Source organism: Mus musculus, chromosome X (genome assembly GCF_000001635.26).
Source record: "Mus musculus strain C57BL/6J chromosome X, GRCm38.p6 C57BL/6J".
NCBI lineage: Eukaryota > Metazoa > Chordata > Mammalia > Rodentia > Muridae > Mus > Mus musculus.
In genome coordinates, this window is record NC_000086.7 from 130,477,348 (window position 1) to 130,549,436 (window position 72,089).

Genomic DNA, 72,089 nt, shown 5'->3' on the forward strand with positions numbered 1-72,089 from the left:
GGGTACTGGTTAGTTCATAATGTTGTTCCACCTATAGGGTTGCAGATCCCTTTAGCTCCTTGGGTACTTTCTCTAGCTCCTCCATTGGGAGGCCTGTGATCCATCCAATAGCTGACTGTGAGCATCCACTTCTGTGTTTGCTGGGCCCTGGCATAGTCTCACAAGAGACAGCTACATCTGGGTCCTTTCGACAAAATCTTGCTAGTGTATGCAATGGTGTCAGCTTTTGGAAGCTGATTATGGGGTGGATCCCTGGATATGGCGGTCTCTAGATGGTCCATCCTTTCGTCTCAGCTCCAAACTTTGTCTCTGTAACTCCTTCCATGGGTGTTTTGTTCCCAATTCTAAGGTACTACTCAGCTATTAAAAAGAATGAATTTATGAAATTCCTAGCCAAATGGATGGACCTGGAGGGCATCATCCTGAGTGAGGTAACACATTCACAAAGGAACTCACACAATAAGTACTCACTGATAAGTGGATATTAGCCCAAAACCTAGGATACCCAAGATATAAGATACAATTTGCTAAACACATGAAACTCAAGAAGAATGAAGACAGAAGTGTGGACACTATGCCTTTCTCTCTTGAACCCAGACAAGCCTCTAAGTAAAGGAAAACGCAACACAAACTTAGTTCAGAAACAATGGTAACTCAATCTCTGGGTGCAACAACTCAAACCTAATTTTGCAAGCTTTATTTAAATATGATTTCTCCGATGGTAAATCCTTGCAGATCCGCCATGATACCGGGAAACTCTAGCAGCTACATCTTACACCTCTGCCAACCCATTCCAAAACAGGCCCTCTCTAGCCCCTGCTTCCTCTCTTCCTCTCTCCAATCTGAAGCCCCGCCTACTCGCCCAGTGTCTGGCTCCTTCTTTCTTTAGGTGACTGATTCACAAGAAGCCGTCTGAGTATGTGACTCATACCTCATTCCAGACAGCCTCTCCCAGGAGAGCAAGCAGCCCACAGCCATCCACTATAGGTGTCCATGGGCACGAGGCACACAGTGGTCCACAGATATGTAGACAAACACTCAAACACATGAAAGAAACCCACCTAGATTTATAAAATACAAATAGACTCCCTGTATAGTGTTGCGGTAAATATCTAATCCAAATATGTCTTGGCAATGAAAACACAACTCAATTAATATGAATGCATGCTGTGTGCCTAGATTGGGCAGATCTACCGCTACATTACCATCTTGCACATCTATCCCTTATAACTTGTGGTTTCTCCAGGCCATATGCTTCTGCTCTGCTTTTCTTCTTCCTCCTCCTCCTCTTCGAACTCTCCCTCTTCCATTTTCTCCTTCTCTCCACCTTCCCTTTTATCTGCCCAATCATCAGTTCTCCTTTATTTTACAAATTAAGGTAGGAAGGAGGTTTACAGGAAATCACCTGAGTGCTGACTCATTCCTTGTTCACAACCACTCAGGACTAGGCCATCCTCTGCTACAAATACAGCTAGAGCCACCAGTCCCACCATGTGTTTTCTTTGACTGGTGGTTTAGTTCCAAGGAGCTCTGGGTGTACTGGTTAGTTCATATTGATGTTCCTCCTATGGGGCTTTAGAACCCTTCAGCTCCTTGAGTACTTTCTCTAACTCCTTCATTGTGCTCCATCCAATGGATGATTGTGAGCATCTACTTCAATATTCAAATATGTATTCTAAAAAGGAAAACAAAACAAGATAAATCTCACTTGATCAGAGCACACCCGGAAGTTTTGCATCTTATATTGTGTCCTTTCACCGACTCATTGGTGGAACATTCTGGAAACAGAAGTCTTATAAGTGCATAAAAGAAAATACTTCACCTTGCTCCATATTCTCTGGCCTCCAGTTAGTGAGGGCATGCCAAGAGATCTTGTTGTCTTTTAAATAGAAAATGCATGGACAAAATGACAATAACAACATGTTTAGCCTTCCTGTACTTCAGGCCTGCTCTCCTTGTGTCTTACATTGCCACAACACAGGTCCTTGATTTTATGCAGTGGGGACACTTTTAATTTAAAGATTTGGGACCATTGAGGATAGATAATCCTTTAAAAATTAAATTTATCTCTATTTACAAACCTTCATTTATTTGGTGGTGACAATAGAATAAAAAACCTGTCTCCAAAGGCATGTAGAAGAATGATTAAGTTAATTCACAATAATTGCTTTAATCCTTATATATTGCATTGAAGTGTCTAGCTCTCTGCAATCTCCTGGTCTGAGGTAAAGAAAAAAAAAAATATGAGCCGGGTGTGGTGGCACAGAACTTGGGAGGCAGAGGCAGGCAGATTCTGAGTTTGAGGCCAGCCTGGTCTACAAAGTGAGTTCCAGGGCAGCCAGGACTATACAGAGAAACCCTGTTTCGAAAAACAAACAAACAAACAAAAGGTGTCATATATCACACATTAGAATCTCAGCGACTTGATTCTGTCTTTTCCTACCTGTCTGTCACCACACTACTCATATGACAGATGAGAAGAGATCTAGAAGTTTTCTCCACCTTCAGCGTCTAATTGTCAGTGTTTTAAGATAGAAAGCACATTTTACAACCAGAGCCATTAGCCCCTATTAATTCTTTAGCTCTAATAAATTGTCCAGACCAGAATCTAATTGGGGAAGGCACTCAGGATCAGGGCAGAGGAGATGGACAAACAGGGTAGAACTGGAAATAGAGGAAGGGTAGTTGAGATTTAAGAAGTCAGCCTCACCAACATTTGGTCACCGTTCTGAATAGTCCTTTTGGCTGCCATTTCCAGATTCCTCTGCTTTGGGAGGTGGGGAAATGACATCAGTTGGTAAAGTGTTTTGCCATACAAGCATGAGGACTGCAAGAGTCACAGTACTAAACTAGAAATGCTGGGATACTCAAAGTTGTAATCTCAGTGCTAGGGAGGCTGAGACAGACATATCCTCTAAACTTCTGAACAGCCATCCTAACCTAATTAGCAGAAACCAGAACAAGGAGAGACATTGTCTCAAAAAACAAAGGCAGAATGCCAGACAAGTGACACACAAAGTTGACCTTTGACTTCCACATACATTTGGATATAGACAGGAGCATGTACACATAAATGTATAGATCTCTTGGGGTTTTTGCCTCCATGTTCCACCAGAAATCCCCTGCAATAAGAACATGATACTTGTGGTGATATAGACTATTTATTCTTCTTTCTGGACCCCAGTGTGGTCCCACTTGCCTTTATGCTAGTTGCCCTTCATCTCTTTGAAGAATCACATGTGGTATTGCTTGGGGGTGGCGATGTGGAACACATATCTGAGTCACTGAACAACAAATGGGGCTTCCAGTCACAGTGCACTTCTTTCCATCAGAAGCATGAAATTGCACTTAAAAGAATGCAGGCCTTGCTAAGACATGTGGCTGGCAGTTATCATCCCATTATGTAGGTTTTTTTTTTTTAAAGAAAAACTGTGCACTTTCACTTTGAATATTCTGCTCTACGCATAATTTCAATGTCTAAGTGTTCTGAAGGGGTCTAGCCAGATGTGACCCGTTGCTTATCATGATCTAATCTCTACTATATAATATGGCCTCAGAAAATGGAAAGGCAACCATGGTTGTATGCATGTGACATTTATGTATTCAGATTTTGTCAAGAAGAATAGCAACTTAGAAAAGAAGAGGAGGAGGTGGAACACTATTATTTGTGAGTTAAAAATGAGGTATTTGCTGGTAAAACCATGGTGATATAACCATCTTTCAACAGTAGAGGGCTTTCAACAAACAGCAGAGGGCATTGTGTGTTATGGCTCTTTTGGTGTCTGACTTTAAAGGGATGCATTATCAGCAAGAAGCAGATGTGCATCATCATTATTTTAATATTTCCATGCACTAACTTCTTTCAAAGGGGCTCAGTGTGTTTTTCCATTGATTATTTCATTTATCCTTAAGGGCTTTTGATTACCGTAGGGGGTTCGTAGGACAGAAGGAGTCGAACACTAGTGCATATACTTTAAGAGTTCACAAAATGCTTTTCTATCTAGCATCTTGTTTAAGCCTCACAAGTCTGGGAGGTCTACAGAGGTTATCATGCCTGCTTTGTGAAAGGACAGCATTTGAAAACCAAGCCTTCTGGCTCTGGTGGCCTGCATCTTTTAACTACATCCCAAATGCCTCAAGGACAACAGCTTTCAATACCACCCTCATTGTAGATGGTGCTTGGGGCAGATGGCATTCTCTGTTCTTTAACTTCCAAGCATATAGGCTCAGTTTATACTTTGGAGGGGAAGGTATAGAGGAGGGGGGGTCTCCTGCTGCTTCAGTCCCTTTGTATTTCCTGAAGCCTGATTTCTTACCAAAGGTTTACAATCTTATTGAAAAAATTTCAGTGTCTCCTACCATCTAACCCCAGGTACATTTTCACCTCTGGAGTTCTCACAGGTCTTCATGTGTCAATTCTACAGTGTTTCTGGGCTTTCTAAACCCCCTCTTCCTTTCTGATGAGCATCGGAGTGCTTTTCTATTCTCTCTCTCTCCTCGCTCCTTCTAAAGAGACACAAGCCCAATTTAAAAAAAAAACAGACATCCTATTTGAATAAATATTATCATATCCCTAAGAGCAGTCATAGTATTGCTATCATAAGAAATCAATGCTAGAGAGATGTCTCAGCAGTTAAGAATGCTTACTGCTCTTGCAGAGGACCCAAGATTGGTGCCCAGCAACCATATAGCAGCTCACAATCACCTGTAACATCATTCCCAGGAGACACAGCACCCTCTTTTAACCTTTCAATCTACTGAATTGACACGGTGCAAACGTACACACTCAGGTATACAAGCACATCAAATAAAATCAATATCTTTAAAAAAAAAGAAAAAGAACCCTCTATGCTCATTTCTTTCCTGTTACATGAGATGATGTCATATTTACAGGCTCTTCTGAATGATTTCTCTCCTACCCTGATTCTAAAACACATAGAACCTTCAGGGGGAAAAATTGCTCCTATATTACTTATCACATTTTATTTCTTTTATTTTTGTTTTCTTGTTTATCCCATTGCTCTATGCCCTCCCTATGACCAGGGCTGTGACCTGATTAATCTTCACATCCACAAGTGCCAAGTAGAGTGCCTGGTGTGACCCTTGTTGAGCACATGAATGATTAAATAGTGTCAAAAGAGGACATCTTCAGTGCTGCTGCATAATTTTTCCTATATCTTGCTCTCTGTGTGTTTAGCATAAGTCCAAATTATAAGTTCTTGAATTCTTTAACACTCTGATGTGCACTGTGTTTAAAAAAAGAAGAAGAAAAGAAAAGCTAATGTCCCCTTCTCTCTTCCTCCCATTCTGTCTATTAGCCCATCGGATATTTCCTGTTTGGATTCTATATGCCTCTGCTTGATTAATTGTACACGTCCTTCTTTCATCTTGAATGTCTAAACTGACAGTAATTGCTCAGAACAGAATGCATGACCTCTAAGAATCTAAGGCTACTTAAAAACACTGGTTTCACACTCTAATCCTCTGCCATGATAATCCCCAGGGGGTTGATTCAGTAACTTAGAAGTTGACAAGTCAAAATAAAGTTCAGATCAGCTCCACCAGATAGCCCACAGGTTACACCTAAATTTAAAATTACCTTCAAAAGGTTGACTACTTATCTTCTATTATATCCATCAGGCATTAGAAGCTATCTGAAGTGAAGAACTAAATGGCTTCATTTAGTTTTATGACATTTATCTGTCTGTCCTCCTCTTCCTCCTTCTCTGCTTGTTTCTATTTTCAACCTATCAAAATTTGTTTGACATATAGAAAGAATTACTAGGACTAGGTATTCATTGCTTAGTGGTCCAGAGCTTGAATACCATGTGGAAGGACCCTTGTTTGTGTCTCTGCACTAAAAACAAACAAATGACACAACAATTACATAACAAATCCAAGAAAATTAAAACTCTCCCTTTCTTTTTCTGTGCTAGCACCAACAAATTTGCTGACAGACTCCCAGTCGCTTGCTCTCAATACCTCCTACTTACCATTTTGGGACACTTTTTATCCACAAGGGAAGATGAATCTCTGCGTGAGGTTGTAGGTTTACCCAGGACTGTGCCAAGCTTTATTAGGGCCTGAGTTGTCTTTGATTGCACAGAGCTTAGCCTCTATCACACACAGTGACTCCTTCTAAGTGAATGTGTATGTTTGTGCTTCTCTATAGGAATATCAACCCTCATGGGTATGAGCTGATAGGAATGGCTTTGCACTGTAGCTAAACTTTCAATCTCTAGGGTCAGACAGGTTAAAATTCTGGTTTAGTCATTTCAAAACTATGTGATCCTGGGGCACATTATCTATCCTTTCTATTACTGAGTTTCTTTATTGACAAAGGGGGATTAATCATTACCTCTGAGTAATATAAGGACTAAATGATGTAATGCATCTAAAATATTTTTGCAAAGTGCCTGGCACATAGTACAGACTCACTATAATTGGCTATTGTTGCTATATGTTCTTTTTTAGTCCATTCTGATTACTATTGTAAAATATTATAGACTTGATATCTTAAAAACAAGAGAAATTTGTTATTCACAGTTCTAGAAGTTCAGTAGTTCAATATAGAGGTGCAGATAGACTAATGTCTGGTGAAAGACTGTTTCCTGATTCATACAGAATGCCTTCATGCTATTTTCTCATGTGATGACAGAGGCGAGAGAGCTACTAGAATGGCTAATCACAACAGCTTTCCTTACCAGACTTAATCAACTCCCAAAGGTCCCACCTCCTAAAATCATCACCTTAATGATAAGAATCTCAACATAGGGGTTTAGAAAAGGGGAGATACAAATGTTTATACTCACAGTGTTAACCAAATAAGGGTTCCAATCATTAAATGAGAGAAGGAAATTTCTTTTTTTATTAGATATTTTCTTTATTTGCATTTCAAATGTTATCCCCTTTTCTGGTTTCCCCGTTGAAAACCTCCTAACCCTTTCCCCCTTCCCTGCTCACCAACCTACCCACTCCTGCTTTCTGGCCCTGGCATTCAGGACCAAGGGCCTCTCCTCCCATTGATGACTGACTAGGCCATTCTCTGTTACACATGCAGTTGGAGCCATGAGTCTCACCATGTGTACTCTTTGGCTATGGTGTACTCTTTGGTTGGTGGTTAAGTGTCTGGGAGCTCTGGGGTTACTGGTTAGTTCATATTGTTGTTCCTCCTATGGAGCTACAAACCGCTTCAGCTCCTTGGGTACTTTCTCTAGCTCCTTTATTGAGAACCCTGTGCTCAGGCCACTGGATGACTGTGAGTATCCACTTCTGTATTTTTCAGGCACTGGCAGAGCCTCTCAGGAGACAGCTATATCAGGCTTTTGTTGGCATCCATAATAGTGTCTGGGTTTGGTGATTTTATATGGGATGGATCTCAAGGTGGGGAAGTCTCTGAATGGTCATTCCTTCAGTCTCTGATCCACACGGTCTCTGAAACTCCTTCCTTGGATATTTTGTTCCCCTTTCTAAGAAGGATCGAAGTATCCACACGTTGGTCTTCCTTCTTCTTGAGTTTCATGTGGTTTGTGAACTGGATCTTGGGTATTTTGAACTTCTGGGCTAATATCCACCAGTGGCTGTTCTACAGCCTTCTGTGCACCTTTCCTGCCAGAGGAGAGCTTGTCTCCAGGAAGCGTCTGACCCCGGCACTCAGGAGAGAGAGCTATTTTCTCTCCAGTGACTCTCTAAGTCGGGACCAGCCAAGAGCACACAGGCCTCAGCTTCAACAGGGTCCTTCCTGCCTCTATCTGCACCCAGGAGGTAGGGCTCTTGGTAGCCCTCTGCACACCTTTCCTGCCAGAGGAGAGCTTGTATCCAGGAAGCATCTGACCCCAGGACTCAGGTGAGGTCACCATTTTCTCTTCAGAAATTTCAAATGTAGTACAGAGAGAGATGGGGGGGGGGGGTTAGGGAGGGAGAGAGGGAGAGAGACCCACCACTCAGAGATCATAGAAACTGCTTTATTTCACATAGGCCAGGCATAGCAGTACTGCTCTGTGAGCACGCTGCACCTTTTCTTTTGTTTTCTCATGCTCAAGATGATCCCAACTAACTCAAGGTGACCCCACCTAAATCAAGGTGATCCCAACCAAGCTCATCCCACCTAACAAACCAGTGCACTTTCTTATTCCTTAGACCAAAAAGGCTAATTCTTGACATTTTCATAGGACCATTCTCAACCGAGAAGGAAGGCTCTCTCCATTCTTCTAACAGTAATTTTTCCTGGTCTAAAAAAAAAAAAATCAATCTCCAAATTACCCTTATAAGTAATGCTCTTCAGATGTTAATGTTCAGCACTATCTCTTGACTAAGCTCCACTCCAAACTCTAATCAAGATTTCAGATTTTGAATCGAATTTAAGATAGGGCCTAGAATTTTTTTTTTTATTAAGGCTTCTTCCACCCATTAAATTTCTATGGAATCTCACAATGTTTCACTACTTTTTTTTTGTATCATAGATTGACAAATGCTCTTCTATAGAAACAAAAACCACTGCTTAATAGCCTTTGAGTCAATTTCTTCTTATTATTCCCTTAAATGCTAATACTTTTAATAAAGTAACACCTTATTAACTCAGCCCCATTATATTGGGATGCTTGATAATTGGACAGAAGCCAGGGTGCCAAAAAAAGAAGGTGAAAGACTGAAGATGAATCTCCCTTCAAGATGATGGGTAGAGCCAGCCATGCATCCTGAGATACGTGCCAAGTCAGTCTTTGCTGATTTATTCATTGACTGAAAGTCCCCTGATTAGTCCACTCAGGGCCTCAGCTACCATTTTCTTTCACTTGCATTCTTTCTCTACCTTCCTATCTAATTTCCCCATGTAAACTCTTGCAGCCCAGTTATTTCTCTTCCATGTAGACAGATCCGTGGTTTAAAAAGAAAAAAACAAGAAACAAAAAACATAACAATCTAGTCTGGAGAGATGGCTCGGTGATTAAGAACACTTGCTGTTCTTGCAGAGTGCCAGTATTCCTTTCCCAGCATGCACGTGGCAGCTCAGAACAGCCTGTTAATGCAATTACAGGGGACTTGAGTCCCTGATCTGGCCTCTCAGGACAACAGACATGCACGTGGTAGATATACATACGTGCAGGCAGGACACATATACACATAAAAATAAATTTTTAAAAATCTGTCAAGTCACTAAACAACATCTTTCAATACTTTCCTTTCTCATGAATTTTAAGAAAACAACCACATACTATATGATGGCCTACAATGCTTATCAGATAAGCCTTGTTCATCTCTTTAATCTCATCTTTATTTTACTCATATGCTCTATTTTAGTTCCACAGTTTAGAGACAATTTCTCCTGTCATGGAGTCTGCCTGTATACTTCTCTCTCACTTAAAAATGGTTTTCTCAACATTCTTTCTTGTGTTGGGTTGTTGTTGTTGCTGGTGGTGGTGGTGGTGGTGGTGGTGGTGGTGATGCTAGTGGTGGTATGACAAGTATCCAAGAGAACAATGTAGAGGGGAAAAATATTTATTTGGTTTTACTCCTTCAGAGGTATGAATCTACAGTCAGTTTTCTCTATTGGCATAGACCTGTGGTGAAATAGAATATTATGGAACCAAGAGTATATGGAATACAAAATTTATGCTACCTCATAGTTCCCAGGAAACAATGGCCCTTCAAAATCGTGTCTCCTGTGCTTTAGTTCTTGTAAGCAGGCCACACCTCCTACCTTCCCAGTCAGCTAGAAAATCATAACATGAGTGTTAATTGATTGGTGTAACTGTCACTCTTATGATCCATTCACCTCTCTATGGTTGGATCCACCAGATGGGGCCAATCTTTAAACATGTGTACCATATGTGGGATGATTCATACCCAAGCCACAATACTTCAATAAGGCAACCTTTCTTTACTCATCATTTAAACTTTTTCTCAAATGTTTCTTCCACAAAAGTGTTCTCCAGCATCCTACTCTAGGTCAGCTTCCTTTGCTCAGATAATCATTGTTCTTTCCCTCATAACTTCAATGAACTTGTGATTAGACAATCGTTACTATGAGGTTATTGTTTAGGGAAAGGCCGTTTTTCTTCGGGGTGGTAAGGGCCATGAAAACCTAAAGCATACTTACTTTAGTTTGGTACTCTGTGATCAGCATCTAGCATACTGAGCAGCAAGAGCTTAATAAATTCTTGTTCTGAGACTGTCAAACTAAACACTGTGCTCTTCCATAGGAAAGACAACATTGATTCAAATTTTCTTCTGACTTTCTTCAGATAAAAAATATTATCGCAAATCCCAATGGGAGTTTGTCTGTAGCACAAGCATTAACACCCTTATAAGGAATGCCCTAGCCAAGGAAATATTATTTGATATATCCAATATATAATATTTAATATTACCAAAGCATTAGGCTAATCCTGTGAGCTAAAGGATGGGAATAAAACAAGCACAACCTGATGACCCTGCCTGTTAAGTTTTGTACCAAGTAATTAGCATTTTCATAGAAGCTACCCAGACACCAGATGGTAATAATGATATTCTTGTTTAAGTCATTGAGTTGAAGTGCAATATTGTCAAACCTTGTTAGTTAGCATCAGGAGTCTCCAGAGCTAGACATGTAACAATTTTACTTTGAATTATCCAACCCACTCTTTCTTATATGTGTGTAATTACAGTCCTTGCAGCAAAACTAAGAAGTAATAACAAAAAAGTTGCTAGTAATAGGTGGCCAAGGTGGTGTGCCATTCAGTTTTCATCTCTTTTTTAAAGATTTATTTTTATTTTATGTGTGATTGTTTTGCCTGCACAAATATATGTATGCCGCATGTGCAGTGCCCAAGGAGTCCAGAAGAATGTGCTAGATCCCATGGAGCTGGAGTTACTGGTGACTGTGAGCTATAATGTAAGTACTGGAAACCAAATCCAGGTCCTCTGCAAAAGTAGCATGTGCTTAACTGTGGAGCCATCTTTCCAGCTTCAGTGTTCTATGTCTTCGTACCAGATGCTCTTCATATTTCTATATAAAGACCAAATCAGCACTGTACAGCAGTGTCACCACAACACCTAGGCAAACTTCAGCTCAAGCACATAGATGCCCAGAAAGGAGAATGGATTAATTCCCTGTCTCCGAGTTTGTCCCCATGAAATAATAGGTATGAAAATATTCCAGACATTTGGCCTGTTAGGTTTCTCATGCTTTAACATAGATAATCTTCACATCAGTCCTGTAACTCTGGGTGGATAACAGCATAGCATGCCAATGCTCTTGTTCCGTGAAAACCTGAACTACTGCACTACTGACAGCCCAAATGGTTTTCTAGTTGGTCATAATTCTCCCAAAGTTATAATATCACATGTTAGCCACATGGCCCATCTGAGGAGATGGATGACATAGGAAAAACATAAAGGTGATTTTTCTCTGTATTAATTTATTTGTGCCAATATTCTGCTATTTGGATTCCTCTACATCCTCAATTGTGACATTTTAAAATTGTCCTCTAAAAGGTGAAATTAGTGATAGTCTTCAATATCTGAGATGATGTTGGCAGGACCTGTGGAACTGGGTGATATAGGTGCTAGTTTTCAGCATTGATAAAGCTCTTTTAATGGTTCTTCTAATGAGCTTGCTTTTGTGTGTGCACTCTGATTTTCCCTTTTTACTTATAAGTGGCAAATGGAATAAATATCCAAAAAAATGGGGTAATCTGAAAATGCAAAAAATGAAATGTCCTGCCAACGTGCCATACTTGGCAGATAATCTTAACCTCACCTTCTACTTGCTTGCTCATATTCCCATTGGTCTCTACCACTCAAAAGCTTATTGGAAATTTCTTTCTTTATATTCAGGCTTTGCTTTATACAGAATTTTAAGCTTCATCTGTTATGTAAAGCAATTTTCCTGTTTGCTACAAGTTCATTTAGAAAATGTTTAGGAAGTATTCACTAGCTACAATTCTTTGTTGTCTATGTCTTTTCTTTAAACTCCATTAAAATATGCTGTTCTAACATGTTTACTATGGCTGTGATAAAACACTCTGACCAAAAAGAACTTAGGAGAGAAAAAAGTTAATTTGTTCCAAAAACAAACTTAGGAAAGAAAAAAGTTTATTTTGTTTACAGATCTATCATATAGGGAAGCCAAGGCAGAAACCTAGAGATAGGAACTGAAATGGAGACCTAAAGGAACTCTGCTTACTGACTTATTCCCTCTGGCTTTCTCAGCAACTTTCTTAGGCCTACTAGCCTAGGGATAGCACCACCCATAGTAGGCAGTGCCCTCCTACATCAATTTGAAATTAAGAAAATGCCTCCAGACATAGATACAGGCCAATGTAATCTGAACAATTCTGCAGTAGACTTTTTTCATCCCCAAGTGGCTTTTTCATCAAAATGACTGATAGCTACTAACTATGACATATGCATAGAGAACTTCTAAAATAAGGTAAACAGCAAAGTCAGCTAATGTGTTATTACCTAGCCCAGGTACTCCATCAGAGCTAACTATGGATAAACACAAAATCCAAAGGCAAACTTTAAAGACTCACCAGTGACTTGTGAAGTGCTCTGGTATAACATTTCTACCCAATCAAGGGTTGGGAGACAGTTCAAGTCAGTAAAATATTTACCTTGCAAGCATGACTACCTGAGTTTGATCCCTACAGGTGGCACACTGGCCTATAACACCAGTGCTGGTAAGGCAGAAACAGAAACATGCTGATCCCTAGGGCTTGCTCTCCAAGTACCCTACCCTACTTGGTGAGTGCTAGGTTATGAAGAGACTCCCATCTCAAAAAAAAAAAAAAAGACAGGGGAATGATGCCTCTCTCTCTCTCTCTCTCTCTCTCTCTCTCTCACACACACACACACACACACACACACACACACACACACACTATCCAGTCAGATTATTGTCATTGTTATTCTCAATGAGTTTCTTCTTCAGATTTAAAAACACTAGCACATTGATCAAAGACAGAATATAGAATATTCAGTAACATTATAGCAAAGCAGTAGAGGATTGAGACACAGGATAACTCACTATTGCACAATAAGCAGTAGACAAGTTCTTTATGAAGTTTGCATAGTCTGTTATTTTAAGGATAAACTCTCATTAGCCAAGATACAAACTTACCACTATTCTTTGTAATATTACGGTGTGTAATACATGGATCAACTTTTTAATTTTTTTCTGAAGTCTAATCTTGAATGCAGATCAAATAAAGGCTGAACTAAAAAATGTCTCCTCATTTCCACTGTGATCTCCTTTGCATGGCAAGCTTTACCCAGCAATTACTTTGAAAAAAAATATCATTCATTGTTGACATATTACTTCTTCAGATTTACTGCTATTTCCTGTATCAACACTATGAATCTGTTGTGTGCACAAAGGATTCCTAATGATTGTACAGATTACAGGGCAATGTCTAGGTGATATGGATAAAGAATTTGATTGACAAAATGGCACACTTAGAGATTAGTTGAAGAAAAAAAAAAGCTTCATATGATCATTTAAAGCCCTGGCCACTGAAACCTATATCCAAGACCATAATTAACAATTGATGTTTCAATTGGAAAACAGTTCTCAAACACTTTTGAATAAAGAAGGTTTTGAATAGACTTTGAATGTTCAGAATTTATTAAATGTATGTCTTTTGACAGCTCTGAAACATCATCGTTTCTTTGACTTTCTGCGATAATTCCTAAGACTCCATTTTTCTAACAGTTATTATCACAGGACCGTAAAAGCTCTCTAAGTTAAACAAACAAAAAAAAAATCTGATGCCTCATACTGACTTTTGAAACATAAAACCTTCTAACCCTGAAAAAAAAAAAACTTAGTATATCATTGTTTCAGGACAGGTGAAATCTGTTCCAAGACTTTTAAAATACTGGTAGTTTCATCTATCCTACAGATCCAAGTGGCTTAAAAGAAATTTTAACTGAATTTCTTTGAACTTCTGTGACCACACTTGTAAAATGAGAATGATAAAACTGGCCATGCTGCCCCTCCCAATTCTAGAACAACTTAGGCAGCTTCCTTCCTTTACCCCAAGGGTAAAATATGAGCTTCAAATGGAACAGCGTAGATGCACTTAGAAGAAAGCTACAAGGTATTAACATCATCACTCTTTGTTTTGATTTGAATGATGCCATTACTAGCTGTTCCAAAGGAGCCTCTTGGCTGAATGCTTACTGGTTATCTTGATTGGAAAGGCTTCTATTTATCACCTTCTCCTGCCAGCACTTTGCATCCTAGGGTTTAGTGCTATGCAGAATAACAGCCAGTATTTCTTTTTCATGTTTGTGCTTCCACCTTTGATGGTTACATCTAAATTCATCCAGAGGAAAACTAACATATATCCTTGGCCAAGATGGCAAGTCCTGATTGGCCCTATTCAAGTCTCATCCTCTCATAAAGAAACAGTGTGCTTTATCTGGAAAAGCTTTGAGAGATAATCTTGTCTAAAGACTCCCTAATGCCAGTCTGCAAACCAGCTGCATCTAAATTACCTGGGGGACTTTGGAGACATTTTAGTTTTCATTTTTATTAAACTTTTTATTACAGAAGAACTCAAACATAAACAAATGAGAGAATACTGCAAAGAACTCCAAGATATTGATCACTCCACCTTCATAATTAACTGTCCATTGTTAGTCTTGTGCATTTATATCCTATCCAGCTAGGTATTTTGAATTATTTTGAAGCTGTTGTTATGCAGAAATATTCCAAAATGCAAAACATATTTTAATTAATTTTTTAAATAAAAATTCCTAGAATTCATTTGAATTGGCTGAGAAAAGAGCGTAAGATTAGAATTTATAATAGGCAAACTGGATATATAAAATTTGGAAGAAGTACATTTTATAGTGCTTTTTCTAAGCAGAAAAAGAAATCCTTGAAAAGGGACATCACCAGCTGAAGGCTACTTCATTGCTTCACCCTGGAGTAAAGCTGCTGTTCTCTGTAGAGAACTCTCAGAAGCCCGTTTGCAAAAGACACTGTGGAGTGTTGTTTTGACAAGAGTGGGTAGGCTATCAGGAGACAAGGACAGAAATTGCTGAGATGTCAACTAAGCAATGAGGCCTTTGTTCAGTCCACATGGATGTTTCATGATTTGCATTGACTGAACATCAGGAATTTAATCATAATCAGCTTTGTGACAGTTCATTTATTATGGAACTGATTTCACCCTAAGTTGCCTTAGCTCTTCAATTAAAACTCAAGTTCAGAGGGTAGGAACTTGCCAGATTTGATGCTACACCACCCTCTGCCCCACCCCCTGACTAAAGCCTGCATGGTGTTCTGTCTTACGTGATGTAGCTAAGAACTCAGGTCTAAGAGTGATTAAAATCTCAGTCTTTAGCTTTCATAGTTGCAGAAGATGCTGTGAGGACAAAAGACATCTGTGAGTTTACTCAGTGCTGGATCCTACATACTACAATATGACCCACAGGCAAGATGTGTCCATTGGTGCAATAACCTGTATCTGTTATGGAATAGCAGACAGGGTTCTGATTGGTATTGAGGACTACTCCAGAAGAATGAATTTCATGCCTGGTTCTATAACCCTGTTCTGTTAAATGGCCATGTTGTCAAATTGCACTCCAAATATATACATTAACAACCACAGATGAGGTTGCTCTCAATCTCAGTTAGAGAAGGATATTTTAATGTGATGGTCAGCAGTAGATGCAGAGATGCAAAACTGGTCAAAGTCCTAAGAGTCAGAGACTGAATACTCAGTCTTAAATGGGACATCTTGATCTGTTACCGGCACCATTAGCCCAAGGCTTAGGGAACATTGTGAAAAAAGAGGCAGAAGGAATGTAAGAAAGAGCTAGTGGAGAGGAGTGCTGTGAAATACAGTCTTCTGAAATTGACACGACCATTATACTCATCAACTCAAAGCATTGCTAGTTATCTAAAGAAGATCAATCTAGCCAAAATTCCAGCACAGATGTGGCTGTGCTCTTCAGTCCTTATCTCTCACTAAGGAGCTATTGGCAGTTGGCAGAGGCTGGAGGAAGTAGAATCACACTTCAGTTTTGGTTTTTGTTTGTTTTGTTTCTTGGTTTGTTTATTCGTTTTGAATGTGTGGCCACTGGTAGATTTTTCCATGACCTAGTGGATACCTACATGCATATTCAATAATGGCAGTGCTAATTGTCCTTTGTGGCTATAAAAAAAAAGGATAAAGAATGTGAATTTAGAAAGAGTTGGGACAAGTTGGTGTGAAAAGATAAGAGTAGGAGGAGGTATGATTGTGTTTTATTTTTGTATGTCTGAGATTCTCAGGAATAAATAAAAATTATATTTTTTTAAAACATCATCCATGACTCACCTGTTACTACTTGTATGATATTAGGCATTTCCCTAGGTCTCGTTTCCTTCATTTTTAAAGCATGTGATTAAATATAGAACTTAGCTTCACGTGTTCATCCAACAAATATGAGAGCCTCCTATGTGCTGTGCACTGACCATGTTACAGAAACAAGCCAGATAAGGAATCCTGAACATAAAGTCCATATTTTAAGGTTTGTGCTAAACCTTAAATGAATGAAGCACAAAAAGAACTTAGCATGAGGGCTAGTTATGGGGAGCATTAAAAATATTACTAATCTCTGTGGTTATTGTGAACTAGGAAGAATAGCAGACAATACCATACAAAGGTATTTCAGAATTTTCCCAAAACATGGAACACGTATATATGGTAAAGTAAATCTGTTGCATGAATCTCCCAAGCTTATGGGAAACCTAGAAGCAATTCATCAAATAATATTTTAGAAATGCAGAAAAACCTCCCACAACCCAGAAGATATTCTTATTTCTACTTAAAACAGCAGCCTACCAAAACTGTCCTCTCAGTATATGTGCAAATGTCATGTTGGGGGTCTAGAGGATCTAATACATTTTCTGCCTTGGCCAACACTCGCTTAAAATTCTCATTTTACAAGTCTGGTCACAGAAGTTCAAAGAAATTCAGTTAAAATTTCTTTTAAGCCATTTGGATCTGTAGGATAGATGAAACTACCAGTATTTTACCCAATTGTTAAGAGGATCTCCTTAAGCCAGAATGTTCTTTTAAATTTATTTATTTATTTACAATGTGATGTGTGTGTATGCACACACATGCATACACACACACACACACACACGCCACAGCATACATGTAAAGATCAGAGGACAGCTTGTAGGAGTCAGTTCTGTCATTCCACTATGTGGTTCCTGGGGATTGAGCTCAGCTTGGCCAGTTTGGTGATGAGAACCTTTATATATGGAGCTGACTAGCCCGCAAACCAAATGTTTTCATTGCGTGGATGTGACAATTGATAGACTAAGAGAGGTGTGGTGAGTGGACTTTTTACCATTGAGCTACTAAGTCCATGCATTTTAAGGAATAACAGCTGCACATTTACAAGAGAAATGAGTGAAGGCTAGCTGTAATGCTAATCAACAGAACTGACAGAGAAAATGATTCTATAGGGTGGGAATTGGCATATAATTCAATATGTAGAAAACAAAGACTTATTACAAGGTGATGAAGATTTGAATGATAATGGAAGAGAAGTATACAGGGCTCACCTCTAAAGACCAATTTTGAAGATACGGGAGGTATGTTGATATTGGGCTTCATCCTGGCAAAAGAAAATTAAAAGCAGAAGGGTCCAATCTGAAAGGTAAAGTCGAGCTATAAAAGGACCATGCTCAGCCTGTGAGACAATAGGTCTAGGAGAAGGATAATAACTTTATTCCCCACCGATTAGTGTAGCTGAAACTTCTAATACATTTTCTGCCTTGGCCAACACTCGCTTAATAACCTGGTAGAACTGTCCCTGCGGACACCTTGCTTTAGTGACACCAGCTAGGCAGACTCGACATCGAGTGTCACTGTTTCATTTGTACCATATAAGTGAGGAGAGATATATCCCACAAGCTACACTGTCAGGTTTAGTTAATATGTATAGAAATGTCTGAATACATACAGCAGGAATTCTCCCTTAAAGGTGCTGACTCATAGAGATCCACATTCCAGAATTTTAAGTGACTGCTGCTTTTTCCTATCTTCTGTTACTTCATTTGGAAAGTTAACATTTCTGTAAGGGGTGTGTGTGAGTGTGTATGTGTGTGTGTGTGTGTGTGTGTGTGTGTGTGTGTGTGTGTGTGTGCATGCGTGCATGCACGTGGTCCTGGCTTAAAGTGAAGGCCTGTTGAATAAACCTAAAGATGAGTTTTGAACAGGTCTTTTACCTATGTTCCCTTTCTCTTCCAGCAACTGACTAATGCTAGATTCCAAAGGTCACTTGTCTTTAGCAATTACTCTGCAGCACTGCATCCAACCTGCTGCCTTTAAACCATTCGAGCCTAAGGAGATTTCCTTCTGTTTTCTTGGAAATAAATGTGAACTGTCAATTGAATACCACTAGTAAATGTTTCTAATTGATGTTTCAGGGGAGGTACTTTTTTTCCCTTTTGCATGCTGCCTTTTATCTTGGTCCTTGGCCTTGCTGTTTATTAAAATAATACATTATTTGTGCATTCATAAAACAGAGAAAGTGAGTGAAAGAACAATACTTCATTTTTCCTTTTTGTTGAACTGGATAAAGACACCATTAGTGGAGAAAGGCTCTTCTGTTTTCAGGATTTAAGGCCAGTATATTTTAATGGTTAAATCAAACATGGACTGAGATGTCAGCTTAACTTTAGTGGTATGAAAATATTGACCCTAATCAAGTGTACCAGGCTAAGCAGTGTGTTAGGAAGCTTGCCTTTGCTCCCGGTGGTCCCTATTTTCGTGCCCAGTCATGCTTGTGATAGTAAGCTGGGAAATACAGCACCTACCTCACAGTTACAGTGAAGACCACAGGAGGCATGGCAACCACTGTGCTGCATGAGATAACTAGCATGTAATTTTAAAGCCACCTGAGAAATAAGCTACAGCCTGCAGGCAAATGAAAAGAAAAAGAATTCTCACACTACTGCACTGAAGGGTATAAGGGTAAGGTGTTGAGAAATAGTTTGAGGCATTTTCTCCATTACTTGTCTTTGGGGTTATTTACATAAGGGACTTTGAGCCTATAAGGTAGATGAACTTACTCAGAATTCCTTCTTAGTTCTAAAATTGTAAAACATGGACCAGTGGATCTATGAAGACATTTACTCACCCCATGGGCAAGACTGCTAGATTTAAGATATAAAAAATAGAGAACACAGTCAAATATGAATTTTAGATAAACAATGATTACTTCTTTGTATAAGTAGGTCACGGATAGTGTTATGGGCATAATTATATTACCAGCATTTTGTAGCTATAATACTTGAATTTACTTGGGTGTCTAGTATATACTCTGGAAACATTATTCCTAGTAAAAAATCGAACGAATGTGAACAGAAAGTTCCCAATTGTTATTATAGTAACATAGTTCATGTATCCATAGAAATGGAGGATTTGCTAACAACCAAGCACTATGGAAACATGGTGCCTTGCACACAGGGTACACTAAACACTTATTTATTGCTCTACTTCATGCCAATAAGAACCCTCATCGTAAACTCATTTATACTAACACATTAGTTTCTTACTATGATGCTCTTCTAGAAGTATTTTTACTTTAAATGAGGTCCAGGAGGAGATCAATGCTTAACCCACAGAAATTCTTCCCTAATGATAGATTTTCAACTTTGACTGAGCATTGTGAATGCCCAGGGGACCTTGTTAGAAATACAGATACCAGCATACCCCTCCTCAAGTTTGATTCTTGGGTAGGATCGAGGCATTTGTATTTTTAACAAGCATCCCTAGGGATTCTGATGCATAGGAAAGTTTAAGAAGCATCATTCTAACATATAAGTGCAGTGTCAGGGAGCATGAATTGGTGTATCCAGGGAACTATGTACTTCTATCCAACAAGTTACCTGAAAACTTATTATTCTGGTTCATGGACCATTGGTTTATAACCACCATTCAAAACCACAGACACAAGCATACCGTTCCTCTAATCTCAACTGGAATCAGTGAAATAATAAGCCTTAAAATATCTGAGTAAAGACCATTTAATTAGACATCCATTCCGGTGCTCTTCAACTACACTGGACATTGCATGTGACTGGCCCTGAGAGAAGAGCCGGTCCGCCATGCTATTCTTCTTCTTACATATTATAGTCCAGAGATACAAGAGAGACAAATGAAAGGAGTAAAAGAGTGGAGGCAGCATGTCATGACAAGGACTATGTAAAAGATAGAGTACATTTTAATCAGGAAAGGGTCAAAGAAAACTCACCAAAGACAAAGACGAGAAAAATATAGATGTACAGAGGCTGCAAACAAGAGGCTACTAGAGCCAAAGATTCTAAAGCAAAGATTGCTTCAGAGTAGGGCAGAGTTGGGGTGAAATAAAAGGAATAAAAATAGTAAAACCATGGAAGAGACACACTAACACAAAGAGTTCCATTGAAAAAGAGAGGTCACAGGAAGGCAAAGAAGGAAGGAAAGTGACAGTGAGGGAGATAGAAACCCAGGTTCTAAAACACCCATGGAAGGAGTTACAGAGACAAAGATTGGAGCTAAGACGAAAGGATGGACCATCTAGAGACTGCCATATCCAGGGATCCATCCCATAATCAGCCACCAAACCCAGACACTTTTGCATATGCCAGCAAGATTTTGCTGAAAGGACCCTGATATAGAGCTGTCTTGTGTGAGGCTATGCCAGTGCCTGGCAAATACAGAAGTGGATGCTCACTGTCAGCTATTGGATGGATCACAGGACCCCCAATGGAGGAGCTAGAGAAAGTACCCAAGAGCTGAAGGGGTCTGCAACCCTATAGGGGGAACAACAATATGAACTAACCAGTACCCCCAGAGCTTGTGTCTCTAGCTGCATATGTAGCAGAAGATGGCCTAGTCGGCCATCATTGGGAAGAGAGACCCCCCTAGGTCTTGCAAACTTTATATGCCCCAGTACAGGGGAATGCTAGGGCCAAGAAGTGGGAGTGGGTGGGTAGGGGAGCAGGGTGGGGGGAGGGTATAGGGAACTTTTGGGATAGTATTTGAAATGTAAATAAAGAAAATATCTAATAATACAAAAAAGAAACCCAGGTTCTAAGAAAATAGTCAAAGTCACCCTGACTATAGGATGTTCATTGTTGTCTAAACAAAGGATCATGGTGAAACAAACAAACAAAAAAACAATATCCATATACTTTCTCAGAAAAGTAGTGCATGGCTGTGGAGAGTCTGAATGGGTAGGAAATGAATACCACAGATGCTTTTTCGTTATGACATTTGTTTCTTACCAATTACTATTTTCAGGGGAAATATTGATTCCCATTGTAAATGTAGGCAGATAAATCATTAACATATTTAATAATTAAGGGTGGGATCCTAATAAGATATTGAGAAGTAAGGTAGCCTTTGTTCTGAACTTGATCCAACTCTCTAGAACTATAACATTTATTTTCTTCCCATTTCATTTTCTTGTTATTACCTGAATTCATCTTCTTGTTTTTATGAAACTTCTGGAAAGCCCTTTGCAGCTGATGTGCACAACCATTAAGTGTAGGTGATTTGGCTTCTGCTTTGGGCGATGCTGTGGAGCACACCAGCTTCCTGGAAGAAACACTGCAGAACGAGATCAATTTTGCTTCACGGTGCTTAATATCACCTCAAGGTCCTTCCCCTTCTGTTTCTTTTTCCTCTTCCTTTTGCATCATACATTCGAATAACCACATGTGTGAACACTCACAGGAACACAGCTCAGTGTGCTTCTATAAAGGTACAGAAGACAATATGGCATTATACATGCTTAATATGCCATTTGGAATTCTCTAGAACTTTGTTGCTCCAAAATCAAATATGTTCAGATACAGGGAAAGATGTTTCTCAGTTAGAAACACGCAGGTGCCAACTTGGATTTCTCTTCTCTATCTTTACCATTTGGCATCCATTTTGCAGCCTGGGGGCCTTTTTTTCTTTCACTCTCTCCTTTTTTTTTTTCTCTTTTCCATTTGTAGTTTAGAAAGAAAGCAGCAGGAGAGGATTCACTTTGTCTGGGAAAAGGTATCAGGCAATTCCTCTTAGAAAGGCCTCATAATCTAAGCATGGTAGTTTATACCTATAATCTCAACTCTTGGGAGGCAGGAGGACATGAACTTGACACCAGGATGGGCTACACAGAAAGACTTTGTATGGAGATAGAGTGCTCATATTAGTCAGATACTTCATGTAGGTCAATGGACAAACAAACAAACAAACAAAAACATTAAAGGACTTGACCATATTTCCTTATCCCTTGATGCAGTGGAAATGATCGTTCTATTTGTTCTGAATGCAAGAGCCAGGCAAGGTGGGACACACCTTTAATCCCAGGACTTAGGAAGCAGGTGCAAGCAGCTCACTGTGAGTCCTAGGCCACCTTGGTCTGCATAGTGAATTCCAAGACTATGTATAGAGACCCTGTCTCAAAAAAAAAAAAACTAAAAAAGAATAAATGAGCCTGAGTGAATCCAAGATATTGCTCAGCAGGTCACACACTCTTGAAGTATCCATATTAAAACACAGTAAAGTGAAAGGAGAGAACTGATTCCAAAAAATTATCCTCTCACCTCCACACAATGCAGGCCCATGAATGTACACATCATAAGAGTTGCTATGGTTATGGTGTCTCTTCATAGCAGTAGAACAATCTGGCTAAGACAATATGTATGCTTTTTCTTTCATTCTTTTTTTTCTTTTTTCTTTTTTTGCTGGCATGTATGTATATATAGAAACCTGTGTACCTGGTACCTACAGAGCCAGAAGGTAAAATTAGATCCCCTAAAACTTGAATTATAGATGATTCATGAGAGCTATGACTTAGAGAATAGATTCATCTTCCTTTTTCTTCTGATTCTTTTTTTTATTGGATATTTTCTTTATTTACATTTCAAATGTTATTCTCTTTCCTGTTTTGCCCTCCAAAAACCCTCTCCCCCCTCCCCTAACCCCTCCCTCTGCTCACCAACCCACCCACTCCTGCTTCCTGACCCTGACATTTCCCTACAATGGGACATAGAGCCTTCACAGAACCAAAGGCCTCTCCACCCATTGATGTTCGACTAGGCCATCCTCTGCTGCATATGTAGCTGGAGCCATGAGTCCTACCATGTGTACTCGTGTGAGAGGTGGAGCTGAAGAGAAGATGAGAAGTTCAGAGTCAGAGAAAGTGAGTTTGAGGACATCCTGGACTACATGAGACACCATCTCAAAAAAAAAAAAAAAGATTATGTTGTATGAATTTTCCTGGAGGACACATGACCAAATAACTATTCACCACCTATAGGGAAATAAAGACTACCCAAAGTAACAATTCCTCCAAAGTCTAACTTTGTGAATCAGTAACTTTATTGGAACTACGTAAAGATATATTGTGAGGGATTATATACAGAAGCATGGGCGATCACAGGCAACTACATTGTTGAAAAGCCCACCACAGCATGGGTTATGACTCAGGAAAGCTGCATCCCTGGTGCCGCCTTGCAAGACTTGAAGGTGGGTCTACTGGTCATAAAATCTGATCTCCCCAGAAGTCCATACTGTTTATATAATCATAAGGAGTGGAAGGTTTGTGGATCTTGTAAGTTTTGGGACCTTTCAGAGCTTTAAGTTATCCTGAGTCTTATTGAGCCATGTTTACACCTTTAGGAGACCTTAAGGATGGAATGCTTATGTTGGCATGAAATTGCTATGTAACACTTTACATAGGCAGGTAGGATAAAGAATCTGAGCTAGCACTCAATGCTGATTGGAAATTTCACCTTTAAAAAGAGGAAACAACGGAAATTATGGAGGAGGACTGCTTCAAGATTAAGGTTGGAGCCATCATTTAGATATTCCTCTGAGATTGAATCGCAAGAAGGAAGTCAAGGATGAAGCTATTTTAGTGGCATGTATTTGATCTGGCTTAAGAGGAACATGAAGAGTGAAAAAGCTCCTGATCTAGATATGCCTTTTAGGAACATCTCACTTATGACCAGGCACAAATTTTGCAAAAAGTCTTAGGAGTCATCAGGCAACGAAAGCTAGTAGAAGGCAGTGTAAGGGAAACTGGAAGATCGTATTTTGAAAGGCAGATGTCAGGTGTTGATAGGAATTTGAACAAGAATAGAAGCAGTACTTTGGATTTTATTGTGAGCAGCTTGCTAGATACCCCGTTAGGGGCATCTTCCATGGAACCCTAGGAATAGAAAGATCATGCAGGATATTGTAATAGGGAAATGCCTGAGAAATGGATACTGAAGGTGATGAGTCTGGGCCTCACTGTTCTTTTGAGACTGGCTTGGAAGCGAGGAGACACACAGGATGGTATCATAGTGGTAAAAGGCTCTAGGCAAAATTTTGGTGTTGAGGTGAGTGGCTCTGCAAAAGTTAATGTTTAGATTTCTAGTCATTGAGGAGGATGAAGAAAGGAGATTTGAGCATGCCCAAAACACAGTGCTTTGTCTCTCATTTCCTAGAATCAAGGCACTCCTGAAAAATCTTCCTCGTCTCTCCCAAACTGGACCACAGCACTTTGCCAATATTCCTGTGATAATGAGATAGCTGAGAGAAATCCCTGCCCCAACAATAGGACCCTTTCTGCCTCATTCTGTTTTTGTTTTGTTTTGTTTTAAGATTTATTTATTTTGTATATGTGAGTACACTGTTGCTGTGTTCAGATACACCAAAAGAGGCCATCATATCCCATTACATATGGTTGTGTGCCACCATGTAGTTTCTGGGAATTGAACTCAGGACCTTTGGAAGGACAGTCAGTGCTCTTAACCACTGAGCCATCTCTCCAGCCCTCTGCCTCATTCTGTTAAAGATATTGCAGCAACTTTGCTTCTTCTTAAATCTTAGAGAGAGAGAGAGAGAGAGAGAGAGAGAGAGAGAGAGAGAGAGAGGCATTGTTCCTATTGCTACTATCACTAGTCATTTGAGTTTTCCACACAGATGAAATTACACACACACACACACACACACACACACACACACTGCAGGTCATACTCCAGGATTAGAAACAAAAGCATCTATTTCTATTCCAGGGACCTGTAAAGGATAACTTTGCCTGTCAAAACCTCTATTAGAAAACTATTTTTGAGTTAGGGAAAATGCAAACGTTTTTTCTCATCAGCACATTATCTCTCTTTTGATCTCTGTGTCAATTTTACGACAGGTTTCTTCAGCGAACTCCTAACTAGGCATAGCAATTAGCCCTCAGTAAGGATTAGAAGTGTTCTATGTCTTAGATTTTCAGCGTTGAAAATGTAATTCTAATAATCAGATGAACAGGAAGTCCTACTGCCTGTGTGCTCACCTTTTCTACAGCTTCAGATTACTAACACACATTGGCTCAGGAAATTTAATATGACAAAAAAGAAAAACAAATGCTTTCCCATTTTTCTCCAAGCATGGATAATTTACCCCCTATGGCACTGCTCACTTGGATTGCTCCTCTCCTTTTCTCTGGAAATGTTACTTTATATTTATTCCCTGGCTTTTTCAAAGGCTCTAAGCCACTCCTAGAAAGGCCTGTAGTGTGAGAAAAGGGAGGGGGGAGAAGAGGAGGAGAGGGAGAGATTGATGGCTCTGAAAGACAGCGATGGCTTTGTCTGGCATTCTCAAAATGAATTTCCCACCAACTTCTCAGTCTTTCCTAGTTACTAAATTTACCATGTGCACTCCAAGTCCTACCCTTGAACTCTGCGAGTTTTATTAAAACACAGGATAGAGAGGAGCAGGAGCTACCCGGGCTACTGAATAAATGGGTTGTTCAGTAGAGATCAGCGGAGAACAAACACCTCCTGCATGCCTCCTGCTCATACTTAGACACTGCACTGCTGCACCCACATTCTCTTGATATGCCCTGCAGGCTTGGACCTGGGCACTGGTCCTTTTGCTTAGAACAGCCTTGCCTCTCCACAAGAAGTTCCCCCTTTGAGCCACCTTTCCCATCGTGTGATTAACACAATGCCTCTGTGTGATCTATCACGGATGCTGACACATTTGCTTCCGAGTATGAATTGGGCTCCGTGCAGCGCAGAAGGCAAAACTGCAGTGAAGGGAGCCCATCTGCAGCTCGCGAGGCATGGTTCGTGTTGGCTCTGCTAGGAAAAACCACTTTCCTGGGATGGGTAGTAAATTGCCACGGCAGGAGATGATAATATTTGTGAGCCTTACTAACAAGCTTGAATTCTAACATAAGGCAGGTTCATTGTTATGCTGCAAAATGTGAAATCTTAATGCTTTTGCTATTCAGACTCATCTTATTTCACAACATGATTTACTCCATGCAGCCAGCAGAAGGGGCGGAAATAGGGGAGGTGGGAGGAAAGTGTTGGGAGTGGAAGCACAGGATGAGCCCAGTTCTGAAAGCGAATTCCCTTGCCCCTGATAATGCACTACTGTGCTTTGATTAATACTCTATCTTGTGGGAGAACAGTGTAGTTTTCTGTAGCTCTTTCTTCAGCTTAGTTGCTGTTTTTGTTTGTTTTCCTGCATTCTACTTTTGAAATAGCCATTGTATTAGGTGAAAACCTGGGTAGAAAAGGAGAAAAACTATCACAAAAGGGGTATGAGTCTATGCAAAGACATAAGGAAAATGTTTATTTAGTCAGATTAATTTTCTACTGTCAGAAATTTCCAAGCAGATGGTAAAGAAAATGTTTGATCTGCCCTCTGGGCTATTGATAATTGTATCTGATTCTCATAGAGCTATAGGATCATACCTATCCTGATGGGTACCGACAAAACATGGGTTTTGGTACTTGTATCCAATGTTTTCTCTCAGAAGAATAAGTTGAGAGCTAATTAAGCTAATGCTTCTAGGAAGTACTGACACATATTTAGGATTCACTTTTAATGCAGCTCATTGTAGGAACATGTAGTCTACCATGTATGAGTGGGTCATGGTGGCATGATTGTAGATGATATCAGCTTGAAATAATTTAAAAATGCCATTAAAGGTTGTTCTGTGGTCATTATTACTGACCAAAATAAACTACTTCAATAAACCTAGGATTGACTACACACACACACACACACACACACACACTCACGTTAAATGATGTGCTGTGATCACTACCTTCCTTAGCAGAGCCTGTCAGAATTGTGGACTTGGCCTGCAGTTGAGTACGGTATATGGCACTCTCCACACAGCTTTCAAGCTTCTGCTTTCTTGTGGCCTTACAGAAGAGCTGAGAGAGGAAGGAAAGAATGCAACATCTAGGAGACTAGATGCCATTTCCAGAAACTTCCATAATCTGGTCATGACATGATTCTTGATTAACCCTGAAGACATAGAGAAAAGCTTGGAGATAATTGCTTTTCAGATTTGGAACAGAATGCAAGTCACAGTTGCCTTTGTAAAGCTTGTCATTCAAAGCTTGACTTGCTTTGAACGATAATGTCCAAATGTACACAGAGATGACAGGAGAAGGGCAACTGGAGACCTGTGTGTCTCGAGAGGGACAAAGTCAGAGGAAAGCACATTTTTTTCCCATGCTGCATCACTGTGGGTGAATAGAAACAATTTTGAATGCATCAACCTCTGCATCTGGGCTCTCCCTCAAAAGGAATTATGCTTGTGTCTCTAAAAGTGACAAAGAAAATTCAAGTCAGCCTTATTTGTCATTTCAGTGCCAATGTCAGACTATTTCCATATCCCTTTGCCTGTGCAAATTGGATCGAAAAGGCATTCTAGAAGGTGCCAAAGAGGAGCGCCAAACATCTGCATGGCGCCAAACATCTGCATGGTGCTACTCTGAGGCTGAAAGGACAGCTTTCCTTCTTTACATCATTTTTTACTCCCTTATACTAATTTGTGGTTATTCAGGAAGCAATGAGCCACAATTTGATTTCTGCAGAAGTAAATCCTGCTGACAGGTAAGTGTTATGTGCTTCACTGAGGACTGAGGCCACTGCACAGTGCAATATAAAATATGAAATGTACTGCATGTACTGTAAGAAAGGAAATAGGAAATGCAGACATTAAGTCTCGGGTTTTAACATCCTCTTATACAGGTCTGTTCTTAAATCGTCTCTGTTTGCTTTTACAAACAAAAGCACTCACAAAGATTTCATTTTGACACTGGAGACTCTTAGAACAACTAGTAGTGTGTTACAATAGGATTTTTAGACTGCCCCACATTATAGGTTCCCTTTGAAGAGAAGGATCAAAGTTAGTATATTAATGGTCCCCAGTGAATACTGTAGAAATGAAATTTAGGGTACAAAGGTTAATAACTCAATGGGATTCTCATTTGTTTAAAAAAAAAAAAAAGGCTTTGTTTCTTGTCCACTTCCTAAACTCTGCCACAGAGGCATCAACTTCTCATACGTTGCAGAGCAGAGCACTTTGCCATGATTACAGAAGTTTAACGTTAGGCTATGTAGTAGAAGCGGCCCTTTCTGTGTTTATTCCACCCCTTCTGAGCCTGAACAAAAGCGTCTTGCTGTGACAGTGAGCAGACCATACTGCTTACAGATGGGGAGGAGACTGCAGGAGTTACAATGGTCAAGAAGACAATGGCATCAAGGGATCTGTACAGCTGCCAACAGACTCACCCGCAGTACTGGCAATCTCAGGTCTGCAGTGGGGTTTTTTCACAGTGAGTAATTGCATGACAGCAAAACAGAAGAAATGGAGACTTTAGCTAGAATTGCAATGCTGAAACAACCTAAAAGCAGCCAGGATGTAAAAATACTTAGGATTTGCCTCAGGATTTGTTGTCACAGCTATTTTTATGAGATTCACGTGAGAGATTCAATCTTTTATGGTGGGCAGCTGGTGCTGGTCTCATCAGCATCATCTCACAGAGGGTGTCTAGTCGGTACTATAGAAAACCTTACAGCAACTTCAAAGAACCCGGCAGAGATGAGAGACCTTCACTTGATTCTCAGCTGTGCCTCTTGGTTCTAATCAGATGCTAGCCATGTGGCTATGGGTGTAACGTTTGGAACCAGGCAGACCAAGATCTGAAAAGTTCCCCATAGTGGTTCTCAATCTTCCAAATACTGACCCGTTAATATGTTTCTGAATGTTGTGATGACTCCAACAAAATTTAGTAATTTTGCTACTGTTATGAATCATAATGTAAATATCTGGAATATAGGCTGATATGTGACCCCCATGGGGGGAATCATGACCCTGGAGTTGTGAACCCCTTCCCTTGGGCAAGTTGCTTAATTTCTTTGTTTTTTTTTTTTTTCTCTCCTGTTCTTAACGTAAATGTTCATGAGAGTGTCAGGGTTAAACTTTAAAATAGGGAAAAGCTGTTCTTGATAACTAGCATGTACTAAATGCTCAACAGATTGTAGTTGTCATTGTGAGCAGAAAATTATATTATACCCACCCTCCCCCCAACATTGAGAGTGTAGTATTACTTCAATTTAATGCCATGCTCTAGGAAATCATAAACTCTTTCCTGTGAGGAGGTAATGAGCTGGCCTGTCTCTCCTTTGCTGAGAATATGAAAACTCTAGGTACCACAAAGGTAGTTTCCAGGGATCCCAAGAGCATCTTTGGAGATCCTTCAATAAATAAATATTGGTTCGCACATCCAGAGACTCTCATACAAACCAGACCAACAACTTTCTACTTGTAAGAAGTGATGCTGACACAGGTTTATTATCACAGGTCCAGGGTATTTTTCCATGAATTTCCAGTGATGTATCATGAAGGACCCCAGATTATGTTGAGAAACTTGCTTTATATCCAAACATGGACACTAATGAAGAGGGAAGATGCTGAGGAGGCTAGCTGGACTTGGGCAGAGATGGAAACAAAAGATGAGAAGCTGGGTCCTGATCTACAAGATAAGCCTCAGACCAACAGGAAGCTAATGGAAGGGGGAGGTGACCAGACCACTGGGACCATGTCTGCCCACTAAGCCTCATGAGACAAATATGTACTCTGTGGTAGAGCACCCTAATATGCTGAATTCTACAACTTTGGACAGTAAAGCCCTTTTAAGCTGACATGTTTGGATTCTTATTGAGCCACCATAGTATTGGAGGGCTCCTACTTCTGTATCAATGATTGTTTTATACAAATCCGAAAACAGATGGGAAAAACACCATTGAAATCATGAAAGAAATCAGACTACTCTTTGATTTAGGAAAAGGAATCATTAAGCTGTTTTATTTACACCTGAGACAATCGACTGTCCCTACTTTCACATTCCAATGCATTGAAACTGCCTTGTCAAACTTCTTAGCATACCTATAAGGTCCTTTGTCCTTGGCGGTTCAATAGCAGCTCTTCAATATTTAGAATCTAGTCATTAGGTGCCTGATCCAAATTGAGATGATGTTTCTTTCCTGGCCAGAGACTGTTTTGTGGTATGCTAATGACTTTGGGTTTTTTTGGGGGGGTTTGCAAATGTGAAGCCAATAGCTTGTGCTGATTAACTGGGGTTAAAGACTATACTTAACCAACTATATCTATATATCTACATATACATCAAGATATTGATATGTAGAAATAGAGATAGATAATACAGAATTTATCAGTGGCTATTATCCTCTGAACTCAACTTGAGCATAATTTTATGCCCAATGTCTAATTTGGGCTTGTTTGTTTGTTTTGTTTGTTTAGTTTTTTTTTTTTCTTTTTTCCGAGATAGGGTTTCTCTGTGGAGCTCTGGCTGCCCTGGAACTCACTCCATAGACCAGGCTGGCCTCAAACTCAGAAATTCACCTGCCTCTGCCTCCCAAGTGCTGTGATTAAAGACATGCGCCACCACTGCCCAGCTAATTTGGCCATTTTAATGTGGCCTTCTGACTATACCAGATCTTTAGCCATTGCTTGAACAACTAAATGACCAGAAAATTTGTTCAGGGAGTTTTAAAATTTAAATCTCAGTGAATTGCTTCGAACCAGTTCAGTAGACAGAAGCTGCAGGATCAAATTCTCTCCATCCTCATCCCATCACTCTAATGTAAATCCATCAATTTACCTGAACTACCTATGCCACCTGGCTTGTTGTTTCACATGCACTCATCCAGATCTGACAGAACTTGACCCTAATCTAAAATCTGAAATGCTCCAAAATCAAAAATGCCATGAAGAAAATATGTCAACGAGGATAAAAAGTGCATCTTGGCTTCATATTGTAGACCATAGTCAAAATACTTGTATCTTAAAACCAGTGCAGTTGGATTGGAGAGATGGCTCATTGTTTAAGAGCACTCACTGTTCTTTCAGAGGACCAGGGTTAAATTTCCAGCACCCACACGATAGTTAACAACCATATTTAACTCTGTCACAAGGCATCCATCTCTCTCTTCTCGCCTCTATGAGAACCAGATATGTTTGTGGTGAACAAATATACTTGCAGACAAAAATACCTATGCACAGAAAAAGTAAATGATAAATAAATATATTTTAAAGTACAATTATCTTCATGCTGTGTGTCTCATACATAGGACATAAATAGCTTTTGTGTTTAAATATGGCTTCATTCTACAACGTATCTCATGATATACATTCACATATATCTAAAAAAAATGAAGCTCAAAACCACTTCTAACTTCACGCATTCTGGATATTTATACTCTATAAAAGATCATGTTTTCTCATAAAGGTGTGATTATGACAACTGATTGTTGGAAGCCTGAGCTAAAAATTTAAAGGTGTCTTTGGTTTCAAAAGTGAAACAAACTCCTTCCACCCCCCAGATAAAAGGGAAACTCCTTGTCATGGCTATATGCCCAACAACATTAACCCTCTGTTGAGTTTTGGTGTTTTGTTATGCTAAATACTGGTTTCTCCCAAAGACCATGAGTAGACCCTGGGGATACTATGTAACCTTGCCCTGCAAGTTATCCCTGATCAGTGAATAAAGATACCAATAGCCAATAGCAGAGCATCAGAGACATAGGCAGGGTTTAGGGTTCTGGGGCTTGGGATTGGAGGAGAACCACAAAGTAGAAATAGAAAGGTAGAGAGAGGTGAAGTCACCATGGGGTAAAAATCATAAAATAATGGCCAGGTGGGTTGGCTAATTGGAGCTAAAAGCAGTCCAGAAGAAACATGGTAAATTACATAATGGGATTATTGGCTGGGAAATAGATGTAATAGCATAGAGGATAGATATCTGCCCAGCTCTTGTGCTGATTAGGGCTTATTATAAATGTAAAGTCTGTGTGTCTTTTATTCTGGAACTAAATGGTCATGCAGTGTAGAAACCCTGGGTTGAGGTTAAATATTTTGACAACAATCTTCTGGCTGCCTAAATCTCATATAAATCGCATATGAATCACCATATACTTCCTTGGTCATTAGTTACATTTAGGATTTTAATTTCTGATAATTGTGATCATGATTTAGGGTACAAATACAGTTTTGTCTTCTTTTGTTTTGTTTCCTAAATTCCAGCACTGGACATTTGAGTATGTAATTTCCTTGGTCTTTTGGTTTTTAGTAGTTTCTTGTTATCCAGCTATTTTTTGTGATCATAAGGATGACATCTGTGGTCTCCATTAGATTAAGATTTACAAAAGTGGAAACTGGTTATGTATCTCTAGTACCTTGTATGTAATAGAATATCCACACTGAATGAATAGATGAAGACTGTGTGTATAACTAACATACATTCCCTTGTTAGATTTTCTCTTGCAAGTTCCTTTATTTCAACACTTACCTAAACATCCAGTATTCTCAGACAGGCAAGGCCACCTTCATTTATGACCTATGCCCCATGGGAATCTTTCCATTTTCCAAACATTTCTTATCCTTCTGTAAAAACTCACTATCCTATTTCCTTAATAATCTAGTCTTAAGGCAACAGAATAACTCAAGAAGATTACTTAACTCGTATCCAAATTTTCAGAAAGCATGTCTTAAGTAACTCTCTTTGTATCAAAGTAGGGGGTCCAGGACATGGGATAAGGATTTATGACCAGACCCATCAGAAACTGTGGACACTTTGTGTATCTACAAATATGTACTAATGCACTGTACTTTGGTACTTGGGATCAAATACAGGATATACTGTGCTACCTTTGCAGATCACATGGTTTTATGTAAGCTATTAAGGATTCTGAAATAAGCTGAGCCATGGAGATTTAGATTATCTGGAAAATTTAAGTGCAGACACTGCTGTTAAACTAAAATTCTCACATATCATATTGCTAAGAGTTGGAGCTGGGTGATGATTAAAAGGTGTTTCAATGTACTGTTCTCTCTGTTGTTGAATATGTTGGCCAGCTTCATAGTCTTAAAATAAAGCATTAAAAGCTAAAGTCTCAGTCCAATTGAACAGTGTGTGTGTGTGTGTGTGTGTGTGTGTGTGCGAGAGAGAGAGAGAGAGAAAGAGAGAGAGAGAGAGAGAGAGAGAGGAAGAGAGAGAGAGAATGTTATTATGGAATGGGTTTTGTTTCTTTGTTCTTTTAATGTTTTTTTTTTTTTTTTTCACTCGAGATTGAAGCCAGAGAACCTTACAGCTTTGGTAATGAAATGTTTGACATTTCAAAATTTACATAAAGGAAAATTGACTTTCCTATTCAACTAGGATTACAAGTGGAACATTAGCTTCAAATTCTTCATTTTTTTTTTTGCCCTTTCATTTAATCAAGTACCAAATCTTACTAGTTTTACTCTCTATGGTTTTAAAACATTTATATTACATAAAATGTAATGTGTATACTTGCCTATATATGTGTGGGAGTATGGACATCACATGCCACATACATAGCACTGGTCTCAGAAACTGTATGTATTCACTGTCATGAAAGCTTATACATTTAGGGTAGACCATTGACTTGGAGATGCAGGCTATGTTTTCTTTTTTCATCACTGTGCCTGGACACACCTGACAACTTAAGGGAAAGAGAAGTTATTTGGGCTCTCAGCTTCAGAAGGTTTCAGTCCGTCATGGCAGGGGAGGACTTCCCAGCAGTTCATACAAAGATTTTGAGACAAAGGTTATTCATATCACAAAGCACCAAGAAGTACGGAGCCTTTGATAAAGTACAGAGCCCTACAGATAAAATCAGGGGCCCAGACAACACTTTCAAAAGTCTACTTCCAATGATTTATGTCCATCACCCCTGGGTGATGATGATCCCACTTCCTACAGGCTCCACATCCTCCCAAAATAGTACCACCAGCTGGGAAATAAATATCCAAAACACAACATCCAGTAGAGAACATTCTCAATTCAAATAGTAGTACAGATATTTTTAAAAATTTGTAATCATTGAGAGTTCTCTCTAAGTACACAGACACAGCCCAAGTATTTAAGTCTTGACCCCCAGTTCTTAGCACTACTGAGACCAAGATGAAGTCATAGCTGAAAGAACTAAGATGTGGGGCTTAGTGGGTTGAAATAGGTCATTGTGGAGATGGCTTTGAAGATTATATCTTGTCTCTGTATTCCATATATCATGGTCTCTTTCTGGTTCCAAATTGACAAAAGGTAAGCAGCTTTCCTCTCTCATAGTCTTCCATCAGGATGTCTGCCTAATTAAAGGCTTTGAAGTAAGGGAATGATGAGCTGAAACCCCTGAAGCCATGAGCCCAAATCATCCTTTATGTTAATTTTACCAGGTACTTAGTCACAGCGGAAAAACAAACCACCACAAAACAAAACCCAAATAGAGAAAATGAGTACATGTATAACACAAAGATAGCAACCCTTCTCTTCTCTCTTTTTCTTATCCACTTTAATTTATCTCACATCGATTCTCTTACATTTGCTATTCACCTGCTATTTACAATCTACAGAAATTTTGATATATGTCTCATCCTGGAACTGATGGCTTAAAAATATACCTCATTACTGGATTGTGAGCTTTAGAGAAAAAGCATGGCTGTTTTATTCCTCACCCCAGCACTTGCATACAGCTGCTGCTCAGTATATACTGATAGAGTGAATGATGTCTACACTGCAAAATTTATGAAATTAAAAACAAGAACATCTACTTAACGTGATATTGGTGAATAGAATTTTAGGAAAATATGTTTGACAATACTTGACCCTTCTGGAAACCCTGTGATTGAAAAGACATGCTTATGAAAAACACTGACAAAATAAATATGCATCCACTCCTTTCAGATCATATAATGAGGACCTTCTTGGAGAAAGTGAAATGATGTTACCCGCTGAGTGAATTACATGTTTGCCATTGAAATCATCTAACTCTGCAAAAACCAGAAACACAGAAGCAAATGTGCCAGCCATTCCCTCCCTGTAAATCCTTGGTCAGAATTATGCATAGTGAGAGTCTGAAATGAACCCTTAGCAGCTCGTGAAGCAGAAATGTATCGACCAGGAGTTCTGTTTTCAAAGAAACCATCTTCTTGATAACAGCACTAAGAACCTGAGTCCTTTGCAGACCCACAACAAATCTGGCTGAACATGCCCACGTAAGAATCATGAAATTTTGCAAAATACAAAACGTGTATTTGGGGGAACAAATAGTACGTTTTTCAAGGTTTGTTTTTTGTACATTGTAGCAAGTGATCATAATGAAGAACAATGATTGTTCCTAAAATAAATCCTCTGCCCAGTCCTTTAAATATAAGAATGAAATTTTGTTTGTTCATGAAAGACACTGTGAAAAAATATTTTTATTGATAGAGCTTTCCCTGTATTGGTTTTCTAGTTAGATGAAGTTGAATAAAACTACTGGTGTTAGACAAAATTAAGCCATACCATTTATTTTTATTTCTTTTTCAGCTTTACTGAGGTTAAGTGAAAAACAAAACATGTATTTCTTTAAGGTATATAACATTTTTTATCAAGGTCTCACCATTTATTTGTTAATCTTAAAGACTTCATCTTTGCTGGACTTAAAATTAGAAGCGCTTAGGCACAGCAGCCTACTTCTCTTGGCATGTGTTCCTGATGTCTTTCTTTGGTTTACTTCACTCTTTTGGCCAAAAGTTTAGCAGCCTCTTGTTTTCTTAGTACATTGTTTCTTCAGTATTTGTGCTGCAGGACATGTAGAATAAAAAGATGCTGAATCTTGGATGTGTTGGTTCTGGGCTTATTTTCTTTAAGAGTTATCTGACAATATATTTGCAGACATCATCTTTAAATAGATGGAAAGGCTTTTGGATCCTGTTAGCTCTTTGTGCTCCAGTCATTGAGGCACAGTAGCATCTGTCAGTCCAGCAATATCCTTCTCTCTTTCTGTTTCCATAACCAAGTAAAGTAACTCAGATTGACATCCACACACAGACTTAGGACTCCTCTCCCTAGTTCTTCTTTGTCTGTACTAAGAATTCCCCTCACTCAATAGCAAGTTCACTATACTATGAGTCAAGATACCTCACTTCATGAGAAAGTAGTGATTGTTATTTCCACCACTAATTTGGACCAAGTAACACTTCCACTCAACACCCAGAACATCAGCAGCTCCTTCTGTGGCCAGGAAGGAGGCAGTCAGCTTCATCATCCACTTCAATGAGTTTCTGACAGGCCAGTAGCTAGGAAGGAGGTACTCAGCTTCTCGTTGACAAAGCCTACTACTGCCTAGGAGGCACCAGAGAAAAGGGTCATGATTCTATGGCTTTTTTTTTTTTTTTTTTTTGCTTTGAACAGACACACACACACACACACACACACACACACAGAGAGAGAGAGAGAGAGAGAGAGAGAGAGAGAGAGAGAGAGAGAGAAACACTGAAATGCTCACTCTACTCATGCTGACTCACGTATCTACACTCCACAGTTACTTTTGTGCATGTGCATGTATATGGTGAGAACACTTGAAGACTACAGTTGACACAGTAGAATTAACTAGTCACTGTGCTATGCTGTTCATTTTTTCAATGACACATACTCAGTTTGAAACCGAATGTTTCTGGATAGTCCATCCTTTCATCTTAGCTCCAAACTTTGTCTTCTGTAACTCCTTTCATGGGTATTTTGTTCCCTATTCTAAGGAGGAATGAAGTATCCACACATTGGTCTTCCCTCTTCTTGATTTTCTTGTGTTTTACAAATTGTATCTTGGATGATCTAAGTTTTTTGGCTAATATCCGCTTATCAGTGAGTGCATATCATGTGTGTTATTTTGTGATTGGGTTACCTCACTAAGGTTGATATCATCCAGATACATCCATTTGTCCAAGAATTTCATAAATTCATTTTTTTAAATAGCTGAGTAGTACTCCATTGTGTAAATGTACCACATTTTCTGTATCCATTCCTCTGTTGAGGAACATCTGGGTTCTTTCCAGCTTCTGGCTATTATAAATAAGGCTACTTACCCCACCCAGGGATCCATCCACATAATCACCCACCAAACCCAGACACTTTTGCATATGCCAGCAAGATTTTGCTGAAGGGACCTTGATATAGATGTCTCATATGAGGCTATGCCAGTGCCTGGCAAATACAGAAATGGATGCTCACAGTCATCTATTGGATAGAACACAGGGCCCCCAATGGAGGAGCTAGAGAAAGTACCCAAGGAGCTAAAAGGGGTCTGCGACCCTATAGGAGGATCAACAATATGAACTAACCAGTACCTCCAGAGCTTGTGTCTCTAGCTGCATATGTAGCAGAAGAAGGCTTAGTCCGCCATCACTGGGAAAAGAGGCCCCTTGGTCTTACAAACTTTATATGCTCTAGTACAGGGGAATGCCAGGGCCAAGAAGTGGGAGTGGGTGGGTAGGGGAGCAGGGTGGAGGGAGAGTATAAGGAACTTTTAGGATAGTATTTGAAATGTAAATAGAGAAAATATCTAATAAAAATTTTTATTCTACTGAATAAAAGAAAGAAACCAAATGTTTGTAAACTTTAAACAAGTTCTTGGCAATTCCTTAACCTCTGGCATATAACCGTAAACTCTGGTTCTATGTGTTCATGTATAGGTGATAATGTAGTATCTGACCTTTTGTATCTGGATTCTTTCACTTACCATAATATTTTCTCAGAACCATTGTTTGTTGCAGATTGGCATGACTTCCTTTGTAAGGCTCAAATATTATATGTAGACAAACCACATTTTCTTCATAGTCATGTATCAACACTTAGATTGACCCCATTTACTGGCTGTTGTGAATAGTCCTGCAATTACCATGGGAACAAAGATATCTCTTTGAAATATTGATTTCATTCCATTGACTATATACCCAGCAGTGAAGTGGCTGGTCATATGGTACATCTGCTTTGGTACTTTAGGAAATCCCTATCCTGTTTTTCATAATGGTTATACTAATTTACAATCCCACTAACAGTGGACAAAATTTCCCTTTTCTCCCCACATCTTTACCAGAACTTAGTCTTTCTGATAATATCCATTTTAAATGGAGAAATATGATTTCTCAATACACTTTTTATTTGCATTTCTTTGATGCTCTGGTGACCATAGGAATTTTAACATTTTAAAAGATTTTTTCACACTATTTTTATCATGAAGTGCAAGCACTCTTATATCACAATCCTTCCAGGTCTGCCCCTCCTTGGGATCTCCTCCTCACCGCCCACTTCTCACCCACCCCCAAAAAAATATAGAAAAAATAGTGCAATTTTTATTGCTAATATACTCACTGGATCCTGGTCAGCAGGTTCTTGTAGAAAACTGAGTCCTTGCTCACCCACAACTCTTCTGGAAGCCATCAGTTGTGGAGACCTGCATTTCAGTATCCTTATTACAATTTTTAAGAGTTCTCTTCGAAGCCAGGCATGGTGGCGCTCGCCTTTAATCCCAGCACTCAGGTGGCAGAGGCAGACGGATTTCTGAGTTTGAGGCCAGCCTGGTCTACAGAGTGAGTTCCAGGACAGCCAGGACTATACAGAGAAACCCTGTCTCGAAAAACCAAAAAAAAAAAAAAAAAAAAAAAAAAAAAAGGGCTCTCTTCGATAGTTTTCTGTCTAGGCTCTTACATGTGGAGGGTTGTCACAGCAGCCTTTGTGTCTCTCTTTCCCAAAGGTGAATCTACAGTCATCAGTATCAAAACAAAAGTAACTGCCTTGCCTTTACAGTCACTAGGATATCTATATGGTCTCTGTTATCACCTTGTGCCATAGACCTCAGCATGGTCTCTGGTGGCAGTACAGACCATGGACATCAAAACAGTCCTCTGATGCTGCATGGGCCATGGAAAGCCTCATATCCCTCAGGAGTAGCACATGACACTCATGTCAACATGGCCCTTGGTAACACAGCCCACGATGTCAACATGGGTTCAGGCTGCAGAACAGACTATGAATATCTGTATAGCTTTCAGTGGTAACATGGGCCATGGACATCAACAAAGGCCCCAGATGGAGTAGAACAATGGACCACCCCTCCCCCCAACATAGCCCTCAGTGGCTACATCATCATGGCCTCAAGTGAGAGTGGAGGCCACTCTCATCAATATAGACCCTGGCAGCAGCATGGCCCATGGACACAAACGTAGCTTCAGGCTACAGCACGGTGAACATTCACATGACCTTAGGTGGTAATGTGGCCAGGAACATCAACAAGGCTCTTTTGACTGTCATAGGACCCTGGACATCCACATGAACCTCAGAATTCATCAGACCTGGGGCAGCAGAGCATGGATACTAAAGTGGTCTCCAGGGGCAGCATTGATCATAGAGGTCTTTAGAAGAGTTATAATCCAGAAAATGAACAATTCTTCCTCTTGGACATCCTTTTGCTGCTCAGAACCATGGCAATGGGCAGCGTGTTCTGAGGCTGAGGCGGAGTACAAGCTCCAGGCTGCTGCATACTATGCTGTTGGCCCTAACTGGCAAGATACTTCCCTCCAACCCCCACTTCCCCCAGTCCTTTCTCAAAACTATCACCCTGACACACCCCCAGTTCTGGCTCTCTCCACCACCCACTTACTGTTCTGTTTCTCAATCTTTCCCATCTCTCCATCTCATATTTGTTCGTCATTGGAAACTGCAATGTGTTACACTGTTTTTTTTTTCTGTCCAAACATCTTTACATGCAAGTATGTTTATTGCAATAAGTTGTTGGTCTGCTTCAAAGATATCTGTTTCTGACACACCATAAATACTGGACCATCACTGAGACTCATCTTGGATATCCTGCTGTTACCCAGAATCAGGGTGAGCGTGTGGGTAGGCCATGCATCTTAGACCAGGTTCTGTAAGAGCTCTGGACTCCCTTGCACCACCCTGCCCTCTCCGGCTTTCTAGACTCAACCTTTGTGCTTATAGGGGGCAGGCAGAACCACTGCCCAGTGTGCTCCACCTCCCAGCAGGGCAAGTAGCTCTGGGTGCAACTACAGAGGCTCAATGTTCGGGAGCAGCCGGTGGGGCATAAGCCTGGCCCTATTCAGTAATGACATCTGGATCTATAGGGCCAGCTCGTACACCATCCAGCCCCTCATAGATGGGAGTTGGTGTTGAGGTGGAATGACTCAAAGCACTGGATCTGGGCCAGGATATTAGCTGAGTTGGTCTGTGCATGCATAGGCCTGTCTTCCGGGGTACTGCATGTGGGCTTCATATTTTCATTTTAAATTATGTCTATGCACGTGTATCTGCAAGTGGGATTGTGCATGTGTATGTGGAGGTCAGAAGAGGACATTGTATCCCTCAAACTAGAATTATATATAGGTGGATGTCAGCCATCTGACATAGGTGCTGAGAACCAAATTCAGGTCCTCTATGAGAGCAGTATGAGCTCTTGACTGCTGAGCTGTCTCTTCTGCACCAAGAATCTTACCATGTACTTTCTGGCTAATTGTATGTGCTCCTTCCTTGGAAAAGTGATGATCCATGTACTCTGATCATTTTTAAAGTAAATTACTGTAGTTCCCAGCTGCTGACTTTTAGAAAATTTTTATACATTTTGAACAGACAGTGACAGATATATCGTCTTCTATCATGGGTTACTTTTTCCTTTTATTGTTGTCTTTGCTATTTATACAAAATTATATGGTAGGTCTATTGTTGATTTGTTCAGGAATCTCCTTACTGATTTCCATAGTGATTATATTAATTCATACCCTGACCATGTATCAGATCCCATCCCAATCATTGCCACACATTTTCTTTGTTTTCCTGATATGATCTTTCTGAATGGGAAAAGGTGGAATCTAATTGTAGTATTGATTTGCATTTCTCCAATAGATAGAGATGTTGAACATTTCTTTTTCATATATTTAGTGGTAATTTGTATTTATTATTTGAAAAGTAACCATTTGCTCATTGAATTACTTCTTTGTATATATATATGTGTATATATATATATATCACATATATACACACATATATGATATATATTGATATGTATATATAATATTTATTTATTTATTTATTTATTTATTTATTTATTTATTTATTTATTTATTTATTAGTTTCTTGTATATTTTGGATAGCCATTATTTTAAAAATAAATAGCTGGCAAAGATTTCCTCTGATTCTATTTTTTTCCTTTTATTTTTTTCAGATCGGATTTTGCTGTGTAGCTGAGGGTAGATTTGAAATCCTGACCTTCTTGCTTTAGCTTCTTGAATGCTGGGATTACAGACACGGTAGGGTACATTTGTTCACCACTAGGCACAGCTCCTCAAGCTGTTTTGATTATCACAACTTTTTAATATAATTTGAAATCTGGATTGCCATGCTTCCAGCTTTTTTACATTCCAATTGTTTTAGATATCATTGGCTTTCTTTGGCTCTATGTACAATTTAGATATATTTTTGTATTTCAATGAAAAATGTCATAGTTTTGAAAGAGATTACATTTAATCTATAGATCACCTCTTGTCCACTAGAACTCTTTTTTTCTACAATTTGTCTCCTACTTTCATGTCTCATTTTGATGTGTAGCTCACTGAGTTTAGTAAGAGTTACTTGCTCAAATTGGGTGAGAAGTTATTTAGTGGAGAAAAGGCAATTTATCAGTGGCTTCCTTGCTGAAGAAATTGACACCCTTTTGCCAAAAATTATTCATTGGCAAGAGTCCTTTTGAGAAAGATGGGACCTCATAGACTCCTCTCCATCCATGATGAAATAAATATCAATAGTCTCAATCCTGTGCAGGTCTTGTAAAGGTAACCATAGTATATAACCAGCAGTGTGGTTGTGTTCACCTCTCAATTGTTTCCTCTGATGTACAGAAACTCTTCAGATTGCCACATTTGTCAGTTTTTGCTGTTGATTCTGGTCATTGGGAGTCTTATCCAGAAAAATCTTTGTTCATTCCAATGTCTTGGAGCATTTAACTCATTTTCTTTTTGTAATATCAATTTCCCATTTCATATTTAAGTCTTTAATCAATTGTGAGTTCCTTTATATATATATATAGTGAAAGGTCAGGATCTAGTCTCCATCTTTTGAGCATAGGCATATACATTCCTCAGCCTTGTTTACTAAACAGACTATCCTGCTGCCAGTGTATTATTGAAATCTGTTGTAAGCTTTATCAGCTGTACTGGTACATGGCTGCAACTTATCTGTACAGTTCTTACCTGTATGTAGTCTGTGTCCCATTCACTCCTTCTGGGAATCCAAATACATTTATATGATATATGGTAGTCTTATTTGCTTGAGTTGGTAAGATCAGAGATAAACAGATTATTGCCTGAAGGTCAAATCTGGCATGGTTTTGCAGGGCTCTCAAGCTAAGAATTGTTTTGTTTTGTTTTTACAATTTTAAAATAGTGTAAAATGAAACAAAACAAAAACTAAGGCAGACAGGAGCAGTGCACAGCAGAGATTTCACATGGGCTACAAAATCTGAAATGCTTTGCTTTGCCTCAGAAAAGCCTAATTTTCTCTTTTAGAAATTGGAATTTGGGCTGATATTGAGAGAAAAATATGAAGAGGGAATTTGCTAGACAGGATGGGAGCCAATGCCAATACGAGTAAAATTATCTCCTTATAAACTCACTCTTTCTTCACGATCCTCAGGACAAGGTGTCTGAAAGGTGACTCTACAGTCTGGTGTTCTTCTTTCAAAAGGTCAGAGCACCGTACATTTTCTGACCACCTTTGTTTGCATTCAGCTCTTTCGAATGATAATTATGTTTATATATTTCTGAGGGTTTGTAGTTATTTTCTGTCCAGAAATTGACAGACATTTTTTATAAAGTAGAATATAAATTCAGAGACAAAGAGTGATAGAATAAAAATCTTCATGGTCCTAGTTAGTTTGTTCTCCTTGGTATTTTAGCATTAACTGCATCCTATTTTGTTGTTGTTATCTTATTAACATAAACTAGAGTTATCTAATAAGAGGACGCTCAATTTCAAAAATACTTTTATTTATTTAGATTTCAGGCCATTTTTCTTTTCTTTTCTTTTTTCTTAATTAGATATGTTGAAATGTTATCCTCTTTCCCTTTCCCCTCCCCCTGATTCTATGAGGGTGCTCCCCCACCCACTCACTCACTCCCACCTCCCAGCCCTGGCATTCCCCTACACTGGGGCATAGAGCCTTTATAGGACCAAGGGCCTCTCCTTCCATTGATGCCCAACAAGGCCATCCCCTGCTACATATGTAGCTGGAACCATGGGTCCCTCCATGTGTACTCCTTGGTTGGTGGTTTACTCCATGGGAGCTCTGGGGGGTCTGGTTGGTTGATGTTGTTGTTCCTCCTATGGGGCTGCAAAACCCTTCAGCTCCTTCAGTCCTTTCTCTAACTCCATTGTGGACCCCGTGTTCAATCCAATGATTGTCTGTGAGCATCCACCTCTGTATATGTCAGGCCCCTGCAGAGCCTCTCAGGAGACGGCAATATCAGGCTACTGCCAGCAAGCACTTGTTGGCATCATCAATAGTGTCTGGGTTTGGTGTCTGCATATGGGATGGATTCCCAGATGGGACAGTCTGTGGATGATGGCCTTTCCTTCAGTCTCTGCTCCACACCTTGTCTTTATATTTCCTCCCATGAGTATTTTGTTCCCCCTTCTAAGAAGGACGGAAGGATCCACACTTTGGTCTTCCTTCTTGAACTTCATGTGGTCTGTGAATTGTACTTTGGGTATTCCGAGCTTTTGGGATAATATCTACTTATCAGTGAGTGCTTTTACTCTTCTTTTGTTCTTTTTAAATTTTTCTTTCTTTATTTAATCTTTTATTTATTTATCTATTTATTTATGTATTTATTTTACTCTCCAGATTTTACTCCCCTCCTGGCCCACTCTCATACCTCCTCCCCATACCTCATCCCATACCTCCTCCCCATGCCCCTGTCTCCACGAGGATGTCCCCACTCCCCACCCCTCACCTCACCAGACCTCTAAACTCCCTGGGGCCTCCATTCTCTTGAGTGTTAGATGCATCTTCTCTGACTGAACCCAGAGCCAGCAGTCCTCTGCTGTACATGTGATGGGGGCCTCATATCAGCTGGTGTGTGCTGCCTGGTTGGTAGTCCAGTAATTGAGAGATCTTGAGGGTCCAGATTAATTGAGACTACTGATCCTTCTACATTGTTGCCTTCCTCCTCAGCTTCTTCTTCCATAGCCTCAGTAATAATGTCAGGCCTTGAGCTGTAATAATGTAATAATTACATAATAATGTAATAATAATAATAATGTAATAATGTAATAATGTCCCCTTGAGCTGGATCCCACTTTGGGCCTGTTGCTGAACCTTCTTTTCCTCAGGCTCCTCTCCATTTCCATCCCTGTAATTCTTTCAGACAGGAACAATTATGGGTCAGAGTTTTGACTGTTGGATGGCAGCCCCATTCCTCACTTGATGCTGTCTTCCTGGTGGAGGTGGGCTCTATATCTTCCCTCTCCCTACTGTCAGGCATTTCATCTAAGGTCCCTCTCTTTGAGTGCTGAGAGTCCCTTACCTCCCAGGTCTCTGGTACATTCTAGAGGGTTCCTCTAACCTCCTACCTCCTGAAGTTGCCTTTTTCCACTCTTTCTACTGGCCCTCAGGGTTTCAGTTCTTTTCCCCTATCCAATAAAAGATCACGTTCCCCTCTTCCCCAGCCTGTCCACTTTCCCTATCAGGTCCCTCCCCCCTTGTGATTGCTTTCTTCTCCCTCCCAAGTGGGACTGAGGTATCCTCACTTGGGCCCTTCAGTTTGTTGAACTTTTTGAGTTTTTGATGTATCTTCAGTATTCTGTACCTTTTTATTTTTTTCTAATATCCACTTTTTAGAGGATACATACCATGCGTGTCCTTTTAGGTCTGAGTTACCTCACTCAGGATGATATTTTTTCGTTCCATCTATTTGCCCACAAAACTCGGGATGCCCTCATTCTTAATAAGTGAGTAGTATTCCATTATGTAAATTCTTAATAACTGAGTAGTATTCCATTGTGTAAATGAACCCCATTTTCTGTATCCATTCTTCTGTTTTGGGATATCTAGGTTGTTTCAAGGTTCTGGCTATCACAAAGAAGGCCTCTATGAACACATTCGAACATGAGGCCCTGTGGCATGGTGAGGCATCTTTTGGGCATATTCCCAAGTGTAGTATAGCAGGGTCTTCAGGTAGATCTATTTCTAATTTTCTGAGAAATCTCCAGATTGATTTCCAGAGTGGTTGTACCAGTTTGCAGTCCTACCAGCAATGGAGGGGTGTTCCTCTTTCTCCACATCCTCTCCAATATGTGTTGTCACCTGAGGTTTTGATCTTAGCCATTCTAATTGGTATAAGGTGGAATTTCAGGGTCGTTTTGATTTGCATTGATTTGCATCTGATCACTAAGGACTTTGAACATTTCTTTAGGTGCTTCTTAGCCATTCGAGATTCCTCAATTGTGAAATCTCTGTTTAGTTCTATACTCCATTTTTTGATTGGGTTGTTTGGTTTTTTTGGTGGTTAGCTTCTTGAGTTCTTTATATATTTTAGATTTTAGTCCTCTATTGGATGTGGGGTTAGTGAAATTTTTTCCCCAATCTGTAGGTTGCTGATTTGTCTTGTTGACTATGTCCTTTGTCTTACAGAAGCTTCCTAGTTTCATGAGGCCCCATTTATCAATTCTTGATCTTAGAGTTTGAGGCATTGAAGTTCTGTTTAAGAAATTTCCCCTTGTGCCAATGAGTTCGAGGCTCTTTCCCACTTTCTCTTCTGTTAGAGTCAATGTATCTGATTTTATGTTGAGGTCCTTGATCCACTTGGACTTGAGTTTTGTGCAAGGTGACAAATATGGGTCTCTTTTAATTTTTCTACATACCAACAACCAGCTATAGTAACACCATTTGTTGAAGATGCTTTCTTTTTTCCACTGTATACCTTTCGCTTCTTTGTCAAAGATCAAAAGTCCATAAGTGTATTGCTTTATTTCTGGATCTTCAATTCTATTCCATTGATTAATATGTCCATCTCTGTACCAATACCAAGCAGTTTTTAACACTATTGCTTTATATTAAAGCTTGAGGTCAGGGATGGTGATTCCCCCAGCCATTCTTTTATTGTTAAAAGTTGTTTTCAATATTTTGGGTTTTTGGTCTTTCCCTATGAATTTGAGAATTGTGCTTTCCATATCTTTGAGGAATTGTGTTGGGATTTTAACGGGGATTGCATTGAATCTGTAGATTACCTTTGGTAGGATGGCCATTTTTACTGTTAATTCTGCCAATCCATGAGCATGGGAGTTCTCTCCACTTTCTGATATCTTTTTTTGATTTCTTTCTTGAAAGACTTGATGTTATTGTCATACAGTTCTTTCACTTTGGTTAGAGTCACCCCAAGATATTTTATATTATTCATGGCTATTTTGAAGGGAGTTGTGTCCCTAATTTCTTTCTCAACCTGTTTATCATTTGTATAACAGACGGCTATTATTTATTTGAGTTAATTTTATATCCACCCACTTTGCTGAAGTTGTTCATCAGCTGGAGAAGTTCTCTGGTAGAATTTTTCAGGTCACTTATGGGTACTATCATATCATCTGCAAATAGTGATACCTTTATTTCTTCTTTGCCAATTTGTATCCCCTTGATGTCTTTTTGTTGTCTTATTGTTCTAGTTAGCACTTCAAGTACTACATTGAATAGATATGGGGAGAGTGGTCATCCTTGTCTTGTTCCCAATTTTAGTAGGATTGCTTCAAGTATCTCTCCATTTAATTTGATATTGGCTGTTGGTTTGCAGTAAAATGCTTTTATTATGTTTAGGTATAGGCCTTGAATTCCTGATCTCTCCAATGCTTTTAATATGAAGAGGATAACATTATGTTGATTTGTGTGTGTGTGTGTGTGTGTGTGTGTGTGTGTGTGTGAGAGAGAGAGAGAGAGAGAGAGAGAGAGAGAGAGCCTTTACATCATGCACCCCTGTCCCACTCATCTCCTCATCCCTTCATATTCACCCTTCACTCTTGCAACTTCCCCCCTCAAAATAGAAATCACACAGACCGGGGAATTCATGTGGAGGTCAGAGTGAAAGCAGGTGTGAGTAGAAGCCACAGAAGAAGTCATAGCTGCCAAAGTGTTTGAGTCCACTGGAAAGTTCAGTCTGGCGTTGGCAGTTGCAGGAGGCATGGTGAACTCTGCTTTGTATAACGTGGATGCTGGACACAGAGCTGTCATCTTTGACTGATTCCGTGATGTACAGGACATTGTGGTCAGGGAAGGGACTCATTTCCTCATCCCTTGGGTACAGAAACCAATTATCTTTGACTGCTGCTCTCGACCATGGAATGTACCAGTCATCACTGGTAGCAAAGACTTGCAGAACGTCAATATCACACAGCGCATCTTCTTCTGGCTGGTGGCCAGCCAGCTTCCTCATATCTACACCAGCATTGGCGAGGACTATGATGAGCGGGTCCTGCCTTCTATCACTACAGAGATCCTCAAGTCGGTGGTGGCTCGATTTGATGCTGGAGAATTGATTACCCAGCGAGAGCTGGTCTCCAGGCAGGTGAGCGATGACCTCACAGAGCGAGGGCAACATTTGGACTCATCCTGGATGACGTGTCCCTGACACATCTGACCTTCGGGAAGGAGTTCACAGAGGCAGTAGAAGCCAAACAGGTGGCTCAGCAGGAAGCAAAGAGAGCCTGATTTGTGGTGGAAAAGGCTGAGTAGCAGAAGAAGGCAGCCATCATCTCTGCTGAGGGTGACTCCAAGGCCGCTGAGCTGATCGCCAACTCACTGGCCACAGCAGGTGACGGCCGGATTGAGCTGCGTAAGCTGGAGGCCACTGAGAACATCACCTACCTGCCAGCGGGGCAGTCCGTGCTCCTCTAGCTTCCCCAGTGAGGCCAGGCGGGCCATGGCCTCCATCATGCTGAATGATGCCTCCCTTCTGCCCCACCCCAGAAATTAGTGTGAAATTTAATGATTGCCTTAAAGTGAAGGAAATAAAGGTAAAATCACTTAAAAAAAAAGAAATCACACAGACTAACAAACAAGAAACAATAAAGCGTAGAAAGCAGCTCATCATGAAAGCTATAGTTCAGCGAGTCTCACAGTATATCTTTCGGTCCCCATATCTTCACTTGCAAATGTTCATTGCAATGAGATGATGATTTGGTTCAAGATCTCTGGCTTCTGTGACACCACTAATATTGGATCCTCATCTGGTCTCCTCCTGGGTATCCTGCTGTTTCCCTGTGCCATGGAGATCTTGCTGCTTTGGTTCAGCGGGACTGGCACTTGTGAAAAGTCCCAACCATTTGCTATTGATGTAGATTTTGGGGTGGGTCAACTCAGAGACCTGCAACTGGGCTTGGGTGATAATGTAGCTTGTCAGGGCTCCAACTCTCCCTTATCTGCACCACCAGGGTAAGCTGTCCACCACCATCCTGCTAAGCCACCCAATGCCACCATCAGTAGGAGGCAGGGTCATTTCTCCTGCTCTCATGCCTTCAGAGCCTGCTCCACCCATGACTCCAAAGCCAGCTCTACTGTGCTTCCTAGTCAAGGTGTGAGTCTCACTTTCCAAAGTGCTGCACCCTGAGAGGGGTTGGGAAAGCTCTCCTGCTCTAAAACACTCACACCGGGGTTATTGTACCTTTGCCATCAGGGCCAGTGTCCTCTTGTGTTGCTCAGGCAAAACACATGGCCTGCTCTGTCAAGTGCTACAGACATTGAAGGGACAGGGCCATCTCTCCTTCTCTCATGCCCTTGGAGAAAGCTCTCCCAACTTAGACCATTGAACAGAAGATGAGTGGCAGGGCCAGCTCACCCTTACTCTCTTTCTCAGAACCAGCTCACCTGCACCCCTCCCAAAAGGGTCAGTTCTGCTGTACTTCCCAGATAAAGTGCAAAGCCATCTCTCCTGAGTGCTGTGGCAGGTGAGGGGCAGGAATAGCTTTCCCATGATCCCCAGGATCCTGCCCTGTTTGAGTTCCTTCCCTGACTTCCTTCAGTGATGAAGTGTGGCTCAAGATGTGTAAGACGAAACAAATCATTTTCTCCTCAAGTTGCTTTTAGTTATCGTGTTTATCTCAGCAATAGAAACTCTAGTTACAATACCTCACCTAATAGAGCAGCAAGAAAACCATCAAATTCATTAGGGAACAAAGTCACAGCTAGAATAGATTTCAGAGAATATATATATACATATATATATATATATATATATATATATATATATATATATATATATAATAACATCCTTGAGAAGTGGGCATTCAGACTCTGATTAATTTATAAGATAACCAAGCTTCATAGATTCGACAGTTTTTTTCTATATCAATCTTTTTCTAAGTAGTTCTCCAGCATTATGCATTGGCTGGTGTGATTAGACTTAAGATTTAGGAATTGCAGAGCTGAGAGCATCAAAGACAGCTTTCAAATACCACTGCTGAGAGTTCGCTTAGTTCCAGCTTTTCGAGAATGGATAGACCTTTGCTTTATAACTGAGCCATCTCCCTTGTAAAGATAGGGTAAGTGGTATCCAGGAATAAATGCTCCTGCTTGAAAGCTGTTCTAAGATCTGAGCTAAACCCCTCTAGGTAAACTTTGGAAGGAGAAATCAGCCTAAACTGGATGCCCAGAAAGGGCAATAGACACTCTTCCATGTGGCTTTCTTTGATTTTACAGGGGCTGTAATGTTTTATGACATGAGAGATCACAAATGTAGCTACTGACAAAAGCATTCTATAGCAAGCTTATTTAAATATGGCAAATGCACTTCCAAAGATGTTTTCCAGATCTCGCTGATCTTCCTGTTGAGTCAACTGAACACTTATCATTATAACTTCATTCAAATGAAAATAATTATTCTGAATATAAGCTAGATATCTTTTAATCACTGGATAAGATATGAGATTAAGAACTATAGTTATCCAGCATTTCTGTCTACCTATAACAGTGCATGTACCCCAGTGGGAAAACACCCAATAAGTAGTAACTTGTAGGCCTTATTCATGCCATAGCTGGTACTATAATTTTCTAGATAAATAAAAACTACATCTTCATATTTGTTCTCTAATTTTATTACAAGGTACAAGGAAGTCATTAGTCACATAAAGATTTACAACTTGAAAATAAAGTTTGCAGCTAAGGCAATTTATCACCCACAAGAATTTGAGAGAAGAATGCAAACTATTTTCATCTGTGTTAATTACTGTGCTACCTTCTTCTCACTTCCATTTACAGCCTGAAAGACTTGTTTGTCCACAATCCCTTTCTGGGTTTTGGATCTACAAATAATATATCTTAGAGATGTCTGGTTCTAAGTTTTTCAAGTAAGAAATTCAAAGACAAAAGAAAGTCTTTGATTAAAAAGAAAACATCTGATTCATGTTTTGTGGATGGGGGAGATGTAATGTTACCTTAGTTCCTAGATTTTGAATAGCCTAAATGTATGCTAACTATGCTGGAACACAGAAAAATTGTTGTGCTCATTTCTGTCCATAATATGAGGGAGCGATAGAAAGGAGAAGAGATTGATGTCTTGCTCAATACCATATTTGAGAAATAAATGTTAAAGCCATGTATCTTGAAATTATTTAACTAAAATTGAATGTAGGAGAAAATCACATTTGCTTGAATCTAATATAAGTAAGAGCATGGTCCTCTCATGAGTGCTAGCTGTGAAATTCATGCAAGACTTCACAAATGATAGAATGTTAGTACTTTCCTAGTCATCAAATCACTCTTCCTAGTGCTACCCTAATGGACTGGTTCCTGATCCCACTGTTCTCTCTCAATACAGATACAATTATTTCAACAAAATACAATGAGAACATATTCTTACATTTGACTCTGATCAATTTCTCACTGATAGATGTCCATTGTGAGAGCCTTGCAAGATGCTCTTCAGCCAGTTTCTTTGTATGTAAAGTTCACGGAGCTGAAGCAGAGATTGTTTCCTGAGGTTCAGGGGTCTCACTCCCCCTGCCTCATTATAATATCTTTAGAGATGCTCTACCAGCTGGACTCATTGATCTTGTCTCCAGAGCATACTGCAGCAAACAGGAAGGGAAACTGTGTTGGAGGGCCATGCCGTTTACTTCTAAGCTTCTTTAACTTGGTAGAAATTGTTACTTCAATACAACCCCTGTGTAATTGCTGCCCAGAGATTGACTGAGAGGCCTAGTTACTGGTCACACGCATACTGATTTAAAGTTCTATTTCTCAAAGGAATATTTACAGAGATTTACCATGAATTATCAGAACTCTATTAACACATCATCAGTGGCAGCTAAACTCTCTATACTTGTAAACACCACTCCCCCTCAAATACTCATCACCCACTGAATCCCTGTTGCCCTAATTTATACTGATCATGTTGGGCATACACTAAGTACTCCAGTGTACTCAGGGAAGTGCACTCCTTTCTCCCCACCCATAGACATATGATACACACACACACACACACACACACACACACACACACCACCACCACCACCACCACCACCACCACCACCACCATCATCATCATCATCCTTGCATTGCAGGATTTAAGATTTATCTATTTCCTCCTTTGTAGAAAAGAAAAAGTTTCTTTATTTGAAATCCAACTGTGTAGCTATGGTGCAGCCTTCCTTAATAAGAAGAATGTTGATTTCAGACATTTTAATGACTGGCTTTAGCTGAATGGCCTTCTGATATGTGGCATTCATAGACTGTCTGCCACTGAAAATAGATAGGGATGAGTGATAAGCATACCTTAATATTAGGTTGAAGGCATTTATGTACATGCAATTAGTAGTTCTTATATGATATTATTAACGCATAAAGCTCTCATTGTCTATTTTCTTTCTCAACTATATGCAGCATTAGGAACAAAAATGACATTTTATAGACCAGGCAGACACTGAAACTACAGCAGTTGATTTTTTTTCTATTTAAATTGCTACATGTGTCATTCATCTATAAGAAGAATATGCCCCCTAAAATCTATTCTTGTTGCCAATAAATACTTTTCCTAGTTTTCTCAGTAATGTAGCTAATTCAATGATATATAATGAAAAAAAGGCTGGATCAAAAATAAACCAAGGCTTAGTGACTGGATGGGAACAGAAAATTCATTCCCCAACCTCCATTTGAAAGAAGATTCAGTTCATACTTGTAGGATCTCTGAGTCACATACTGCTTTCAGTCAGATATATAAACAAAATACTCAGTATCCCAATTTTAAAAATAACCTAATGCCTTCACAACAAGGAACTGGGATTAAGCATTCAACGGATGAAAAGAAGACAGAACACATGAAAGTCAGAACACATGAAGCCTGAGGGGAAAATTCATACATGTCCCTCCAAGACAGCAATGCACATGGATTCTTACATGTTATTCATCCACATATACCGTGATATCACCATGGGTTCACCCTGAGTGGAAAGGCTGTGGTTATGATTGACTTTTGTTTCTCAATGAACAACTACAAACATGTAGGTGAGCAATTTGGGCTGTATTCAGCTGGTTTTGCAGATCTGGATCCTACAGAGCAAATCTTTGCTGCAGCTCTTACATGTGTTGGTTGTTGGATGCTGAGCTATCTAGCAGTTGGTCAGCTGTTTGATTACTAGTTAGTTGTCTAGTCCTGGTTAAATTGTCTGCTGAGATGTGCTCTGGTATCGTTTACTGGGATAACTATGGGAACATTTATACTATGGCAACATTCCAGACCTATCAAACCTTCAAGCCCCAATTCAAAGGTGCTTTTCAAGCCACTGTTGCTTCTTTGATTTAAAAAGTATATATTAAGAGTTACATTTAGGGTATTTTCACAAACTTTCATCATTGTGCCTTGCTTATATTTGCCCTAATGACCCTCTCCTGTCTACCCTCACCCCTCCACTGGTTCCTTTCCTCCCCACAAGTAGTGTGTGTGTGTGTGTGTGTGTGTGTGTGTGTGTATCCCACATACGGTTGAAAACATGCAATACTTGTCTTTTTTTCCTTTTTACCTTATCTTGTCCCTCCCCCCACATATTAGACCCCCCTCTCCCCTAAAATAGCCCTACTTGTACTTTCATGTCAGATAGAAAAGGACATAGATTCTCTGTGCAACAAATCAGTAGACCATTTTCATTTCCAAATATTGAAAGCATCTGCCTAGTAAACACTTCTCTCCTTTCTCTTTCCTCCAGCCTCAGACAACTGCCATCCTAAATGTTTTATCTATTTAGATACTTGATGTAAGTGGAGTCAAGACTATTTGCCTGTTTGTTACTGGCTTATTTCTTGTAGTGTAACGGTGTGTGCATGCTATTGTATGTGGCAGGATTTATTTCTTTTTTAAAGCTTGATAATGTTCTGCTGCATGTATGTGCCACATTATCATTACCTGTTCATCTGTGGGTAAACAGTCAGACTGCCTTTGCTTTTGCCTCCTGTGAATCTCCCAAGGTGCTTTTGAGATCCTGCTTTCATGCTTTGTTGGATGTAAACCTAGAGACAACACTGTTTCACCATAGGGTAATTTTATTTTCAATTTTTCAAGGAATCTCTATATTGTTTTCCACAGTGGATACAACATTTTCATACTCAATAGCAGTGTATCAGGATTCTCTAATGGACATATCCTTGCCAATACTTGTCCCCCTCCCTTTTGCTCTTCTATGTGTGTAGTCCTAGGAATCAGCCTGAAGCCTCATGTGCCAATTAGCTCTGAGCTTGAGAGACAATTTTTTCTACTTTGTTTTGTTTTGGTTTTATTTGTTTTTCATTAATTTATCAATTTCCTGATCACATTCTCAGCCCTCTCGTTTCTCTCCAACTAGTCCCACTCTACCACCCCCTTCTCCCATCCCCATTTCCCTTTCTTCTTAGAGAAGTGGAACACCCCCCACCCATGTGTATCAATTTGCCCTGGCACATCAAGTCTCACCAGGACTTAGGGCATCCTCTCACACTGAGGCCAGACAAGGCAGCCAGCTAGGGGAAGGGATCTACAGGCGGGGAACAGAGTCTGAGACAGCCCTCACTCCAATTGTTAGGGGACAGAGAAAGTCACTTTCAGATTGAAGAAACTACTAAGGATAATAATAAACTGATGAATCAAAAAAAAAAGTTGCTGAAATAGACATGCACCAATTTTGCATGGCACACACACAGAGACAACACCACTGTAAAGCAAGGCCCCTCTGCTTTGGTGGATCAATTAGCTTGAGTGATATGAAGCAACATGGCAGAGGATTAAGAAAATGATATGGCAATATGAAGTGGTGACATTCTGTGCCTTAAGCCTTCAGGTAGAATGCTTGATGATCTCATATACAATATCTTGGTCATGGCATGGCATATCATTGTCCTCTTAGGGATTTTGGTATTTAGAAGGAAGCTTAATGTTGTAATTAAGCTTACGGTTTTTAACTGGCCACCTCAGAAGAGGTAACTTGCTAAGTCACCAATAATGTTCTAGTGTTGGTTTTGAGAATGTTCTGTAAGCATTTCAGGTTGTGACTTAGTCAGAAAATAATGCTAAGTGAAAAAGAAAAAAAAATCTCAGAACGAGATTTCAACTTGAAAAACCTCCTGTCAAAAGTCTAAGGCTACAGACTTCAGTTGTCTGTATCTGTGAGGTGGTTTGCCAAAAGGATGAATTGCTGACAGCAGCAGCAAATTTGCCCTGGCCCTGGAGAAATAATGACACAGAACAGCATTCAAACCTATTAGCTGGGGTTGCAAACCCTGATTGGGATTTTCTTGGATGATAAATTGATATGGTCATCACATGATTAGGTAAGTGTTCACATTTCTTCTGAAGAAGCAAATGCAAACTGAAGCAAATAGAAGATGCTTAGGAGACTGAAATGCTGGGTTCAATGTGCAAACCATATGTTATTATACTTCTTTTGAACTCTTTGCTTATTCTTAGATAGTATGAGTGTCAAAGTCCCAAGCTTGGTCTAATTCCTCTACAAATCTCTTCCCATAAGGTCCTGGCCTCACCTTAATAGCAGCTCATTTCTGTGTTTCTTCCTTTCTTGGGCTAGAATTTCATTTCTTTTTTACATTCTAATAGCTGAAACAACATTTTGAGCCATTGTGTAGTTCTCTTCTGATTTTATCCACTTTTCTTCAACCTGATAAGTAACACTTTATGACTACCTTATTATCTTCCAGCTGTAAATTCTCTTATTTGCAGCTGCTTCTTAGAGTTTTCACTATATCATGGCTCAGCTCCTGCATTTTGGTTTGGCAACACTACTGTGTTATTGCAGGATCCATCTACCTACAGTATGAATATTACTGAACACTTTGCCCTCCTGACTTATTTTCTCTAAGACAAGTCCATCTAAGTATCCACTCTTGCCTCACGCTTTTGCTCCACAGAGACTATTGTCACCCAAAATCAGCTTCCTATTTCTTCTCCAGAAATATTAGCTCTTTTCTTTTAGCCACAAGGTCCTACATTGCATTATTTTGCAGTCATTCTCTTCTTCAGTCTGCCTCCCACTTCTAGCCACTTGTTATGGATCAAAGTATTCTATTAGCTTCTGGTGCTGTTTTAACCTGTTCCTCCCCCTATTTCAGACTATATCAAGCAATACACCCCTTGGGGAGATATTTCTGTCTATGGTTCCAAAATAAGATTGAGTAACTGTAAATAATTATAATGAATAAATGTAAATCATTATAATGATTCTATCACTATTCCCGTTTCTTCCTTCCCCCCCAAGTTTAGGACTCTTTTTTCCTCTCATTAATTCAATCTGTCATATGTTTATTTAGCACATTTTCACATTCAAAGTGTTTAAAAGGCTAATTAATCCTTGGAGTACCTTCTGGGCTGCACCAAGGCTATAGAGGCAGTTGACATTAAGGCCGGGAGCAAAGCCCAAGATTTTCTCTTTCCCCCACATCACTGCTCAAAAGTACATTTTCTTCATTCCGTCCCTGCACAACTGAAATAGGTACCATAGTGAATAAATTACTTGGATTTAGCTTACAAGGAAGCGGCCAGAAAATGTGTGACCTTCCTGTTAGCCCAGATTTCTCATTTAGCCCCACGTTCACCCTCTGCGAGCTGCACTGTAGGAGGTGGGAGGCAAACCACAGAACATGATTAATGCACGTCGTATGCTCTTCTTTCACTCTCACCCAGAGAGACAGATTTATTTACCCAAATCTGTCATTACAAAAAGACATTTCCAAGAATACAGTAAGGGGATTGTGTATAGGGGCGTGTTTATGTGTGGAGAGGAGGATAAAGGCCAGTGGAAAAGTACAAAAATTGCAGAATCACCTTATAAAGAGATACAAAGAGCTAAAATCTTTGCAAGAACCTCTTTAAAATTCTTTTTAAAACATAGAAAATATCCTCTTCTCCACCAGACAACACACATACTACATGAAGCCATTTAGGACAGATAGTTTAGCTATTAAGAAGGGAAATGAGTTATTGAGTGCCAAATCACTGTTTATCTCTCTGTTATTATTGTACTGAGTAGTAAAAAAGACCTTTTATACAACAAGGAAAAATTACTAGCAATTAAATGACTTTCTTTGCTTTTTCTTTTCCAGTTCAAATGCAATAAGTGATTGTTTGACCATTATGCCCAAATTATGGAGGCTCTGTTCATTAATAAACAAAACTGTATCTACAATTTCACTCTGTCTAGCCAGCCCAGTCAACACCTTGTTGATTGAATAAGTGACACCACAAATTGTTAAATATACTAGAGTCATTGTTCATTTTGCCTTACTGTGACTATTGCTGTTCAACCTTAGATAGAATAAAATCATATCTCAAAGAAAACTTGGAAACATTTCTTGTTCACATGCTTCATAGAAGACTGAACCGTTTTCTTTAAGCCGTGAAGGGCTTCTTGTGGTATCCATTAAAACAGTCACTTTGCCTCTTCTTAGAATTGGGAACAAAACACCCATGGAAGGAGTTACAGAGACAAAGTTTGGAGCTGAGACAAAAGGATGGACCATCCAGAGACTACCATATCCAGGGATCCATCCCATAATCAGCATCCAAACGCAGACACCATTGCACATGCCAGCAAGATTCTGCTGAAAGGACCCTGTTATAGCTGTCTCTTGTGAGGCTATGCCAGTGCCTGGCAAACACAGAAGTGGATGCTCACAGTCAGCTATTGGATGGATCACAGTGCCCCCAATGGAGGAGCTAGAGAAAGTACCCATGGGGCTGAAGGGGATCTGCAACCCTATAGGTGGAACAACAATATGAACTAACCAGTACCTCCCGGAGCTCGTGTCTCTAGCTGCATATGTATCAGAAGATGGCCTAGTCAGCCATCATTGGGAAAAGAGGCCCCTTGGTCTTGCAAACTTTATATGCCTCAGTACAGGGGAATGCCAAGGCCAAGAAGTGGGAGTGGGTGGGTAGGGGAGTGGTGGGGGGAGGGTATGGGGGACTTTTGGGATAGCATTTGAAATGTAAAATAAGAAAATACCTAATTAAATAAATGAAAAAAAATAATAAAACAATAAAACATGTACAGAATTTGCCATAGTTGTTTGGTGCAATTATTAATTATTTTAAACTAACTTAAGTCTAGAAGTCTTTGTAATATGTAAAAAATAAGTTACTGGTTTTGTCCCAGTAATTATTATAGAATATATTGATTAAATATTCCTCATTTTATCCTATCTATCATTCCTGTGGCTCATTTCAAAATATTATAACTATTATAAGAGCAACAAAGGCAGCTAACATTTATGTACTTAAGTGCCAGGCATACAAGATAGGTTATACTTGACATGTGTTATCTCACATAATGCTCATTTATATCCATTTGCAGATGAGCTAAATAAAGTTGACAATAATTATATACCTAGGAAATGGCAGAGATGGGAAATGACTTCGGGGAGTTTGCTTCTCACTACTTATTATATTACCTCATCCCAGACTCAGGCATGGGATAAGGCACAGAATTGCATTTTAAATATTACTTTCTGATAAAACGTTCTTTGAAACATACAAGCAATAGTTTCCTTGTTTAGAAAATTTATCCTCAAAATGAAAAACATACACACACAGAGAAGAAATACACTGTGAATCATCGTATTTTCAACTTGCTGTGAATGGCTTTTTTGCCCTGTTTTTCTCAAAGCAAAATCTCTGTATTTACCTGGCCACGATGGTACACTTACAGAAATGCTCCATTAAAGTATTAAGTGATTAACAGAAAACAATATAGAACCCCATCTAGAGAATAATGGCTCATTGTGCTTCAGCTAATTGTGCTTTCTCCTAAACTCTGGAAATCTCACTTCTTCTAAAAACAGTGGTACATAAACTCATAAAAAAGCAAAGAGAATCTGGGTATTGGAATGGGAAAGATAGCACGGAATCTTCCACTGATTTCTCTATTTCTATGATTAATCACTCATTTCCTTCATCCACTCTCATTGTCAAAACACCAGTGCTTTTCTTTTCTGACATTGCTGAACAATGATGTGAGAGTGCCATCCATGTATAGACATAATGAATAAGTGCCTTAGGAAAAAAATAACATCAAAGCCAAGGCATCAGAGAAGAAAGCTCAATTTTATCTTGAGGGTGTTAACCAGATAATGTCAAATTTCAGAGTAAGTTTTTTGTTTGTTTGCTTGCTTGCTTTTGTTGCTGATGTTGTTGTTTATGTAGGGGGGTTGGATTTTGTTGGGTTGTGCGGGGGACGGGGGGAGTTTGGTTTGATTTTGATTTTTATAAAGTTGTGTAGAAAAGGAGAACTAAAGACCTCGGCCAATGAGAAGGGAAATTGAATATAAGACTACTCTCAAATAAAGCCAGAATCCCATAAAGCTAGGTCTCCAGTGTAAGAGTAAAAGCAGAAAAACACATCTCTCTCAAACACTAAAGGATCATAAAGAAAATGCCTTTCTATAAAGTTACTATTTTGTAGACAGGCAGAAATCTCCCCTGAAAATTAGACTTGAAATGATGGAAAGTGGCCCTATATAAATTGAAACTATCAATTGTTTATCCAAATGGTAAATGATAATTTTGGATTCTCCCTCAATGAGAGTTTATTGCCTCTCAACCAAGAATTGGGTAGACTATGAGTCTTTTTTGAAAAAACAAAATATGTCACAGTAAGATATGTACCGATATCTAGTCTTGGGCCTTTAAAAATAGGTAGCCTCCACTTACTGTTTTATAGGAAGTTTGCTATAGGGTAGCCTAGACATCATGTCAGACATCTGATTACCATACAAATGCCATTCTGTAGTAAAAGCACAAGTAATAAGATGGAGATTACAGATGGGAAAATGGATATGATTCTAGTTCAGGTCTGAGATGCATAAAATAGGTAAACCTTCAGATAGCTGCGGAATCACTTACCATCTCATAGTAATTATAGGCAGACCTTTAAAGGACAATATATGTGATGACCTTGACAAACACCAAAGCCACAAGAGATAATAAACTATTGCAATCATTCAGTAGGTTTTGAGCTGAGATGGTACAGAGAAAATTCTATCTCCTATCATAAATATCCTCACCAGTGGCATAAAGATAAATGTAAAAGGGAAAGACCTCTTTTCAATGGATTTTACAGGAGAATATGTTTGTCACCCAAAGTAGGAAATAGAAAAAAAAAATAACTAGAAAGAAGAAGCTACAGCTAAATGGTTATTTGAAATGCAACTTCAAGTTTTGGGATTTGAACAAGCACCCTAAAATTCACCCATTGGAAATGTAGCCCTGAAAGCATCAATGCTAAGCTCTGAGTCCTTGGAGTGATTTGTCTTTGTCGTTATGAATGGATTAATTTTATTTTCATGAGAGTGGGTTCATTATTTCATCATTATTCAACGATAAACTCACCTCACTTATATGACATCTTCTGTAATGTTTTAATGTAGCAATGGGCATGGCAGCACATGCCTTTAATGCCAGCACTCAAAATGAAGAAGCAGAAGGATATCTGTGTGTTGGAGGCTAGTCTGGTCTAGCCTCAAATTTATATAGTTTCAAGTCAGCCAGGGTTTCATATTTAGACCCTGTTTTAAAACAAAACAGAAGGCTCTTGCCAGATGTGGCTCTTGGATTTTGGACTTCCTAAGCTGTAGAACTATGACAGATGATAACTTAGAAAACATATATAGTATAATGGATTAGTGTCTAGATTTGTATATGCATACACATAGTCTATAAATCATCAAGAACTGAAGTAAAATGATTGGTAAGAGGATAAAACACACAGGAGGTATGTACAAGAATGTTTATAGCTGCTCTCCTTGGTATTCTCAAAATAAGATTAACTCAATATCCACTAACTCTTTATACTATGTGGAAGTAAAAATGCAGCTTCACAAAACTACATAGTCACTTCTTAGAATGTCGCATAAAGTAAGAGGTGGAAAAAAGAACATATTTACTCTTTGAAAATTAATTAATGTTGAAATTATATAAAACTTGAAGAAAAGTAATACAGAAATACATGGAATAAAACTATGAGGAACTACAGAGAATTACAAACACATGATTCAATGAGGTAATAGCTTTTGAGGAAGACAGATGGGATTAGAGAAGGACAGTCAAGTGACTTGGAAGTTAATAGTAATGGCTGATAATTTAAATTCAGTGGCAATAGAAACACAAGCTCATTGTACCAATATTTGTGTAAGTTTTATAGGTTATATTGTAATATTTTATAACTTCTTTTATCTTTCAGAATTTATACACACATACACACACATTACTACACACACAAAACATAAATATATTTTAAAGTGGAGGGAGTGATATTAGTAAAAAAACAAACAAACTGGCAAACCATTTGAACTCTCATGAGCCAAAATATTTTAAACAAGATTTTGTCGCAGACCTTTTGGGTCCCTGTGTCTGCGTGGAACGGGGTCTCTCGACGCGGGTGGGCAAAGCGTGGATGGATGACAGACAGAGACACACGCAGGAGAGTTTGTGTGGAATCTGAATGTAATTTTACAACTCGAGCATCAGACTTTTTATGCAGAGGACAATAAGGAAGTTGGGTGACATTTTCGCAAGGTACAATTGAGGTAACCGGAATCTTACATAAAACAGAGGAATGCAAACACAAAAGGTCTAACGGGAACCACCCAGGATAGAATACATTGATAACAGCTGGAATCAACAAGGGCTCCACCTAAAATTCACTAATCTTAGAAGCCAGGGTCAAGGGCTTCGCGTCCTTGCCACAGTTCCTATTTTAGTCTCTTGTATAGTCCACCTTCCCCTTAGGCCATTGTAAATACGTGTGTATGGGTGTAACTCTGCTATAGTATCTATTCTGGTTTCTCCTTTGGTCTGAAACTTCCTTCTTCCTAAGTGATGGTAAATTCCTGTGTAAGGGAGTGACTTAGCTTTTACAATCTTGCTGAATTCTAAACCCTAGATCTTGGCCAAGGACGCCCTTGAACCGTTGGAACACTGGCGGTAGGCTTTAGCCATGTCAGAGCACTTATAGGAAAATACTAAAAAAGAGCACGTGGATCCATACTCTAGACTAGCGTGGTACTGGAACTCGGGAATGAAAAATTAATGTATGTGTAGAGAACACCAGCCTCCAGGAGGAGAGCTTCCTTGAAACTCTTTTGCCTCATGAGTGACTTTTAAGCCTTTCGGCTTGTCCAGTTGACTCGACCAGAGAGCGTAGCAAGATTTGAAGATGCTGACCTATCTCCTTACTTAGCAATGCTCATTATTCTTTAGTATAATCATCTAGTTACAAAATTCAAGAATGAAGAGTGCATTGTCCCACAACAGGATCTACCCAAGAAGCAAAACAATAGGTGAGTTAAGATGAGTGCATAAGTTTCAGGGCCTTCAACACTAACACACAAATGGAAGGCTAGGTGTATCTTTCTTTTTTTTTAAAGATTTATTTATTATTATATGTAAGTACACTGTAGCTGTCTTCAGACACTCCAGAAAAGGGAGTCAGATCTTGTTACAGATGGTTGTGAGCCACCATGTGGTTGCTGGGATTTGAACTCTGGACCTTTGGAAGAGCAGTCGGGTGCTCTTACCCACTGAGCCATTTCACCAGCCCCTAGGTGTATCTTTTAAAAGGTTAGACAAATATTTACTTGGCCCTTATTCAAACCTAGAGATTCCTGCTTTGGACTCTGTCCTAGTTAACTTGTCATCTGTTGTGGTAAGACACCATGGTCAAGGTAACTTATAGAAGAAAGAGTTTATTTGACTTCCAGTTCCAGAGGGTTAGTCCATGGCCATCATGGTGCGGAGCATGGTAACAGGCAAGCATGCATGATGTGAGGGTATCATGAGAGCATGCATCCTGACCTATAAGCACAAGATAGAGAGAGAACTGTGATTATCATGGGGTTTTTAGACCTAAAAACTTCCTCCAACAAGGCCATACCTCATAATCATTCCCAAATGGTTTCAGTAATTAGATATTAAACATTCAAATATATGGACTGATAGAAGTCACTCTTCTTTAAACTGCCACAGATCTCATGGCTTTTCCAGGCTGAACTTACAACATTCTTTCTTGTGTCTGATCCACAACCTGCGTTCATGTCTACACTATTTCACCAAGTTATATATATATTTACTCGTAGTCCTAAACAAACTGCTGGGAACGACTATAAAATCAACAAGCAGGCACCAATCTCAACAGTCAGTGATAAATTGAACAGGCAGGCATTAAAAAATCCAAAGAATTATTTCTGAATTGCAAATATGCCATAGATGCTGAGAAAAATGACTGGCTTCCTCTGATATACCTTCTTTGCCAGAGATGATAAATGAAACACAGATTCCATTATTCACTACTTTAAGTAAATTTGTCCATAGTACTACTATTTAGCATTTCCTTAACTTCTTTAAAATTCACTAACTTAATGGTCTTCAGGATGCATCAATAAAAAGGGCAATCACTGTTATATAACTGATATCATGAATGGAGGGACTTAGACTCGCATAGGTAGACTCCTCATCCCACAGTGATAGCATGGCCTTCCTGGATAAGTGAGTATGCCCCTTCTATATACCCATGCTTGGGCTTCACCATTTACTGGGATAAAGCCATATCATTTTTGTACCATTTTCTTACCTCAATGTGGCTGAATGTGTCAGCTGAGTGTGAAATGATCTCAACATCTCATTAGGGGGTCAGAAAGATCCCATAAACATGCTGTCATACACAGAAAAGAGAATTAAAATGGTAGTTTTAAAAAGATCTATTGGTCAGGCATGATGGCACACGCCTTTAATCCCAGCACTCTGGAGGCAGAGGAAAGGTCTATTATTTTTATGTGTCAGGGTGTTTGCTTCTACTATATGTGTATGTGCACTTCATACCCTCGAAGGCCAGAAAGGGGCATCGGATCTCCTGGACTTAGAGTTTCAGTTGGTTGTAAGACACCATTGTGGGTATTTTGAATGGAACCCATGTTGTCTGCAAGAACTACAAATGCCCCTTAACTACTGAGACTTCTCTTTAAACTCTAAATAACATTTGAAAAACTATTTTGATTGCTAATAAAAAAGTGCTAAAAATAAAGAGCACAGCTGGTAGTGGAACATGCCTCTAGTCCCAGCACTTGGGAGGCAAAGGCAGGTAAATCTCTGAGTTCCAGCACAGTTAGTCTACAGCGTGAGTTCCAGGACAGCCAGGACTACACCGAGAACCCTATCTCAGAAAACAAAACAAAACAAAACAAAACAAAACAAAACAAAACAAAACAAAACGAGAGCAGGCACAGGATTTCTAGATCTGAAAAATGTTTGTGGTAGGTATGAGGAGGAGGAGGAGGAAGCAAAATGAAATGGCATCATTACCTCACAAAGCCAGTCAACAGTCATCAACTTGTCTTTTGTCAGGTGCAACATACAAGAAAGGGGATATTGATTTCTAGTTCTTATTTTTAATATGCCCAGAGTTAGGCACAATGACCCCATTTCCTGTCCAAAATTACTTCTTTTTCCAGGACTCAAGAAAAGATTCACAGAACGCAGGAAAGTGAAAGTGTTACCCATGTTAGCATAACTCTAAGGGAATCACAGTGTTATCCAGTGACACAGGGATTGGTTAGTATTTGTGAGGTTCTAGGATGGATCCCCAGTAATCCCCACCTTTTTTTAAAGATAACTTTTATTTTACCTCTTTAAAAATTAAACCGGGGCTGGACAGATGGCTCAGTAGTTAAGAGCACTGGATGCTCTTTCAGAGGTCTTGAGTTCAAATTCCAGCAACCACATGGTGGCTCACAACCATCTATAATGAGATATGATGCCCTCTTCTGGTGTGTCTGAAGACAGTGACATTTGTTCTCATACATAAAATAAATATTTTTTAAAAATTCTTTTAAAAATTAAATATCAAAAATTCTTTTAAAAATTAAATATCAAAACCAAATATTAATTCATAAAAAAATCACAGGTAAATGGACTAATTAAGGTAGTTTCCAGTTGTACTTCTGGTGTCCTTTGGCAAATCCTGACACTTTGGGCTATGCCATTCTTTCATCTTCTTCCATAAAACCATGCTGGATCCCATAGGCAGTAAGAAAATGGTTACTTCTGAAAAGGGAAACACTGGTGAAATTGTTCAATACCTTCAGATTAAAACGTCAAAGAGGAATTAAAAACAGCATTCATTGAAAGGCTTATCCTTTATAAGAGACCCAAATGCGCCTTGCTGGCTGACTTTGCCTAGTGTTACCTGTTTTCATATTCATTTCTATTACACTGTTGCTGCACATTTTCCTGGCTTTTATGTGATCCATGTGAATGTCTTTAAAACCATGAATTGCCCGTGCTTGGGAATTTCTTATGTGTGCACAATATGTTGTGGCATATGGAAAGTCTGGGTGGCAGGCAATTTGGATAGTGGCCACACTCACTAATCAGGGGGCAGATTTCACATGTGCTTCCTTTGGAAGGTACTATTGATCCCACAGCGACCTTTTCAGTTACACTCACACACAGTTCATAATAGGTTTTCAAGTACTGTCAATGCATAAAAAGGGTAACTGAGGTTTAAACACTATGCAGTAGCTGAAGGCCAGTGACAGAGGAACCTGGATACCCTAACCTGAAGCTACTTGCAAACAAGGTGCCTTTCCTTTTATAAAGTTGTTTACTTTTGTTTTCTTACTACATATGTACATCAAATCTTACCACTAGTATTAATAAATACTGTAATGTCGATAATATTTCCCAGGTACTTTGCTTTGCTAACCATTCTCTGAGGTTGGAAGTATATGCTTCCTTTTGTAACTGAGGAAACTGAATTCAGGAATATTCAAAGTAAAAATAGCCATACTAGAATTTGGAACACATTAGCATGTGTATGTAACCAAAAGAAAATATTGATTTCCTTGAATCTGTTTGGTAAGCCAGAAGAGTAAGTCCTGGACTTTTAAAATAAAGCAATTAACTGGATTATACAAACCACTTTACCAGGTGGCCATTGACATTAAGTGCACTATAAAAACTATTATTGTTTAGTTGTTTGAAACATACCTAGTGACTACAGTTACTGAGCTAAACAGACCTACAGAAATGAAGAAACAAGTAGAAGACCTTTTAGTGCCATCGTAATACATTTAAGACCATTGCCTATATCATAATATGATTGGACTAGAATCAAAATTGGGCTGTCTGACTGGTGCCTCCTTTGAGCTTTTTCAAAGCTTGGAAATTTTAAAAATAGTCTTAATTCACCCTGAATGTCTTTTTTGTCATATGGGCAGGGCTGGTTGGCTCATTGTCAGTACTGCTCTACTCTGTAAAGGAGTTCATTTCAGTTTGTGGAGAGCTAAGTAGACATCCATGCCTAAAGGGAAACTTCAGTGACATGGGCCAGGTAAGGGCAACTTGATCATATTTTGTGAAGGGTCTAAATTATACATCTTAAATATCACACAGAATTATATTCTTTTCACTAATCCACAGTAACAAACAAACTGGTAGGAGAAACCTTCCACTTGAGGTCCTGTCTGAAGAGTTTTAATGACTAGATAAGACTTATTTGTAATGAGCAGTGCTCATTTGCATGCAAATAATTAATGTGTCAAAGCCTTTAAAAAGAGATCTATCCTTCCCCAGTTAAACATGCCCCTTTGCAATCTTGTTTACACTATTACTTTGCTTAGCTAACCATTCATTCACACATAGTGTAATGGTAATTTGAACAGGAACTGGGCAGAAATTTAATCACAAATTCTGAATTACTGGAGCCCAAAATAATGAGGCTTTACTGTAGAACCATTTCGTGATTATCCACATCAATGAATGTGACACCAATAATTTTTAGAACATTTCCATTTTACCTAGTATATTATTTGGGGAAAAGTTACCTTCTCAATTATCTTTTCCTTCGGCTCCTGTTAAACTTATATTTGCATTTCCTCAGCACACATAGATGGACAGTCAAAGACACAGTCAGGAAGCATAAAATAGAGAGCTATGCAAAGCCTGTCTGGAGTGAGTCATTAAGCACGGCTCATCCTCAGGTTGAGAATCATCCCTATTGGAAATTTCCTCATTTCTAGAAATGGGTTCAGAAAACCTTCCCAGACAAATGGGAATTCTCTGTTCATTATATAGGTTTCCTATCATTCATCCCACAGGAAGCCAGTGATACAGGTGTTAGGCATTGACTGTCAGCATCTGAACTTCACATTTCTGAAATTCCTCATGAACAATGAGGAATATCTCAGATGGTAGATAAGATAGGAAGGGAGAGGCCTTTTGAAGTATCCAAAATCATAAGTAAGTTGTCTTTCTTTCAAATCACTAGCAGCTCAGCCACTATGCATTCAGCAAAAGGTCACATTCTCCATTGACCAGAATAAAGGGAACCAGAGCTGATGCCCACATTGAACCCTGTGCATTGAGAAAATGAAAAGAAATGCTTTGAAACCATTCAGGAGAGAGCTGGAGATGTTACATATGCCCCCCTCCTTCCTTTCAGGTCTCTCTGGGTGATTTTCCATTTTATGTAGGCTGTCAGAAAAATTTCAGATAGGCTAAGACATGGGGAAACAGAATTATTGATACACGATTGCAGGTGCAAACTACAAAAGCGTGATCCAGTTATCTTCTCCTCACCTCAAGCACACTTGAGGAAGTGACAGCCTTTTGACCTACGGCACTCGTTTTCTGCATTTGTAATAGAATCTTGAGTCTTATTGAAATATGTGTGAACTAGCACATTTCACAGGGTCCTTTTCCCCTCCATGTAGTCACATGGCTAAGTCCCACCACAGATGTATAAGTACAAGTGTTACCTGTAATGCGTGAAATATCCTTAAAGGAAAATCGTGCTAGAGCTGAAGCAATTATCATGGGTCCTAAGTAAAGGAAATATCCTGGAAATCATGAGACTAGTGTCCCTGGCAACCAGAAAGAACTATCAAGTCGTGGCTGGATTATAACCTAGATTTCTTGTGTGAGAGGATTATACTTTATGTATTTAATCTGTTGGTGATTTGGAATTTTTTCCCACATCCAGCTGTACCTAATCGTAACCGATCCATCATTTAACCAAGTCCATCTCTTACAGAAAAAGTCTATGGCCTGGGCAAAAAAGTATGGAAGCTTCTTTGAAAGATTAGTATTTGCTGATGATTTTGTTGCTAAGAAGTCAAAGTAGCCCTGTGTTGGTGAAACATCCCCCTGGCTGTGGAAATAATGATGGCACTTAGCTTCTTTGTGTCAGTGGCTTCACAGCCTTTTGCCTGTATACTCTTATTGATTGGCAAGAGCAGATGTCACCATTAAGTCCTTTTAACCAGCGAGTGACCTTCCCTGCCTCTTAATGCTGTACTAATCTGGCTATTGTATGAGGATGGTGGTCAAGACAGAGTGGTGAGAGAAGAGTGAGACTCCACAATGCAGTCTATAACTAGGACAAAGACCTCCTGAGTTCCTATTTCAGCAGTACACACCTGAAATAGCTTGGATGAGGATGGCAGGTATAATTTGGTTTGGAAATTGCCAAACTCCCCTCCTCACGTCAGCATGGTGGATTGAGCTGCATCCAAATTCTCACAGTATCCTACGGGTTAATAAGGTTGACAATTGACTGTGCTTAAATAGCATTAAGGTAATGCATTTAAACATCAAAAGTTTACAACCCAAAATTGATCACCTTGGCCAATTTACACAAGAAGAATCAATATAACCAGCTCCCCCTCTTTAAATGTTAACAAATGCTTTAACACAACATGCCTGACCATAGGATGCAGATTAAAATTAGATACGGAATTAAGTTCCTTCTACGAAGTAGAGAGTCAATTGGAAAATCCTGATAATTAGCCAGAGCTGCCCACAAGGCTTGGCTTTATAGCATTTAACAAGAAAAGAAGCTTGCTCCCCACAAACCTAATGATTTTTGCTTAAGTCAGTAACAGCACAGATAGGAACAATAATAGTTTTTTTTTTCTTCCCTGTAATAGTCACCTTTCTTTCCAGTGAAGGATATCTTTGAGCTTTACTCCCTGGGAAATACCTGCAAAGGGGAGTGCACAGGGTTATAGGCCCTCTGTCACTTACAGACAGGCTGGATTGCTGCCAAGGACCAGCTATCCCAGCTCTTAATAGAAAACCATCTCACACTCATCCTTACTTGTGTGGCTACCTGTCAGATAGGCCCAGCATAAGCTCAACACCAACTGACACCACATACCCAACAGCTTTAACATAACACAGTCTGCTAAACAGACTTATGGGGAAAACATAATATACAGCCTTCTGTCCCCATTTGCCATTGTGCTGCCTCTACCAGAAGCCAATGCCATGTACCCCTTTGCGTGTGCCTGACTTCAATACAAACCTGTGCCTTCCCAATTGCACCATTTGCTCTGTTACATTCACGTCTTCTGTGAGCTCTGGTACTGAATAATGTCGGTTATGAATGATCTAATTCTCATTAATTTCACATCTTAATATATTCTCTTTTCTAGAACTAGTTACATTTTTTAAAGAGCCAAAGCTTGAAACAGAAGGATCTTTGGGTTGCCTTTCAGGTCAATAGTTCCTAAGCTCTGGCAGATTCTATGAAGGGGAGCCCAGCCATCTACTTTTTATTTTGTGAGACAAAGTCTTACTATGTTGTCTTAGCTGTCCTGGAAACTCTGTGGACTTCAAAGATCATCCTGCTGCTGATCAGTGGATGCTACAGGCATGCCGCCCTACCTATACCTAGATAAGAAAGCTGCTTTTAATGTGTTCTGGCCTCCCATTCCCCTCCAGTGCAGCTGATTCACCGAAGTGCTTTCGTCTACTCCTTTGGTGCATTCTGCAAAATTGTAACTAACTTTTTTTCTCTTCCTCCCTTCCTTCTTTCTTTCCTTCCTTTCCTTCTTTCTTTTGATCTTTCTTATTTCTTTCCTTCTCTTCCTCTTTTTCTTCTTTTCTCTGTGTCATTGTCTGTCTCTCTCCACTCCACAGTGTAGTACAGGCTGATCTCAAACCTGTAATCCTCCTGCCTCATCTTCTTCAGCATTTGTGTTCTCAAGGCTGGCTCAAATTTCTTTCAAAGACAATATTTAGGTTTGATCAAAACAAACTTTCTTGGTTAAGAACTAGTATGATCCATCTGATAGGTATTCCTTTTTGAAAATAGTTAGTGGGTTGGCTAGGATAACTGTGCTTTAGCCAAGGGTTTTCATTGATTTGGATAGGTGTCTTCCAAATGCCCATATGTTAAAAGCTTGCTTACCAAACTCTGGTACTCCTGGTACATAGTGGGACTTTTGAGAGGCTGAGACTAGTCAGAGGGAGTTATACCCCTAAGGTTGTTGCCTTGAAAGAGAGACTGCAGCTTTCCCCCTTTGCATTTGTCTTTGTTTTCTGGCCACCATAAGAAGCAGTTTTCTTTACTGTGGGATTTACACTATTATCTGCATCCTCACCGAAGCACCCCCAATTGATGATGACCTAGAAACCTCTGAAACTGTGAACCACAATAAAATGTCTTCCTCTTAATTCAATTTGTCAATTATTTTGTTATAGTAATTAAAAGCTGACTCTGCTACTGGTAAAAACCACTCAGGGAATATTTGGAATCCATATACCATGACTTCCCATAGTCACAGTCAGAGAGAGAGAAGAATTTTGTCACTTCTGTGCTTCTTTCTCTTTGTGAATTAAGAGGAAGCAATGGGTAGAAAAACATCAAAAAATAGAGGCACAAGGTTGAAAGACAAATTACATGAGGGACACTGTATATAACAAATGACAATAATTTAGCAGATTATAAAAGGTAATGAAAAGCTACAGAAGCTGGGTGGTGGTGCCACACACCTTAAATCCCAACAATCAGGAGGCAGAGGCAGAAGGATCTTTACTTGAGGGCAGCCTGTTCTACAATGTAAATTCCAGGATAGCCAGGACTACACAGAAAAACCCTGCCTCTAAACAAACAAACAAACAAACAAACAAACAAACCCAAAACAACAAAACAAAACAAAGCAATGAAAACATTAAATAACAACAAAAACAAACAAACAAACAAACAAAAACAACCCACCGCCTACCACTCACTACACCTGTGCTCTGCTCCAGGTGCTTAAGGGCTTCGCTTTGACCGGTCCATTTCACCTTGAATTGTCACCCCACCCAGATGATTTGAATACTGCTTCACAAAAGAGAATGATTCGACACAGAGAATAAAGCAATTTAGCCAAGTACTTGGAAAAAGGAGCCCCTCAGCCAGGTGTAGTGGGCCACACCTTTAATCAGTGCCTGGAAGACAGAGGCAGATAGATCATAATGAGTTCCAGGACAGTCAAAGCCTTACAATGAGACCCTGTCTTGAATGATACCCCACCCAACCCACCCTCACAAAAAAAAAAAAAAACCAGAGACTTTCGTTTCTTTTGTAACAGTATTTTGGGCATCTTGATTTGTATTTGCACACACTAGAGACATAATAAAAATGATACACACGTGTAAGAAATAGCACTTTTATCTAGGGCAATTGATTATAATGATTTTTTTTTCCAGGATCAATTACTCACAAGACGGTTTTTGTGTATGGGTCAATTACTTGTGAAACAACAAAAAAAAATTGTTAATGCAACACAATATTTTTCCTAGCATAATAAATAATATTCCTACATTGTGTGTCTTGCTTGATGTGAGTGCATGTGTGTGGGTGTACACAAGACATAAATACAGAGGTCAGAGAACAACTTGCCAGAGTCGGTTTTATCCTTTTATCAAGTAGGTTTTGGAAATAAAATATAGGTCATCAAACAACTTTACCTACCATGTCCTTGGGGCCAAAGCAGTATTTCTCATATTTTTTACTTTTATTTTTGGTGTGTTTGTATGTGTGTATAGTTTATGTGTATATACACTTGCTTACATATATGTAAACGTGTGAGTGTTTGTGTGTATTTGTGTGTGTGCACGTACACATATGGAGGACATAATAAATGTCCAGTGTGTTCTTTAATCACTTTCCACCTTATTTTCTTTAAATGGGGTCTCTTGCTGAACCTGGAGCCCATCAATTCCACTAAAAGGACTATTCAGCAAGCTCTGGAGACCTTCCTGTCTATTCTGTCTCCCTGTGACGGGATTACACGTGCACATTACTTCTTGTGCTTGACTTTTTACATAGGTACAGAGATATGTACTGAGGTCCCAATACTTGCGTGACAAATACCTTACCCACTGCGACATCTTTTCAGTCCCCTTTTGTATTAAAAAAATAGTATTTCTGTCTAGTGTCTCTTTATGTAGAAAACTGGTAAACATACTCAACTGAGTTAGGAAAAAGAGGCTTTAAGCTAAGAAAATGAAACCAAACCAAACCCACAGGCCTCTAGTGACAGGAAATGCAGCCACACCACACAGGAAGCAGAAAGCACTTAAGACCTTGTGTCTGTTTGCTTCTCATCTCTCCTTTTCTTTGAACC

The 72,089-nt window shown here is 39.4% G+C and overlaps 2 pseudogenes; one reads left to right on the plus strand and one right to left on the minus strand.

Moving 5' to 3' along the window:
- Positions 1-26,003: 26,003 nt before the first annotated feature.
- Positions 26,004-48,065, plus strand: Gm7781 (annotated as a pseudogene).
- Positions 35,772-36,442, minus strand: Gm14987 (predicted gene 14987; annotated as a pseudogene).
- Positions 48,066-72,089: the final 24,024 nt, after the last annotated feature.